Here is a 61,503-nt window from a genome sequence, read left to right as displayed (position 1 = left end):
TATATATATATATATATATATATATATATATATATATATATATATATATATATATATATATATATATATACATACACACACATTACATTACGGTATATTATTATAGTGAAAGTGTTATTTTTTTTATTCTTGTAAAAATTTATTAAATTATAAAATAATTTGTATAAAAATAAGTAATCTGTATACAATTTTTTATTAAATATTTTTTGTTATAAATAATTATTTGAATTAAAAGATATTAATTACTAAAAAATAAAGCGGTAAAATGATTATTTTAATTTATAAAATAAATAAAATTTAGAATTGACGGTTATTTAAAGGATAAAATTGAAAATATGTACCTATAAAATTTCCTTCTTAGAATAGGTAGTGTGGTCTAGGCTCCAATATTTTTAATGTTAAAAGTTTAAAGTACATATAAGTGTTTATAAGATGAGTTTTATTATTTCAAGTCACACCATCTCTTTAAAAAATAATTTCTTCTAGAATTCTTCCTTCTCTTTAGGTATTCTATCAGATGAGTCATCTATTTGAAGATTAGAGGATGTCAAAATGATCATTGTGACAAGGTCTTCTAATCTAGCTTATGAGTTTTCTTAAAAGAGTAAGTTAGTTTTTATTCTTTTTTGAATTATACATATCTTCCATGCATATAAGGATTTGTCTATCGCATGTGTCTTCTTAGTTTGTAGTATGTTCTCTGTTGATCAGTGGTTCTAACTACATAATGATTTCATGGTTAAAAGGTGAAGATAGAACTCTCTAAGTTGAGGAAGCGATTTTAGGTCCTTCTGAGTTGTTTAAACTCCTATTAGGTAAGGGAAGCTAAATACCTTGTTTTTAAATTTGCAGTAACTTGATAATATGAATTGGTGTGCTCTATTTTTAAAAAAATTGACTGAGTCATTGAGATTGAATAACATGATTGCATTGGAATTGTTTTAAATGTGTGTCATTTGATATTGGAATAGCCTTGTTGTGAGTTCTTGTTGATTGTTACCTATTTTGCTTATTTGAGCTCATGGATTTGGTGGTATATATATGTGGAAATTTGAATGAAAAATGAGAGTTTGGGTTGGTTTCTAGTCTAAAATTGAGGGTTTTGACAAGTGAAATTCTAGAGAGTGGAGTTATGAGGAAACATGATGTTTGAAGTATGTTTTGGTGTCAATTAGGACTTAGTCATTTAGTTCATTAAAATCTAATCTAAAATATGTGAAAATTTGTTATATGAATTATTGGGTTGTTGATGTAAGTGATGTTGGATTGTGCTTATCTTGTTTGGTTTGGTTTTGAATTGGAGAAGTGGGGATTCTGAATTAATTACGCAAATTAGTGTTCAATCTGACATCAAAACCTATTTTAGAACTCTCTATTGAGTTAGGAATTCCAATTTGGTTATTTGAACAGGTCTTTATTTCTTTAAATTCGTAAAAATTAAGTTTTTGTTTTCTGGTATGGGGCTGAGCAGTAGCCCAACGACGCTGAGTGTCATCTTTGCGAGAGGTTTGGCGCTCAACGACACATAAGTGGCGTTTAAACGCCAACTTTACAAGAAGAATGGCGCTCAGTGCCAGGAACATTTATCAAGCTTCTTGTTTTGCAATTCTTCTTGCTTCTATGATCTTCCAAATTTTGTTTTGGCACATAAGTTTGTAGTAAATGATCTAGATACAACAAAAAGTGAGGATCAGTGATGAGAATTCAATCAATACAACTCAAGATGTTTTCTACACTCTTTAATATATGTTTGTTTAAGATGTTATGTATAGTTTTGATAATTATGAATACTCTATTTCAAGTTCTTTAGGTTTTCCCTTCTTTTGATTCCTTCTGTGGTTGAGTTGGTTTATATAGATTAATTACTTACTTGTGTAGAATTAATGAATGTTTTATGGATGGTAAGCATGGATGTGTGTATGGATTTAGTATGTGTTATATGTATGATGATATTCAATTGAAATGAAAAGTGTAGATTAAGTATGATGTGAAAAGGATTTCATGGGAAAATCCTTATAATTGTCATGTTGTGTGACTTAATAAAGTATGGACTCTAGGATTAGGGAATAATTCTGACACTCTTAATAATTTTCAATCTCAAGTAGAGCATGACGATTATGTCGTGAAGAGTAACAGGGAGTCCTTTGTCTGATGGTCATGTATTGACCATAGATGTTTGACGGATTAACCTTAGTGTGTGGTAATTTGATGTGAGAGAGTTGTTTCACCACACACGGGGCAAGTCTCTCATTAGTATAACATCATTACATGTATTCGGATGGTCGAAGTTTAAAGCAAATGAGATTATTGTTTTAAATTATATGAATATTATTTTGATACTTTAACTTACCCATTTATCTTTATATGTTTGCATGTGTGTTTGTTTTCTCTTTTATCATAATCACCTAATGGTATAAGCTTAGAAAGTGTGTTTGGTAAACAAGAGTTAGCTGGTGACAAAGTTGAAGTTTAGACTAAAATGTTTGATCATTCTCTCTTTATTTTGTATAATCTATATTACGTTTTTCATTTAGTATAGTATACCTCCTTGTAGTGTAAGAAAGTATATATATATATATATTACATTAAGTTCATTATTTTCATTTTTTCATTACATTTACAAGGTTATCAAGTGGTGAATTTATTTTAATCATTCCTTTATACTTATTTTGTCTTTTATTTTTGTTATTTATTTATTATTATTATTTATATTTATTTTGTTCAGTGAGATGTTTTTAATCTATTTTTTTTATTTACTTATCCTTATTATTTATATTTATTAGTAAGGGTTTATGACTTCATTTTTATTTACTTTTATTTTTTTATTTATTTTATTTAGTGAGATATTTTTAACTTCCTTTTTATTTATATTTTTTTGTCTATTTATTTAATTTGTTGAGGTGTTTTAACCTTATTATTTTAATTTTTCTTTAGTCATCTTTATTATTTTATTTAGTGATATGATTATAACTTCATTTTTATTTAAATTTATTTTTCTATTTAATTTATTTTGTGAGGTGTTTTCAACTTTATTTTTTTATTTTTATTTCTTTGTCTTTATTATTTATATTTATTTTATTCAATGAGGTGTTTATAACTTTCTTTTCATATTTATTTATCCGTTTACTCTATGTAGTAAGTGTTTTTAACCTCATTTTTTATTTATTTATTTTTATTATTTATATTATTTTAATTTGTGAGGTGTTTATATTCTCTTTTTTTATTTATATTTATTTGGTGAGATGTGTATAATCTCATTTTTAGTTATATTTATTTTTATATTTATTTTTTTATAGGGAGGTGTTGTTAACCTCATCCTTATTTTATTTCAATATATTTATTTAGTGAGATTTTCCTAACTTTATTTCATTTCATTTTTATAGTACTTTAAATACAAAATGAACTTTCAATAAAATAAATTAAAAGAAGAACTAATATATTAGTTGAAAAAGTGAGAAACCTTTAAAATTGATGTGAGGCCTTTTTAAGTAGAGCCGTCAAAATGGGTCACAACCCGGGAGCTAACTTGGCCCGTCACTGATTTGGGCCGGGTTGAGTTTGAAAAATACAATCCACTTATATGCAGGTCAGATTTCAACCCGGTTCATTTAGAATCGGCTCATGCGGGTTGAACCCGTGGTGAGCCAGGTTGGTCCACCAACCCACCTATTTAAATTTATTTTTTTAATTTATTATTTTATTTATGAAACTCTAAAAAATAAAATACTTTCTTCACTCACTGTGTATACCAAAAAAAGTAACCTCTGCTCTCACAAATCACTTTCACGATACTTGCTCACCCTCACTTCACTGAAATTCTTCAAGGAGCAGGTAAAACACCCTTTCTTTTTTCTTCTCTTTTCTCCACGTTTTTGTTTTCTCACTTCTCTTTCTTTTTTTTTTTCAAAAACCCTATAATGACAAAATTAGGGGCTTGCGAATTTGTTTTTTGTTCTTGGGGATTTGAAGACATTGGATGATTTTTTTTTTCATGTTCTGACATGCTTGTATCAGATTTTGTTCATTGTATTTAAACAATTTGAGTATACATTATTTGAACAAGCTCTTTTTGATATCTCTGAATTTGGGAAATTATGTTACAGATTAAACTATTAATTTTTTGTTAATGTTGTTAAATATTGGTTCTCTTTTTTTTTTTACTAATATTTTTTTATTGATTGTCGGAATTGTTCTGATATTAGAAAAATCTTTATTAGTGAATTTGGAACAATAAGAACAAGGGTCAAGGGTTACAATAAGAACAAAAAATGATGAATATAAGAAACTTATTTGTATGTTTTTTGTATTTGTTTTTTAATGACATTTGGATTATATTGTAATTTTTATTATTATTTTGAATTGTCTTTAACATAATTTTTTTGGGAGTGAAAATTGTTTAAATTTAAATTACAGAAAGTTTTTATTTTATTTTAAAAAAATGTAATTAAATGGGCTAGTGAGCCAACCCGTTTACCCACCAACCCGTGGTGGGTCGGGCCGGATTCAAGTTTTTCTAACTCGTTAATAAATGAGCCGGATTGGGTTGGTTCACTAAACGACTAACCCGTGATGGGCCAGGCCGGGTTACCGATTTTCACAGCTCTACTTGTAAGCTTATGTTCTATGGTCGCCATTCACAAGGATAAGACGCAATGCTGCGTAACATGTGACATGGTGATAATAATTTTATATTGAAAAAAAAAAATAGTCGTATTTTGAATAATCAAAAGAACATAGTATAGAAGTTCTGAAATTGTTATATGAAAGGAGTAATTCAAAATAAAGGCTATTGCATAGGTATTAGAAGGCACAGTATCTAAATAAAAAAATTTATTTTCAAAAAATAAGATATATATTAGTTGTTTTGAAATTGAAGTATATTGTGACTGAGAAATACCTAAAATTATTATATTTATACATATTTAATGAATTGTATGAATATGAATATTGTGATTTAAAGGATAAAATGGAACTAACCATGTCATGATGGTTTTATGATAAGGATGGTGATCTTAGGATAAAGAGACTCTTATGTTGAATCTATTATATTAAATTTTTTTATAAGTGCAAGACTTTAGGAGAACATCCATATCATATGTATACGTTTCCGAAATTAGAGTCTTATAAATTTATTTGTATTTAATGTTCAATGATGAATTGAATGATTTGCATCTATAACTTTATTGATATGATATAAAATGTATATTTTTTTTATAGCTAAGTTTTTGTTTTTGTTTTATATACTTGTGTTTTTGTTTTTATTTTGTTTAATGCAATAATTATATAAATATATTATACATGAACATAGGATCATGTGGACGATCATGTAGTTAATTACTGTAATAATGTGAAATTTGAATATTGTGTTATATTGTGAAAATGTAAATAAAATATGTGTTTTATATTAGACACATTAGTAGAAATTTTATAGCCATATATGGATATGTACTTTTTATTAGAACTTTCATATGTAATGGAACTATGAGTATGTCATTATATAAAAAGGTCAATGACCATTAAATATAAAATAAAGTTATTTGTAATATATTTATAACTATTTTGGATTGTTACATTATCAAAATATTCCTTTGTTATAATCAATTATATATATATATATATATATATATATATATATTATTAAATTAATTTATTTTAATCTTTACTAAGTTAAAATAAAATTTAGGATGCTATAAAAGTCACATATAAAACATTCAAGGAAACAAAATTGCAATTTTCTGAGAATTGTACCATATAAATGATTTTGATAAAAATTTACTGAATTCAAATAGTGCGTGTACAATTCTTCTCACAATAAAAAAGTTATTAATTGATGCTTGAATTGCTGTTTTTTAATAATTATGAATTGAAATTACAAAAAAAAAAAGGTTAAGTTATTGAAAAGGTCCTCTACTTTAATGTTTCGTTCACCCTGTTTGTTATATTTTAAAAAGTTTAATTTATCTATATAGTCTCATATATAAAATTTCTCTCATATAGTTTTTTATTTTATTTTATGTGTATACTAATTCTTAAAAATATTTAAGAAAAAAGTTCACCTAAAAATCTGTTGTCCTTAATATTTTTAAAATAACTTAAAAGTACCCTTCTATCAAGTTAAAATAAACTTTGTTAATAATTTAAACACATCAACGATTTAGAACTTGTATAATTATTAAATATCAAATTAAAATTAGGCACAACGTTCATTTAGGTTTATATATAAATAATATTTACTAGTACGAGGGTATAAAAAATATTTCATTAACATATACACAAGTTCAATTTAGATTGGATAGGTCCTCAAAACCAATACCGAAATCCAGTATAGTCCAATAAAATATTTGTACCTTTCAATAAATCAATGTTTTTAGTTAACTGATTTTGATTATTCCTATGGAAAAAAAATATTTTTTCACAAATAATAAAATAGATAATAAGATAAAACTATTTTTTCATAAAGCATTCTAAAGGACTTCCTAAAACAAGATAAAAACATCTCATAAAGATACAATATTTTCCCATAAACTCTTTCACTTGTATAAGATAAAATGCAGATAAACTTTTCCAACCACAGATCAAATTTGACACAAAAATTATTTTAAAAAACCCAATGCAAGATTGGTATTTGACATTTAATGATTTACCTTGAATCCATAGATCAATCACATCATAAACTGAAATAAAAGCAAAACAATATGAGCAATGTGTAAAAAATTTCATAAATGTATAAAAACAAGCCTTGTAAACTACAGTTAAGAAATGTTCCTTTTATCCACACCAATCATCTCATGTGTCACTTTAACCGGAGATCATTGGCTTCTTCTACAAATAAACAAAAAATGATAATAAGAAATTTGGCTAAGGCTTAAGAAGATGGGCCATTCAGAAAGCAGCATTGCACCAGAGACTTCAGCTACAATTCAGCAGAAAATTCTGATTAATTGTGCCACTTTCCTTTGGCCTCACTCAATGTTCATCTTCTAAGCTAAAATGTTTTGATACAAGTCTCATGTTTTCAATCCCTTCATACAACTCTCATGTTGCCAACCCTGTTGTCTTACAAATGGGACACAAATTCTTATGCATTAACCACTGCTTAATACATTCGGTATGGTAATCATGCCCACAATCCAGTGATCCTAAATCATCTCCATCTTTGTACTCCTCCTGCACATAACATAACACTCAAGTTTCAATCTGCAAAACCATGCATAGAACAAAAGCATCATAGTTTATAACATGAACATGCAAAGTTTACCTGACAAACACAACAGGGTTCTGCCTCCTGCTGAGAACCTGGTTCAGCTGAATACTTCTTATTTTTCATGTGTTTCAATATGGTCTCCTCACTCAACCCAGTGCTCACATTTCCAATGCGTTCTTCCAAAGCAAGTAGCTCCTATTACATTCAAAAGTGTAACACAATAACAATCTCTCATCAGCAAAGGGACTAAACGACACACTGGAGTGGTTTGAAACAAGTGTTTATTTACCTCGTAAGACATGTTATCAACATCAAGTCGCATATCCCTGTGTCGATCATGCATATCAGCAATTCCAGCGAACACTGAATGGTCGAGGATCATAACATCCTGTCATAAAACCAAACCAAACCTCTTACAACACTAGCTTAGTATCAGTTCAAAGAGCTCAAACACAACTTGTTGATGTCTGTTGCAGATGTGATTTCCACAGATCAAAACAAAATCCACTGAAATATATAAATTTCAAATACATCCTAAGCAGTTTCCATTTCCATACTCCCCAACTCTTCGACAAGAAACATAACACTAGATCTTTTATCATGTTTTGCAAGACACCAAACTCCACAACCAGATTTCATGGCCTCAACATCAGTTGAACATCCTAATATTTATTGGATTCCAAGCAACATTCTAGAAAAACATAAGCACACTGAGATCACGACAACATAACAGAATTTCTTATAGGAAAACTCAGGCTTATTTTCTATGCAAGAACAAAGTATACAATTTCTTTAGAAACCCTCAAGCCCTTTACACCAGGATTCATTTCTGTTTGCATTCTGATAATATTGTAATGTACAATAGTTTTTTCTCATTACAAAAGTTTGTTTTCTAAAGTTTCATCGGATATGAACAGAAAAATATCTTAACAATGATAAAAAATAAAATAGGACAAGTAAACATGTACAGAAATTGAACCAGTTTGAAGTAACTGTGCAACTGTTAACAGAAGTTGAAAATGGAGCCAAGAAAGCTTTACTCAATATCAGTGCTTGTTAACATATATCATTAATTTGAAATAAAACTAACCTCAAATCGTAGGTTCCCACCCCTACGCATGAGACCCAATACATTGCGGAGCTGCACAAAAGCAAATATAAGTCCAAGAGAACAATTATTCGTAATAAAGAAAAATAGGTTGATATCTGAGATGCCTCCATACACACATCCAAGAATCATAATAAAGAAACAATATTTTTCAGCAGTTAAAACTGCCAATAATATGCAAGATAAGAGTCGAATACATTGTTCATACCTCAGATACAAGTCTACTACTTCCTTCACCACCAGCAGCCAAAGATCGTAATGAATACTGAATTCCAAATTCACTATCACCTTGCCTCTCAAATGGGTTTACCCCAGATGAAGAAGAAGGGCCACGGAAGGAAGCATAATTGTTGCTTGAACTTCCAGCAGCTTCCAAACCAGGAGAAAACAAGGACCGACGAACATACTCGGATAACCTGCGAGGATACTGCTGAGGATTAGGGCGAGAAACCCACGCCGGAGCAGACGGAGGGTTGACAGCTGAATTTGAGCCTGCCCTCGATGAAGAACCAACATTTCCTGGGATACTTAAATTTGCACTGTGTGAAGCTCTAGCCGGATTTCTAACCACGTTTCTTAAATTGGTTGCAGGCACAAACATAGGGTATTCTACAATGTTTCTCGGCACACTTCTTGAACTTGCTTCCTCGTTTGGCAAACTATTTCTATCTGCACATATGACTGTGTTTGATGGATGATTGTTGGTTGAGCTGGAACCTCCATTCCACCTGAATGGCTGCACATTCCTTGGTAAAGCTGGAACATGAATAACAAGTGGCTGGCTTTGGGGAACCATAGTATCAACAACAGGTGGTGCTGACCTCAAGTCCAGAGAATTATCAACAGCATGAAACCGTTGCAACATTGGAGAGGACGAAGAGACACCAGAATTTCTAAGAACACTCCCACTTGAGATTGCAGGGGGTGGAACCGAAATTTGTTGACTTGAAGGATTTATCCTCACACGAAAATTTCTGTGGAAGCTTTCAGAGCTTGCTGCAACATTTGACCAAGGAATGCTCTCAGCTGCTCCATCCCCAGTACTCAGACCGAGTCTCGCATTCACCTGTTCTGTTGAGGCAGATCTGTTAAAACTGCTTCCCCCATAATCCTGAGTAGGAAGAGTGTTCCAAGTATTACCATCTGTATGCTGACTATAGCTAGAACTTCCGCCACCTGAAGATTGTCCAACACTTCGTTCAACAGCCTTTCTTTTACATGATACACGGCGTGTGTCCAGAGAACAACCAGGCCTACCATCAGTATCCTCAACCAAAAAGCCATTAGTGCCAGAAGGAAGCAGAAAAGGACCAGAACCAATTGAAGGTTGAATATGCTCATTTACCGGTCCACTAGACTTGTTCAAGTTAGGAGGATGTTCCACACGAAAGCCATTATCAGTGCCACTATCTGCTAAGCTTGCATTTAGGTTGAGATTCTGAGGCACCAAGTGAGAATTGGAGCTGCGCATATACATGGAACTTGTATTGACATTATCCAACGAAAAAGTATTGTTTGGTTCAAAGCGCCTTTCTTCAAGTCTTGGACCAGCTATAGCACCAGAACTTATTGAAGATGATAATCCTAGCTCTCCTTTCTGCTCATTGTTAGTAACCTCATTCTGAGTATTGCTGGAACTTGGCTCACCTAAGCTCCATCCACTTAGGTTCTGCCATTCATGGTTTATGGGATTTGCGTAAGACGGGTTCAAATCACTGGGGGGAAGTGCAAAATGGTTTTCTGCGGGATTTCGCATATTGTTCCAGAAAATATGTTGATCAACCGCAGCAGTACTTGATGTATCAAATTCTATGGTTTCTTGCAAGGAACCAATTGTACCTCTCTGCCCTTGCATTGAAGATATCTGAAGTTTCCAAACACAAAAAAAGTTAACTATACGAGAGGAATCCTAGATGAAAAAGCACGTCACACACTCAGCTCAGCAAATCTGTCCAACAAGAAAGAAAGTGAACATTAGGCACTGAAAATGGACATATCCAATTAGCTTCATGTAAAATGCTGTAAAAATCACATCAAACGGTGACCAATGTTGGCAACTCAGGTTCAGATAATTATTTCCATATGCATAATGTCACTAAAACTCTAAAAGCAATAGTTATCCTAAGCTTCTTGAAAATGCACCACGGTCACGATTGCATATCTACTAGTAAACTTTAAATTGTAGTGGCAGCAGAGCTTGAGCTCTGTGTTCATTCCCTTCATAAACTAGCACTGAAATCCATCAGGTGGATAGCAAACCAGATTCCTATCAATCTCCAGACACATTAGGTAGTATCTGTTCAAAGCTGAAAGACTGAAACCATAATGGGGGAAGGTTGAAGCCACCATTAGGTAGAGGATTTACCCACCTAAGAGGCAATCATATATATTTGTTTAATGCATCAACAGCAATAGTTGACAACAGATTAGCTCATTTGCTGTGCACACAGATTTTACATCATAGCGCAAACCAATGAGATGAAAACACCCTTTTATCATGTACACCAATGAATCAATGTAAAACTAAACTTCCCAAACACAGCCTGAGGTGGAGAACAAGGATAGTATTTTTCGAAAACCACAAGCACCAACCCTCACAACTCAAACACCTCTTTCATCAGCTAAGGAACCCTACAGTACAGAACCCAATAATGCAGCATTACCAATTGATTAACACCTCAGAAAATTATGCACCCAGCAGAGAAAGAAGACCATACACCCAAGAATAACAATAAAGTCAACTCCTTTTTACAGAACATGATTAACAAGACAGAAAAGAAAAACAAAAAAACGAAAATTTTCAGAGATCAGCAAAACTTTTGCAACGTTTCAAAACAGGGCTGGATTAAACATTTGAACACCCAACAAAAACCAATACAGCTTGTGAGAGGGGAGGAAAAGCAGTGAAACGTTAGGTGACCATTTACCCAGCCCAAAAACATTGGGAAAAGGCTGAATACTCCAATCAAACACCAAAAACATTATAAAAAACCCAGAAAAATTCAAACTTGATAGGTTTTGAATCCCAGAAAACCACAGAGTGATCAGACCAAAGGAGATTGAAAAAAAGGGTGCAGGAAACTTACAGAAGAAAATGAAACAACGCCGATCTAAGGGGAAAAAAATCAGAGGATGACTAATTGAGAGAATAAGCAAAGAAAGCACCCCACCCCATGTTTTGTTGTGGATGCTTTTTTTTCTTTTTTTATTGGATTTGTTTATTCTTTCCCGTTTCCACACTTGAGGTGAAAAAAAAAACAAAGAGGGATAAGAACAAGAACTGAGAAATGGAAAGGGGAAGAAGAAAGAAGAGAAGAAACGGTGTTGTTGCTCTTGGTGGAGGATGAAGAAATGATATCAAAAAATTATGAGATAGGAAAAATGAAAATTTGTGAGGAGAGATTAAAGAGGAGCAGTAATCTTCAATTTAGGAAATAAAATAAAATAAAATAAAAGTTGCCCAATAGATGAGAGAGTGTATGCAAAAGTCATAGCCTTGGTGGTGGTGGAGACAGACACACAGCAGCTTCCATTCCAAATTCAATTTCACCATTTTACTATTATTCATCACTATTCACGCACACAAAATAAATAGTATAAAAAAATAAATCAGAAAATCTTAAATAAAAAATTATTACCACTTATTATATTATCTGATAGTCATGATTATAGATAATCTCAATGGTTACTGTTATAAAAGACTTCATCAAATAACATCTCTCCCCTTCTTTATTGTCATCCAGTTTATTAAGATTAAAGAAAGCAGTAATTAATTTAGTTTATGATAATAAATTTATTCTAAATTCATATATTTTTTTTCAAAACCATCATCTTTTCTGCAATGTGTGTTCAATGCATATGCATCCCCCCACACAGATTAAACAAAAACCAATGAAGAATAACATAAAAAAAAAAGTCTTAATTTTTATTATGAACTTTATGGAAAACAAAATAATTAATTAAGGTAATTGGTGATTTATTACTTTCTTTTTCACTGGGTAATTGGTAAGGTGACCACAGGCTGAAAGGGTGTGTCTGGTTTGGCAGCTTACCAAATGGGTCCTTCTTTCTTCTGATTTTTCTTCATAAAATTAACAAATGCATCATCTTCCTCTGCCTTCTGTCTCCAAACCCAACAAAATAACATAATGCTAATAAATGAATAGTGTCACCAACACAGCCCCACTTCTCCCAAAAATTTTAGTATACTCTAAAGGTAAGAAAGATTCAAACTTTAATTAATTTCATTATTATTGCACTGTTATTTTTAATTTTTTACAAATTTGTAGATAATAATAATAATAATAATAATAATCTTGGTTGTTGTTGCATTACATCTCCTTCACGCCAAGCACCCACTTCTCCATGACCATTTCTCTTTTACCATGTCGTTCACATTTATACTCTCACATGCTCTTTCTTTTTCCTTTTAGTTGAATTTGATTTAGAAATAAAAAATGGTGCACGTGGCTTTGGTAATAATATCTTGGGTCCAGACTTGCAATATTTTTCCCTTCTTTTCTGTATTTGTTGTGCCCAAAATCTTGGTGTTTGCTTGGATGAATTTTGACTAACTATTTATGGACTTATTTTTTTGTTGGTGTTGTTTTGTCTTTCTCCCCACACATGACAATGATATGTTCATACATCTCCTTTTGGTTGGGTGAAGAAATTGGGAGAGATGAATAGTAAATAAAAATAACCAAATGTGAAACATCCTAGGAGGGTCACTAAATTTTCTGTCGGTACAATTCTAGGTGAAACTTAGCCAAAGTGTTAATATGTGCTTCCCTAATGTGGTTGCATGGATTTTTATGATGTTTCACAACCAAACAAATAACATGTTAATTTATAGGAAAAAAATTTAAACAAAAAAAAATAATTTTCGATAAATTAATTGTACCAAATAATTTTATTTTGAAAAACAATTGGATTTCATAAATCATAACATTAATATTTCACTTATGTTCACTGGTAATATTAATAATTTTACTGGGATTAATAATGGTAAAATTAAATTTTTGGAATCATAAATAAATTAATAATGGTGCGGTTAATTTTATAAAATTATAAATGAATTAATAATGGCAAGGTTACTTCTATAAAATCATAAATGAAGTAATTATGATAATATTAAATTTGTAACATTATTACATCGGTATTGATACGTTTAAAAAATAAATGCAACATTTATGGTCCATTGATGAACTATTTGAGACTTTAGAATTCAAATACTCTTGATATTTAGTTTTTAGTCCTTGTAATATTCTTTTGGTTTCGTGATTTAAAATTCAAAAATTATTGCTTTTTAGTACTTATTAAATTTTTATTTTAATTTTTATAAAACATTCTCTTGTTAGTATCCTAATAGCATTTTGTTTGATAAATAAATAATATAATTTTGTTCATACATTAAGGTTGTGTTTTTTAAGATATTACATGTAATTATCATATCACAATACTAGTAAATATTAATTAAGAGTGATCCATGATAAGATTATATCAAATATGAAATATCATATTAATAATAAATATTAAAGAGGTGATTGTGGTACATAGAAGCAATTTATCTATGAAATTAAGGTGAAAAGAAAACTTTAGAGTAATTTGTAGAATAATAATACTTTGACAACATTTTTTTATAATATTTTAACATTATATATGCGTATTATTCTTTAATTAGTTTAAAATTACTTCACAATTAATAATAATAAATCATAAATATCAATATAAACCAATCACATAATAACACGTAAATAATATTAAAATATTGTCAAAAACATGTTGTAAAAATATGATTATCCTCATCGTAGCACCACAAACAATCCTTTCTCTTTAATTAGTTTTTCTTTTTCCTCCATCAGATACATGTCACATTGCTCCTTTTGTGGGATGTTTTATTTTATTATTTTCTCAACTTCCTCATCTTTCTAACTTTTTTCTTTCTTTTCTCTTCTCAGCTCAGATGTGCTTTGTATTTATTATGTTACTCATCTAGTTTATCCTGTTACTAATTTAAGTTTGTGTTATTATATTCATGCTACCTACAACAATGGTTCCCTAGAAAAAGAAAACAAAAATTGAAATTAGTTGTTGTAGATTTCATCATACTTATTGTTCTGGTTGGAAATGTCTCCAAGTATTCCTACACAATTTCCTGCCGTCAATCGTCCGGTCTTCCGCTTACTCTCCCGGTTGTTCTCTAACGTGGAATGTTCACCTTCCACTGAGTTCGGCCGAGTACCTGTTAATGGAAATGTCAAGTCAGTGTTAAATTGACGCTCAAGTCAGTGTTAAGTATTGGTAAAAAAGGGGTAGAGATAGAAATAGAGTGAAATAAATGAGCATTAAATGTCACCAACTACCTTTCACCTTTGACCTGTATTTATAGTATTCGATATGGCCCTTGATTAACTATTCCTTAATTACGGCCCAATCTAAGGCTCGATTCTCCTAATTGCGTTTTAGCTTAATCTAATTATAATGTTTCCTTCTGCCTGAATTGGCTTCGCCGGTATGTTCGTAGTGGTGGAACGTCCGGTTCATGTGTGTTAATTCTTGTGCGGCACCTTGGCTTGCGGGCGACGTCGCGACGAACTAAAAGGACATGCAGATATTCGTGAAAACCTTTTAGAGTTTAGTTGGTAACCGTCCGTCCTGTCTGATTTCAAGCATGGTTTGTCGCGCCCACACGCCTGGAATGTGCAGGTTTCGTCGTTGTTACCGTGAAGATGGCAACCCTCCGTAAACCCTGACTCTTAACTACCGGTTACGCGTATGTCTCGTGTCGGACGCCTCACGCTCGTTGAGCGTCCGACTGACTTTAGACCGGTCCTCTATGATACAGTTATCCTAATTTTTTATATTAAAATTTGTTTGTCATCTTTTTCATATTTTGGTATATATAACACACGTATTTGTTTACATGCTTATATTTTCTAAATATTATATATATATATATATATATATATATATATATATTTATTTATTTTGAGATTCATGTAATATAAATATTTATACACGTATGAGAATATCTCAATCACCTAAACTAAGATATATTTTATCAAAGTATTATCATATCGACCACATCTTTAGTATTGACAAAATAAAATTAAATTAAGGTAAAGGTTTGCATATCAGCAAAACGTTAAATAAAGTTAATCAAGTAATTAATCAAGTGAATCAAATTCATTGAAATAAAAACTCTAAAAATTGTACAAATACAAAATAAATGAGATAAATTAATTATATTTTATTATTACCACATTTAATTGTATGATATATTTAATTGATATTATTGTTGGAGTGTTTTCTACATATAATTTTTTTTTTACTTTGAAAAGACGATAATTTAGAATATTTCAATTATCATAAGTTGTAATTTGGAATTTAAAATGTCTTAAAGAGTTTGAAGAAATCTTTTCATAATATTTCCACCTTATAATATATATATATATATATATATATATATATATATATATATATATATATATATATATATATATTCTCACGTCCTATTTAAAAGAATCAAATATGATATATTCTTTTTACATAAATGAAAAATACTGTTTATTTAAAGTAAATAAATAAAATTATATTTTGAGAAATCCCAGCTTAGTTTTCTGGATTTGAAAGTAAAGTAATTTGTTGAAAGTCGAAAAGATATTCACCTTTAGAAAATTTGTTAACTTACAAGTCAACAAATAAAAGATATATTAATATTTGTTATAACATAAATTATCAACTAACTAACTAATATATATGTTTATTAAAAGGTATATTAGAATATTTAATATCGAGTAAGTATTTCATACAATATTGTGATATATTTATAAACTTTTAATAAGTTAAAGATAGAAAAAAAAATGGAAATAAAATATTATAATATTTTACCAGATAATTAATTAATTAATAAATAAATAGGTATATTTATCATCTTTCCATGTGTCAGTAGTGGCACCAAGTAAGTATTTTATTATATAATTTGATTTGTGATGGCATTAGGAAAACCTAACAGAAGCATTAAGTAATTGAATGGAATATGGATATCCACAAAGGAATATCTAAAGTTTTTCATGATTCTGACATTTCTGGAACCTTATGCAGATTATTGTAATAAAAATGACATATTGCTTTTAGAATCATTATTTAAATTCTACGTAATTGTTGCATACGTTTTCTTCTCAATAATTAATCTAAGCTCATCAGAACCAAAAAAAAATTCTATATATTTGGCCAACTGATTTGATTTTCAATTCTTATGAAATAATTATACAGAAAAAAAAACATTAACAATTTTACCCCCAAAGAGGTTCATATTATCATTATTATTATACGGAATTATAATTTCAGTTCTCATTGATTTATAATTCATAATTTATCTTTGATTTTTTAATTTAATTTAATTTTTTTAAATCGCGTTGTTTTAATCTTTAATTTTTATACGTTTTTCCTTTGGTTTAGTTTAGGCTATTATTTGAACTCTATTGATTATCAACCTCTTTTCTTTAAAAACAAGCAAGATGGTTTTACTTCAAAGCAAATTTTTAGTATAATTAATTACACCAACAGTTAAATTTGACTTTAGAAATTTGTATTAAATACACTAGAAAAACAAGTTTTGTTAAATATGCACAAAAAATATATATGCACTCAAGTTAATAATATTTTCAAAATATTTTTGCCTAATTGAGTATTTGAATCCAAATTGAAAAAATTATTAAACTTTATAGCGGGATATTTGGATAAAAATAGAAGGGCTATACCCGGTATAACTTCACTGCATCTGTGTTGACTTCTATTTTTTAACAAAAAATTGAATGTAAATATTTTTATACTTTGACTTATAATTATCAGTAAATTAAAACATCTCAACTTAGGAACTGTGTAGGCTACCCATTACAAAAAAAAAAATAAAATAATAATAATAATAATAATAATAATAAATTATGTAAAATTGACTTTTAAGATAAAGATATTATTACTTGTATACAATAAAATTGATATATTTTTTAGTGAATACTAATGAAAACATATGCATGTGATAAAAGAAATAATGAAATTATTATTATAAAAATAAATATATTTTAATTTTACAATGAAAATAATTTTTATTTATTTTATAGATTATTTTTATTTATTTAGTAAATAATTTTTATTTATCTAACTTAAAAAAATAGTTAAATTTTTAAAGAATGGTTAAATTTAAAAAGTGAGATAAATTTAAATAAAACAATAATTTGAAAAATAAAAGTGAAAAAAAAAATCCAAAAAAATGAATCCCTTCATACATAAGAATAAATATATATGCGATCTCCAACCATTTTTATCAACGAATATTGTCTCCACCTATTTATTAAAATAGATTTTAATATTATATTAAAAAGTAATTGAAGTTACATTCATTTTCATAACAAGTGTAATATAAAGATTTATTTTAATAACACATTTCATTTTTACCAAATAAAAAACAATTAAAATTTCACTTAAACACTTTAAACACATTAACATGTAGCTAATGTAAGAATTTATAAAATCAATTTTTAGAATTGGTATGAGACTCAAATATTTTTCTGTTAAAAATTAAAAGTATAAATAGAAATTTTATAAGATAAGTTTCGTTATTTCAAGTCACATTATATTTTTAAAAACAATTTCTTCTAAAACTCTTCATTCTTTTTAAGTATTCTACTTGTTGGATTATCTATTTGAAGATCAAAGTGTGTCAAAGTGATCATTGCAGTAAGGTCTTCTAATCTAGCTGATTAGTTTTTTAAAAAGAGTATGTTAGTTTCTACTTTTTCTTTTAAGTTATATGTATCTTCCATGCATGTGAGAATTTGTACGTGTCACATGTGTCCTCTTAGTTGTTCCCTGTTGATCAGTGGTTCTAACCACATACCTTGATCATGATTTCGTGGTTGGTAGATCTAGACAGAGTTCTTTGAGCTAAGGAAACAATTTTGAGTCCTTTTGAGTTGTTTAAGCTCCTATTAGGTAAGAAAAACTAAATATCTTTTTTCTACTGTGTTAAGGCTTTAATAATTTGAATTAGTATGTTGGAGTTTGATTAAAGAGATTTAGCTTGTTGAGATTTTGTTGTGTTCTAGTATAATTTCTTGAACTTGATCTATATGTGTGATACCTGATATTGGGGGATTATTGCGATGAATGCTTATTGTATATTGTTTTTTTTTATTACTTTAGCTATTGTAATTGAAATTATAATTTGTTAAGAACTATTTTTTAACCTTCAGGTAGTGAAAGGTGAGAGTTTTGGATCAAATTTGAGGGTTTTGACAGGTGAATTTCTAGAGGTGTTAGTTTAAGAAGAAACCTAATGTTTGTGATTTGTTTTAAGGTCATTTAAGACTTGTTTAGCCTTTTAGTTCATTAAAATCTAATTTGGAATATGTGAAATATGGTATGAGTTATTGAGTTCTTGATGTAATGATTATGCTTATCTTGTTTGGTTTGGTTTTGAATTAGAGAAGTGGGGATTTTGAACCAATTGAGTGAATTGGTGTTCATTCTAACATCGAAAACTATTTTAGAACTCTCTATTGAGTCATGAATGCCAACTTGGTAATCTGAATAGGTTTATAGTTCCTCACATTTATAGAAATGAAGTTGTTGATTTTATAGTATAGGATTGAGCGATACTGGTATAGGTTGGCGATGCTAGTATAAGGTTGAGTAGTTCTGGTATAGGGTTGAGCACCAGAAAAATAGCGAGCATGTAATTCTTGGGTGCTGAGCGGTGCTTATAGGCATTGAGTGTTGCCCAAGCCGATGAGCCACAAGTTTCAGGGTGTTGAGCGGTATTCTAGGGCGTTGAGCATTGTCCAAGGCAGTAAGCCTCTGGTTTTTGGGCACTGAGTGACGCTTTTGGGCGTTGAGCACCACTTTCCTTTGTAGGTCTGGCTTCTTTTTCTTCTTTAATTCTTTGGGTGAGGGCTTGGTTCGTTTGGCGAGGAAATTTGTTTGTTGGGTGCCAATATATTAGCGTAGGTGCCATGTTTCAAGTTCTTCTTTAGGTTTTCTCTTCTTTTGATTCCTTGTTTGGTTGACTTGGTTTATATAGATTAATTACCTACTTGTGTGGAATTAATGAATGCTTTATGAATGATAAGCATAAATGTGTGTATGGATTTAGTATGTGTTATATGTATGATGATTTCAAATGAAATGGAAAGTGTGGATTAAGTATGATGTGAAAAGGATTCCAGGGGGAAATCCTTATGGTTGTTATGTTGAGTGATATAATGAAGTAGGGACTTCGGAATTGAAAGGATGATTCTGACACTCTTAATAACTTTTAATCTTAAGTAGAGAATGATGGTTATGTCATGAAGAGTAACAGGAGATCTTTACTCTGATGGTCATGTATTGACCATAGATGTTTGACGAATTAACCTTAGTGTGTGGTAGTTTGATGTGAGAGGGTTGTTCCACCACACACGTGACAGGTCCCCCATGAGTCTAACATCATTACATGTATCCAGATGGTCGAAGTTTAAAGGTGATATGATTATTTTTGTATTGTTTGATTTAGATGATAAGTGTGATATCACTATCTTAAATTATATAAATGTTCTTTTGGTACTTTAACTTACTCTTTTATCTCTATTTGCTATGATTACTTAATAATGTGAGCTTCATAAGTGTTTTTGGTGAGTAGGAGTTAGTTGATAGCAAAGCTAAAACTTAAAATAAGAAGTTTCATTGTTCTTATTTTTGTTTTCAAAAATCTATATTACATTTTTAATTCAGTGTAGTATATCTTTTTATAGTGTAAGATATCGTATATATATGGTGCTATTATATATTATTTCTGGATAATCATAATAACACTTTATATATTCTTCGTTAAATTAACTATTTTGTTTTATTAAAAATATAATATATGATATAGTAGTTAAACACATGAAAATTAATATATTACAAATAACTTTGAAAAAAAAGTCTTTACTCTTTACCTTTACTTTGTAAATTTAAGATTTTTAGTAATTCTTTTAAATTTAGTTACACATTAATGTTATTGTTTATAGTAAATAATTATCAAAGATCTCACAATTAAAATTTTTGTATTAAATCTATAATTATTATTTTTATTATACTAAAAATAAAATATATGAATATCGATTATATTGAATCCACTATTTAATGTAATAATATGAAAAAAATATTAATAATTTTGATATATTATGAATGAATTAAAAGTTGTGTCCATTGTGTTATGATTAGCCCTAATAAAGCAAGGGTTGGTTGAAATTTCAAATGCGATGCCTTCAAACACGGTTTAGTGGTTTTCATCTTTTCATAAAACAACATCTAAATCCAAGATTGTTTCACATCTACCACAATGCAAACCTCTTTTCTTTTCTTTTCTTCTTCTTTCCAAGAACCAGACATCATTAATGCCTCAACTGTAAAAAAAATTATACACCAATGGTCTTTGGATGCTACTGTCTTTCAACTTCGTACAAACGTATTAAATGTGTCTTTTGCAATAAACATTTTTAAGTCAAACATCTAATTTATTTCATAATTTTATCAACAATATATATGTATATACGATGGACTTTTAATTACTTTTATCTTTATGTATAAGAAACCAATTAATTAAAATTATTGCATGTATAAGAACCAAATTAATAATATTATTATGCAATTAAGAATGTGTGATAGGTATCTATGATGAAAGTCTAATTGATAACGTTTTACTCTAAAAGGGTCGTATAGTAAGTTTTAAGTATAGAAATATCAAATTGATGGTTTAATAGAGTAACTAAATTAATTTTTAACTAGAGAAAATAATTATTTTGATTATATTTGAATTATTTAGAATACACTGAAAAAAATGATATTAACAACTTCCTGTGTTTTCTTGTAAATTGCTATCGATAGAAATAAATTATAAGTTTAGCGAATCTTACTTTTCTTTGTAAACAATATTTTTTTACGTATTTATAGATATAATTAAGACACCATAAAAAATATAATAAAAAACTAATCTATTTTTAAAAAATATATAAAATATTATTGTAACAAATTCAAGTGTCTGACATTTGAAATGAAATAGTATCTAAAAATATAAAATTTAGATACTTGTATAACTCAAGATAATATATATATATATATATATATATATATATATATATATATGGGTTTGCTAATTTGCGTATGTTTTTTAGTTGGTACATTTTAGCAATGTGTACCGAGTTTCAGTAGACAAAAATACCTTTATATATTATGAATTCCAAGTTTTAAGGTCAATGATATTTTAATAATTTTCATTCTCAAAATTAAAAAAATAAAAAAAGAAACCCCCAAATCCTTACCCACCTCTCTCATTCCTCTCAACCCTTTCTCTTTCATTTCTTTCACTCCAACCTTTTCTTTGTCATCCCTACTCTAGCTCCAATTGAAAAAAAAAATCAGAAACACTTGCCTTATTTTAATAATTTTCATTCTCAAAACTAAAAAAAGAAAACCCCAAACCCTAAACACTTGCCTTATTTTAATAATTTTCATTCTCAAAACTAAAAAAAGAAAACCCCAAACCCTTACTCACCTCCTTCATTCCTCTCACCACTTTCTCCTTCATCTCTGTCACTCAAACATTTTCTCTATCATCTCTGCACTAGCCCCAACTAAAAAAACACTCATTATTAAAGGATTTACTCATATTCACCTTTCGAAAAAATTTCATTCAAACTCTCTTTAATTTCATTATCTTCACTATATATATTATAATCGACGAGCACAACTTGCACAAAGACTTATCAACATCCTTCTTTTACATTATGAGACTACTACGTAACATTGCTCCGTGACCATTTAATTTTTTTGGTAGAAATTCATTAACTTGTTTTCCTTTATTAAAGAAAAAACAAATTAAAATACAATAAAATTCTCAATTATAAAATCAAACAATAAAAATTCTAAATCTTGAAATTTTATTTATAATTATATAAAGAAAAAATTAGGTGCTTTAATTTTTTTATTTATGTAAGTATTTTTTTTCTCTAACCATTTTATTTAATAATGAGTGTTTTTTTAGTTAGAGCTAGTGCAGAGATGACAGAGAAAATGTATTGAGTGAAAGAGATGAAAGAGAAAGGGTTGAGAGGAATAAAGGAGGTTTGGTAGAGATAAAATGTTGGAGTGAAAGAGATGAAAGAGAAAGGTTGAGAGGAATGAGAGAGGTGGGTAAGGGTTTTGAATTTCTTTTGTTTTTTTTTTTAATTTTGAGAATGAAAATTATTAAAATATCCTTAACCTTAAAACTTAGAATTCATGATATAAGAGTATTTTTGTCTACTGAAACCCGGTACACATTGTAAAATGTACCAACTGAAAAACAGGCGTACGCAAGTTAACAAACCCCATATATATATATATATTAAGTTTAATCAAACATCATAAAATTCATATACTATGACTTATATCTATATCTCATTAAGCATATAATCTTAACGCATTACATCAAGAACCAGATGTTTCCATCGGTGAAACTAAAAGTTTTATGTATAGTTTATAATAACATGTAGCACTAAATCAAACAAATCCTATCAGGATAATTTGTAATACTATTTAAAGAAATTAACTTTAAAATCGAACCTAATCCCATATACCATATTTAAATTTAACTTAACTTCAGAAATCATATGATAACATATATTTTCACTTATTTATACCTAATTTAATCATCTTCATAATCTAAAAAATAATGATATTTGATCATATTTTAACATTATCTATGTGTCATTCTATGTTGTTTATGATTATTATTATTGATTGTAAAATAATTTTGAACCAATAATAAAATAACACATAAATAATATTAAAACATTATTAAAAAAATATTATCAAAATATGATAGTTTTAGTCTAAAACCACCAATGAAATGTGGAAGATCCACATGTAAATGAAAGCATTGGACAGCTCACAGCACTATAAAGTTTATTTGGGAAAGCATTCTTGCACCAATAATTGATGGGAGTATTAGCCACAGACTCAATAAAACAACAAAACAAAAATTCAAAGACATGAACCAAAATTCAGCATCCAAAATTAGGGTTTCTATAGAAATTAGAGAGAGAGAGAGAGAGTAATTGAGGATGCAGCAGTAACGAGAAGTTTGACCTTAATGTGTGCACATGAATTATTAAAAGTGACACTAAACAACAAAAGAAGGATCAAAGTTGAGACAAAGGGTTAGGTGATGAATTCAAGATGTTGAGCCACCCACATAATTTTAGACATACTACTCCTATACGTATTACTTTTATGTCCTATACCATTATACTCAAAAATACAAAACTATGTTACAATATTACATGTGTTTTCAATTTAATATAGAGAAAGTGGTGTCATAAAAGAACGTAATGAAGTATAAGATATAAATATTCTTCTAAGAAAAAATAAACCATCTCAATGTGTAAAATGTTACTATAATTTAACCTTAAATAAAAATGAAAAGGTTGATCTTATATATATAGACAAAACTTGTATATTCATTAAATAGAATCTATATTTTATATAAATTTGGTCAAGGAATTTTACTGTTATTGATAAATTAGATTGAACATTTTGCACAATATTCTAATATTCTTATACTGTCTTTAAACTTTTGCTGCAAATAAAATCAAAGGGATTTTTATAGTTTTGTGTGTTAGACAAAATTTTGTTGGCATGTTTTAGGTTATGAATCAAGAATGTGGATTACTTGAGGAATTAACAATATATATCTTTATTAAAATATATTTTGTATTTTAAAGTGAAAAATTGATATTTATTTTACAATATGTATTTTATGTCTTTTAATTTAATGACAAAATGCACATAAATAAATGCATACTAGATTTCAGCAATTATATATATTTTTTCAATGGCTTGAGAATTTTTTTAAATCTTAATTATGATATAAGGAACCTAGTTGAATTATATTTTATAGAATTTTTAATAATGAAATTAATTAAAGATACTATTTTCGTTAAAGAAATTCATTTTTGTATTGTATATAGTTGGTCATTCAATTTTATTGACGTTGATATCTTTCTATGATAATTTAGTGTAAAACACACTTTGCATGTCACATGTCAAGGGTGGAGTGTTATTTGTCGAAGGTTACACTTTATCTACTGAAAGCCATATATGCCGTATGCAGAGGACCGAGTACTATTTGTTGAAGTTACATGTTGCTTACTGAGTGTCACATGCTACTTATTAAGGACTATATGTTGCCAATTAGGACTGAGTGTCGTTTGCTAATAGTTAAGTACCGTTTGTCGAAGATTGTGTGCCTCCTACTATTATCATTTGTTGCCTACTAAAGGTAACAGTGATTTACTCGACCACAAGCTATATTGCCTAACTAATTCCATGCGACCACAAGCCAACTTGATTGATTCCACCCAACAACTAATTTCATTGGTTAAGTGTCTTACATTAACCAAGGTGGTCGAGATCAAGTGGGAGTTGATTGATGGAAAATTGTGCTTAGAACTTTGATTGGATGGTGACAAGAAGGTCAATGGGAGTTTGACGGTAGGAGGGAAAACCAAGTCAAGGCCTCCCTTTTTAACAAAGTGGAGAAGACCCTACATTAGATGACGTCATTTATCGTATACAATGTCATTTAGTTCATGATATTTTAATATGTTCGTCTGAGTTGGTGAAGCCATCATACTTATCGAAAATATGCATCATCTAGTTATCAGGTAAGGGGTCTCCAGAATGTCGCAGTGAATAAGAGCATCTTGATTGTATCTACTGTCCCAATGGATGAGTTATGATCCTTGTTGGCCCCATGACTCTCCTGAACCATATGGTCAGGTTCATCGTGTGATTGTTTGGTTGGTTTGGGCAGTGTCGAGGTGGAAGGCACAAGATTCTTAGCACCCCAACCCTGTTGCATAATTGCATTATCTGTGTGAAAGGCTTTTAATTGTTCCTCAAATTTGCTCTGCATTTCCATCCGCTTTTGTAGGTTCCTTATCATCTCACTCAGGTCCAATTGGTCGTCCAAAGCTTTTTCTAACACAACTTTGCTCATCATATTCCTTTTGGTCACTATATGAGTTTATAAGTGCTCGCTCAATCCTACGATAGGCATCAAAATGTTTATGTTGGATTGGTTAAGTACTAATAACTCCAAAGTAGTTCGATTCTCAACTTCTTTCTCTCTCTTCACCTGTAAATCCTCTGCTCCTCTGCTCCGTTCAATTTAATCCAATTATTGCTTAGTCCACAATCGCTCAGATGGTACCTATAAAAGGTACTTCGATGCTTAAGTAAAAATGGTTCAATCACTTTGATATTAAATGCATAAATCAATGATCATCAATACCTCACATGAACCCTTATTTATATAAATCGTTTATTAATCACAATTATCATGCTAATTTATGCTAATATTTGCATATGCTTTTAATCATTCTAAATGTATCTTCAATGAATAACTCAAACGATCAATCATATTCTTTTATAAGAAGGTGCAGTTTTATATTGTCTCATCAATTATTTTGTTGTATTAGTTTGATAACCACATGTCACGATATGACTCTAGATGCACGTTTCGATCAATAATTTAAACAACCAGTCATATTCTTTCATAAGAAGATGTGACTTTATTTATCTTAGCAATTATTTTGTTGGATTAGTTTGATAATCATATATCATGATTAACCTGACGAATCTAATTTAACCGATCAAGTTATATTATATAAATACCAATAATTTTCAATTTATAAATTAATATCTAAATTAATTATTATAATGACTAATTATTTTTTGTCTAAAATTAATTACTATTTAATAATTATATTATATATATATATATATATATATATATATATATATTATTCCTACTTTTGACAAAAAAGATTATTAGGTTAATGTGTGTGCGTTAACAAATTACACTTCTGCCATTATTATACCAAATTTTGTTAAAAATATTTAACATTATACTATAAAACTTCTGAACCACTGGCAACCACTACACCCAACAACAATGTACGTATTATATGCTATTTAAATAGTATTTCATTTATATTGAGCATAATATAAATATTTTAACCACCAGAATATTATCAACTTCGTTGTAATACTTTCAATGCTACCTTTTAATTGAAATCGTTACCTTACTGTAATGCTAAAAATAATTCATAAAATAGTGGTTAATTTATTCTAAAATATCAAAATACCTCTCCACGACAAAAATAGTTTTCCATTCACCCTTGCAAGACAATGTAAATAATTTGACAGATAAACGAAAGGTGAATCATTGTGATAAGCTATTAATTTTGTGTATATCTAGACTAAGCTAATCAAGGTTGGTTGACTGTGAGTGCTCATTAAAAAATGAAATATCTAATCGAATCACGTTTTATTAAAATATGTATTAGAATATACTAAATTTAACTATTTAAACCCACAGACAAAAGGATTTAAATGTGTGAAATGTGTATTATAAAGTGGAATTGACCCTAAACAAAGATCACCATGCAACATACCAGTCTAACCTAATTTTTGAGATAAAGGCTCCAAGTCTTTTAAGACTTGACATAACTTTAAAGTTTTCCATTTTATTTTTACGTTCGATCCAAATTTCATCTATACTAACATGCTTAAGCATTTTGAATTCGACCAATAATATAATCTCAGCAGTGCATTAAAGTTTTTATAAAAATAACTGTATAAGAGTAAGTAAAAGTTTAATGATTGCATTATTTGTATTTATTTTTTTAAATGGCATATAACCTTTTAAACTAAGTTTAAAATATAAAAAGTTTTGGCCTGACCTATTTCGTAAATCATCAAATATTAAATAAACTTGATGTAGCTCAAGCTTGATATAAACGAAAATAACTAGTGACTTGTTATCCCCAATCATTGTACTAATATTACACAAGTTGCTTCTCCAAAGTTTCTAAGAAAAAATAAAAGACCCTACTTTTAAAGATGCTTTTTTATTGTTATTTCTACAAGAATTTTTGTAAATTGCGACTGATTATAGTTGATAACTTCAACATCAAACGGCATTGCCTGGAAACAACATCTGAAGTAGGAGGAAAATGACATGGGAGGCCAGCTAATTTTCTTGACTAAAACTACAAGACGGTATAAGTAAGTACCTGAAAATACAAGGCAACCACCCTTATTTGTTTGCTTTCTTGGGAAACACAAACAAGACGCGACTCAAACTAAATATACAAATATATGTTCTTGGGATAAAAGCAATTGAATTTCTAACCAAAAATTTCAGGCAATCTATATAAGCTTTTCCTAGTTATTATTATTTTTTGTTCAACCCTACACAACCTTTCATTTCAACTCATGCACAAGTAAAACACTAGAGCTGATCCACTGGGTCACGGATCAGGCTATCATTGGCAGTATTCACGCAAATAAGATCATCAATCTGTTCAAACAATGATATTTTTTTTGGGACTGAGTCGACCCACCCAAAAAAAGTTATTTCTGCATAGGTGGTGCCAAACTTGGCAGGCGCACGCAATGCCCCATGCTTTGGGTAAAAGAAAGAATAACTGCTGCAAAAATATAATTCTTTGGTCCAACATTCAAAGTATGCCCAATTTTTTTGACATCTTTACTCAAGCTCAAAGATATATATGTTTAGATGTTTAAATAACATCATATTTACGGAGAAACGGGTCTCAGGAACCATGAACTTTCTGAAATCTTTGTATGAGACTTGAAGTTAAAGCATATCACACAGCAGATCACAAACCAACTACTATGAACTTCCAAATGTCAGTATATTAAATGCACATAAAGCACAACAAATACAAACTACACTGTGTTCCTATATCGATGCTGCGAACAGCACACTCTTTACATTTACAATATAGAGTATTCTTTACTATTGGATAAATTTTATGTCAGACTCACTAAAAAGAGTCATGATTTTTAACGGGGACCATATTAAATTCACTGAACGTGCATTGATCTCGCACACAATAATGTCATAGACAAAGCAGAAAACAACATTCAATAGATAAATGATCATTGATTCCTAGTTTTTGGAACTTTTGCATATCACATAGCAATCAAGTACAATTTAAACCGATTCACATGCCTTTTAAGTGCCAAGCTCAAACTTTTAGCCAAAAGAAGGGAAGACAACTGGATTTCAAAAACAGAAGTTATACCACACAAGTAGCCATAAAATGAAATCTGTCGCATAAAATACATAGAAAATGCAGTAAACAAGAGCAGATCCTCCCCCAAATAGACAAACATAAATTGATACCACCAGTGGCATACCCACACAAAAAGGCACAAGCAGCATTGTTATATACAGAAACTACACAGATCCAGTTGATAAAAACCACGATATAAATGGCATAGTACCAGATTGCATACTACCAATTTGAATAAAGTCTCTACAAACACTTACAAAAGAGGAAAAAAAAATGAAATAGGTTTCTTCATAAGCTAAAATTGGCTTATATATAAGCTAATTTATAAAACTTTTCTCATATTAACTTCTATAATAGTTGTTTTTTCAATTAATGCATAAACTACTTTTAGCTTTATGAAAAGCTTATTTTACTTCTTATGTTTATTCTCCTCTGAGTCTTTATAGAGAAATTTATCAAGACATAAAGACCCTGAAAATCATAAAATTAGTCAGCTTAACCACAGAAGTAAATAGAAGGTTAAGGCAAATCATATAACTATCGTTATGCTGTAACACTTACAATTTGGAGTTCATCCGATTTACCTCTTGAACAAGATAGGAAAAATAAAGTACCACAGACAGTTACGAATAGGCCCTGCTACTAAGGTGTAGATAGTAAATTCTGATGGCCCCAGGAATGTAATATAATTTAAATATGAACAGGTCGTTCATTCAAGGTAGGAACGAAAGTATGAAGTACGGTGAAGTTGCTCATGGCATATAAGTGTAAATTGCATATTCCAATTACCAATACCAATATCTAACTCTAACTCTATCGCTCTGGAGCCAATTGCCATTCAGTAGGCAGAGGAAAACAATCTGCATGCCCAAAACAAAGAAGATCCGCTGAATATTTCCTCAAGTAGGGCTCAAGAGTTTAACATACAAAGATCTAAAGTAACTACCTTAACAAGCGAAGAGATCATTATCCATGACATTCGCCCCAACCCATCTGACGGTATGTATCTTCATTTGAGTGGAACAGCTACTCAATATCATAAATCTCTCTCCTTTCGATGAGTCAGTTATCCATTCTGAATACAATTGTTTCAGGTGACAAATACTCCTGATAGCTGGATTAGAATTCCCATTATCTCTTACAACCAACCAATTCATACAATATCATTCAATTCTATGAAATCCTCCTCTAGAATGGAAAGCATATGCTGCTGAGGTATCACAGCTTCATTGAACAATGCACCGTCACAGGGAAGTCCAGAAAGCCTTTCCTGAACCTGATAACCACAGCAGCAACCAAAAGAGTTTAATACTTTAAAAAAAATATATTCTCCACCATAAATAAAAAGAAAAGGTACAAGGAAGAATATGCTAAAACTGAATGAATGAATAAAAAAATAGGACAAATTTAAAGTAATTGCGTAACTATCACTTTACACATGCAGAGCTTTCTGTTAACCATTACATGTGTTCTCCACCTTTAGAAGAGTAGACAGCTCAACTTTTACGAAGACATTAATGAAACAAAATACACGTATGTATTTCGAATATCCAAGAGCATAGTGACATAATTGTAGTTTTAGCGACATGCTGTGACAAGAATTAAAAACTTAAGATGTTACCTCTGATAGAAAAAGTTCTATTACTAGTAAAATATGGATGCAAATGCCATCTGAAAAGAACCATCACATGAATGAGTTAAAAATTTTCAGTCTTTTCTTTTAAAAAATAGTAGTTGCAACAAATTTTGAGTGACTCCCTATGCTAATGAACCTAATTCTGACTGCACTTTTCAGGCTACTGCTGATGTTCGCGACTGACAACTCTGAAACAAAAATAATTCAAAGGAATCCAATGGAACTATCTAGCTCCACAAACTAAAACTACCAACACACAAAGCCTTCCTAGTAGTAAGTCATACACAGTGTTGTATTATTGGAGATCCTACATCAACTAAAAATATAACCAACTTATATTATATACATAGATCCAAGCGTTATCTTATAAGTCAATTTTGTAAAGTTGAAGTACACTTAAATCCACTTTCTAAGATTGTATTAAAGTCTACTTTAGCAAAGCTTGTTGAGAACTATCATGTCACTCGCTATGAGAACACTATCTGTCACCCACAAATATCTAGTTCCATACTTAGTTCTAGGCATGAAAGAATATGTTGAAAATTTCATATTATCAAATTATAGTATATAAGTCAAACCTCACATCATAAACCACTAAATTTACTTTCTTAGATGCATGGTTACAAAAATGAAGCATAAGTAAGCAGAAACAATAATTTCTTAACACAAATTAACACAAATTGTAATCGTTCAATTCTATTCTATAAAAAACAAAAGGTTCCACTTTTTATATTCATGTTTCGCTATATTTTTACAATATGCCAAATGCTAAACAAAGAACAAACATAAAAACAGCCCCATAATTAAAGTTTAATGACAGTAAAATATAAGTTTGCATAAAAAATTCAGTAAAGATCAGCAACTGAGGTAAAACTCCAATCTCTGATTAGATAACAATGCCAACACCTCCTAAGAAACTGTATTCAAGTTCTCCCTTGAAATAAAACCATCAGTTACGTTCTTATGTGACATTCTAACATGTGCAGTAAGTTTCCTAAGTCATGCAATTTGCGAAAGTACAAGACAGCTTATCAAATAAGTGTTAATTCTCACCGGCTGACTTCCCTGAGCAACTGAAACAGTTGCAGCATGATCATGTTCACCACCACGCCTAATTGGATTCTCAGCGGCCTCAATCTCTCTATTAACAAATCCATCATCACAAACGTCATCACCTCCAACACATCCATCATGTTGAACACCGATGTGTCGCACCACCACAGCTGCACTCTCTTCAGCACAACAACTGCGACCAATTTCAGATGGACTATTCTTATGATGAGGCTTATTCACCACACGACAAAGCACAAAAGAAGCCTGCAAATGCAAAAATCAAATTCGTTACATTAATCAATGGCTTGTTTGGACTCAGCTTAGATGATCAAAATCACGTTGAAGTATCAGTATAATCAATCAATCAGACAACACTCTCCTGTTAAGACAATACTCTCTTTTCAGTTCAATAATACATGTTTTTCCCTTTCATGCTCTTGGTTTTCTCTGTTCTGTTTCTTTCCTTTATGTCTCCTATTGTTTACACTGAAGCGAACAACACCATGCATATGGAGTGTGCCAAGACCATGCAGACACAATCAAGAAACGTTGAGATGGTATCAGAGCTCTTCTTTTGAAGAGCTCTACTGCGCATCCGCTGTTCTTGCTTTTCTCTCCTTTTTCAAGATGAGCGCTGAGTGTTGTTCAGTAAGGTGGTGTTAAATTAAGTAACTTCCAATACTAGACTTTATTTTTAAGTAAATGCAAGAATAAATCTAATTACATTAAAATCAGTTTTCAATTGCTCTTCCAAAAGCAAACGAACTATTCCAAGAAATGGTGTGATTTTAATTAATCGTGAAACCGTACCAGAATTTGGTCAACCAATGCGTACTCGTACAAAATCCAATCCGTTCTGGTAGCTTTTTTCAGCGAATTCCCGGCGTAGAAAACGAAACGGGACCTGGTGCCTAAAACAGCGTTCCCAATCCCACCGTTATCGCGAATATCCCGAACCTTTCCCTTCCGGAGCCAGAACCCGCTTTTGACCTTTCTGCTTGGGCTTTTGGGCTCTTTAACGGTGTAACAGAACCAATGCTTCTTCCTCCCCCGGTAACCGTACGGGAAGCACGCAGCGTCCGGTAATTCGAAGGGGTCATGATCGTACAGGTTCAGTTCTTTGATCAAATCAAAACCGTTGAACCTCTGCTCCCGGTTCTCGTTCTTCTTGGTTAAGTAGTAGCCGAGTAGAACCTCTTCGGACGGGTAGAACCGGCAACCAGGGGGTAGTGCATCTTGCGCTCGGTCTTCCATTAATCATGAGATTGAGATTGAGAGTGTTAGGGTTTAAGGAGGATTTAGGAAATGGGAGAAAGAACGAAGAAAAAGAGAGCGAGTGTGGTTTTGTAGTGAGAACGAGAATCGTGTTATGCAAGCTTTGCCACTCTCCCGCCGGTGACTGTGCGTGTGGGACATGGCGCCTATTGATTGGCTGTGACGACGCCATTTCATTTGCCCACGGTGGAGCCGGGTGATGGTATCATTAGTCGCAGCAGCCTCATATCAGTGGCTCATGAGTGGTTCAACCATCATACGTCGTGCGGCTGCGGAGCACCTGGTCACATACTTCCTGGTTTTTACTTTGTTTTGACCTTGGGGAGGAATCTGCTGCGGCCTGGGCATGACGGTGTAGAGCAATAGCCAATGATGGATCAACACGTGTCATATGTGCGGATAATGCTGCTTTTTCTGCGACATTGCTTAGCGTTTTGCGCTACGTTGCCGTATCAAGGCATATTCACTTAATTAAGTCTAAGAATTTTATTAATTAATGGTTAATGATTAATAATTAATGTTAACTATATATGTTGACCGGTATTACCAATCTAATTTCAAAAGAAGTTCGAATAATATCCGTTTGTTTTTAGTTCTTTACTCACTATTCGTAGATTATTCGAATAAAAAACTTTCAAAAATTTTAATTTCAAATTTTTACAAGAGTATTTTATTCATATGCCCGCCGTTAAAGTTGAGCAGTGTTAAATTTTTTTCCATTTATATCATTACTTTAACTAGTTTAGATATTTATATTTATTGTGATACAGAAATGCAAAATAATACAGCTAGGAAATTTCATAATTATTTTATTAGTATGAAAATTTTTATTATATTGTTTAGAATTTTGAAATGAGAACGTAAAAGTAATAGTGAAAGTTCTTTGCCTTTTTATATTTGTAAAATGAGTTATTTATTTTGAATATTTAGATGTTACACGGTTGTATAAAATTAATAACTCTACCCAAAAATATATTAATATAATGTTAAGATTAATAAAGGAAATGCTTAACTGGCATTATATTTATAACATTTCAAATTTATAATTTTAATACTACTATAAAATTATCATATATTTAATAAATACAATTATCGAAAAATATAATTATAATTCAAATTTTATATACAAAATACTTTATTTATAATATTATTTAAATATCAACTAAAGCTTTATTAAAATATCATAATTTAAACTAATATTATTTTAAATATTTATACATCAATATCTTTCACACCGAGCATCTCCTCAACTGCAACATCTTTCTATGTTCACACTAATCAGTGATTCTTGTTAAAGAGAAAGATTAAACAAAACAAAAACAAAAGTGTAAACTAATTTTAAAACAATCAAACATACCATTAATTCAAATCATAAACATAATTTCAATATCAAGTCCATTAAACCATTGGAGGATACATGTATCTAAACTCTAGACTTGACTATCCGGATACATGTATTGGTGTTGAACTATTGGAGGACCTATGCAAGTGTGATGAAACAACATGTCACCCGAACTACTATACAGGTTAGTCTCTCAAACACTCATAGTCAAACAAACATGAGGCTAAGAATCTTCTATTACTCTTCATCACATAACCACTCATTTCTACTTGAGGTTGGATAGCTATTGGAACTAGACTTTCCTCCATTTCAAACCTCCTACAACAATACATAACATAAGCACAACACAAAGGTTTTCCCCATGAAATCCCCTTCACTACATACTTAAATTAAATATACTTTTATTATTTCCATTTACCAGACATTCGTAACTCTATCACAAAATATATATAGCTTTTTAAACATACATACATTAAAAGTGTATCTTAACCATTTGCAACAAGCTTAAGTGCCTAAAACAAACATTGGAAAACCATAGAAACAGAAAAATTCCTAAAGAGGTAGAGTTTGAAAAAACAAATTGGCGTTGAGCAACACACCCTTACAATTGAGCACTACCTTGGTGCAGTTGAGCGCCACCTTGGTGCAGTTGAGTGCCAAAGCTCTCGGCTTTCTGGCATTTGAGCACCGGTTAATGTTGTTGAGCGTTACACCAGAAGTTTAGAAACTTTAGAACTTGATCTAGATGCAAACAAGACCTATTCAAATGATCTAACTTCTATATTTGACACTAAAATTGATTTCAAAACATGTTTATCCTTCAAATTTGATGTCAATTGGCTTATTTGATTAGTGACTTGATTCATTAAATCAACCCAACTATCCAAAAACACATAATTTAGGATATGCTACCAACTAGATTTTGATGAACTAAATAACTAAACAAGTCTTAAATGGCAACAATAGACGCTAAGTATTAGATTTACCAATCCAACCATTCATTCAAAGTTTCATCTATCAAAACCCCTATTTTTAGATCAAAACTAGCATACCACATTCCCTTTTTTACTAATTTAAATTCTATAATTTTATACCTCATTAAACTTTAAACAACAACATTAAAGGTGCAAGCAAGTACCAATTCATAATCATACATATCATTATACTTCAGTAGACAACCTATTCAACAATCATCTCAATTGATAACATATTCAACCAAACATTAATCTCACAACTTATCTAACATACATTCATATCTCTTAATACTAAATTAAAGTAATTATTAACTTCCTTTATCTGGTTGAAAAGCTCAAATAGTTCTAGAAAGCAAACTATCACTATCTCAGCTCAGATAATTCTATCTGTACTTGTAGACAGTAGAATTTTGATCAAAGTAGACTAGTAGAACCAATGATCAACAAAGGAACACACAAGAATTCTAGGATCATGCATGCAACAGAAAATCTTCTCGCATGCATTGTCCAACCTAGGTACTTCCTGATCTTCAAAGAGATGACACAGGAGTTGAAAAACTTAAAGAGAAGAAAGATGAAGTATAAAGAAAAAGTTCTAGAGAAATAATAATGAAACATATTTGTAAATTCCTATTGATATTATTAAATTTTTAACATTAAAATAATATAATCTCATTAATATAAAATACCTAACAACTCTAATATTTTTTAGATCTTTAATGTTAGATGCTTATAAGTGAAAACTTATTTTTTTTAAAACATATTACTTATCTGAAGGGGAAAAATAATTAATCAATGAAAAATAATTAAGCAATGTGACTTAAATTTAATAAACTCATCTCTGATAAGTTTTAGTGTTGAATATATTCTACAAAAATTTGTAAATTTTTTTGGTACGATAAAATAAAAAAGTTTGTTAGTTTAGTTAAAAGTATTAAATGTGTAATTAATATTTTTTAAAGTATCTTTAACATTATTATAATATATATATATATATATATATATATATATTATTTTAATAAATCATAGAATGAAAAAGTGAAAGTTGCTTCATGCATATTCGTATGATAAGAATTTTGGTCGAATAGTTTAGTTTAAATTCTTAACTTGAAAAAAAAATGTTGATAGTTTTAGTTTAGAAAGATATCCTTTAATACCCTGCAAAGGTTCAGTTCAATTGTTTAATATAAAAGTATAGTTTTTTTAATTAGTAAATAGTATAGTTCTCTTCATTTTTATCATAAAACTATAATTTTTTTAACTAATAAATAACACATTTCAATCTATACTTTAAATTATAAGCCTATTTAGTCGTTTCCTCTGCAAATAAGATAATTCATATTAAAAAAATTGAAATATTTTATACCAAAATATGCAATTTAGGTAAAATAATTTAAAGGAAGTTAAAAATTTAGAATCCGATGAGAATAATTAGTTTTTATAAAAAATTAGAAATTTTAAAAATATACTTCAAAATAATAAGAATATGAAAATATTTATATTTTCAAAGTCTCATACATATATTTTTTTTTTCAAACTCTTATTGGTTGATTTGGTTGAAGTTTTGTTATTATAATTTCAATCGTAAAAAATAAACTACAACAATAATCTTTTTGAATTATTAACAAATATTAAAATTTAAACAATATTTATTGTTTTTATTTAAAGCACTATTTAAGTGAAAAAAAAGCTCAATCAATTCAAAAGTAAAACATAAAAATCAATTCGATTCTTATAAAAACAATAATTATCTTTTTCTTGGTTTTAATTCCATGATTATTTAGTAGTTCTGTGAGCCTTTGATATTGAGGACAAAAAATGCTGGATTAGAAGAAATAAAGGGTAAAGAAATTAAAAGAAAAAGTTTTATAATGCAAACGATCAAAAATCCATAAATGCATAAACTAAGAAATCCAACAAGTTATTCTACTCCTAGCAATCCAGATAGGAAAAAAAGTGACACCAAAAGTAGCAGAGGAAACGACTAAAACGAAATATCTAAGCCGAAAATGAAGTGCAGATTCCTGTCAAAGGACCAACGGAATCTAAGGGACAAGATTGTCATTGAGAGAGAGTGAAGCTAGTTGATCAGCAGGGTTGGTTTGCTGCTGAGCAACATTTCTCAACACATCCATGGCTTCAGCAACTTTCGCCTTCAGAGCATCCGGTGACTCGATCAGATGTAGCACTTCAGGCTGGTCCATCTCCAAAAGCATGCCAGTAACCTTTGCTGCTGCGTCATGTTCCAGCTGATCCACCAGCGGGTATAAAGCTTCACCCAGCATCTACAAAACCCATTCATCATAAAATATCAGTACAACATTATAACAGAATAAAAAATCAATGGCATAAACATCTTACAGTCCTCTGCTGCTCAGGTGGGGCATTTGCAAGGGCCGTAGCCAGAGCTTGAATAGGCATTGGCTGTCCCACAGCATCACGGATTGGCAGACCACCCATGTCATACGGGACAGACATCATCCCACCAGCTACACCTGGAAGTGGGACATCTTGCATGTTGCGGCCAGGAGGGTAACGATAGACTCGTCCCCTTGGAAGCATCTGTGAAGAACATATTTTGAGAACTAATCATCATGCATACAGACAGATAAGGTAAGTAAAAGAAGAAAACTTCGGGCGAGAGCAAACCTGCTGCTGCATCATTGGCACTGGCTGCTGAGGTTGTTGGACAGGACCTGCTCCTCGGCGACCACCTGGGCGCTGTCCTTGCTGCCCCTGCTGAACCAGAGGAACAAAGAAGCTAGGCATTGGACCGCCACCAGGCCTCATTCCAGGAACTAGCTGCTGCTGGTAACCAAATCCAGCCTGTATTTATTTTAGGAGATGGTTACAATTATTTCTCAGTCTAAATTTGATCAAATAGGCATCCATGGCATAACTAGAATAGAAAGAGAATAGCTTCACTGAGATATTTAGTAAGAGTAACATCTGACTTCTCAAAAAATATAAAAGTTATTTTCTAAAGCATAACAGAAACGAGAGAATTAAAAAACCAATAATTACTTGGGGAGGAATCATGGCTGGTGGTCCTTGACCATACAAAAATTGTTGTCCTAGTCCAGGAGCACCAGGAGGATAGAGAGGCATACGAGGTCCAACAGAAGGCGAAATTGCAACAGGCCTCATCTGTGAAAACTGTGCCTGCACGAATGGCAGTAATCATTGTGAAACAATAATTTAAATTCTATTCCCATTTTCCCAACCTACAGTAATTCTAATTACAGTTGCTGCATAAAAGCAATGAAAGCCCAATTTGTATATGCTAAATACTCATGCAAAAAAAAAAACACACATGCTTTTTAATGAATAATGAATGATATTGCAACAAAATTCAACACAAGGGTAGCAAAAATCCACAGAAAATTGCTTTTTATAAATAACCACAAAACTGGTAATTAAATTAATTCAATCAACTGTAATTCAAAGATATGTACAAAACGAATAATCCCAAGTTCCAGAAGGTAGCATTGAAACACATAATTGTTAAAGAAAGTGTAACACATAAGAAATAAAAAATATAATTAAAAAACAACACCTTTTCATTACCAGACAGACACAATGTATATTTCCAGCCTTGGAAAGTTATTCTAACATATAAAGTGAAACCAGGTGACTACAAGAGACTGGAATTGCAAAGACAATAACGACCAGAAAGGAACTTGCGTGCAACACTTAACCTATGTAGGGAAAAATGAAAAATACACTCAAGATCTGCACGTAATGTACACACAGTAGTGTCCTACCCAGTAAATGGGATTTGCTTGCTCCTCTAACTTTGTCCTAACACTTAAGTCCTGCCCCTAAACACTATCACCCACACAAATCGATAATATATTAAAAAAAGTAGAATTTCAAATTTCTATGAACAATTTTTGTTTATCGCCAGAATATAGGTAAGCAAATTAAGTTCATTCATCAAAGAAAACAAAAATACATGCACAAATGCATGCTGGATATGTATCATTCTCAAAGAACAAAATACAATAACTTCTTTGCTAAAAGTTAACCAGTGTACCATTTTTACCTGTAACCTTGCTCTTCTCTCTTCTTTTCTCTGTGCCAGGGCAACGTAGAGAGGCTTTCCAGCAATCATTTTACCATTCATCTCACCAAGCTACAAGTAACAACACAAGTATAAGAAAACAATAGTTCACAGTAAAAATATACCACCAAACTACTATATTATAGTACTAGTTGTATACAGTTGGGTACTCACAGCACGAGATGCTTCTTCAGGAGTTGAAAATGCAACAAATCCAGATCCTCTACTAATTCCATTCGGGTCCCGCATTACCTAGGGAAGGATTAAATAACAAGCATTGTTCAAGTCTGCTACCAATAATGATACTTAGACCATAACATTTGTCAACAAATCACATCTACACACCTTGTATGAAGTTATTGTACCAAACTCAGAAAACATTTCTTTAAGATTTTCATCACTAATAGTATCATCCAAGTTCTTGAGATACAAGTTCACACCCTGAAATTTGTCAGCAGCTTCCTTGATACTCTGCTCAAACCTTCCTTTCAATTCAAGTTCACGCTCAGATTTTTTCTGGGCTTTTCCAACATACCACTCCTTCTCATCGAATTTCTTCCCATTAAGCCCCTCAACAGCTTTGGCAGCATCGTCTGGGTTTTCAAAATTGACGAAACCAAAACACTTAGATTTACCATCCGCATCTCTCATTACTACAGCACTAGTAATTGTGCCATATTCTCCAAAAATTTTCTTCAACTCTTCATCTGTGGTTGAATCTGATAGGTTTTTCACATAGACATTATTGAATTTTGTCTTACTGAGAGCATTCTCTCTATCTTGCTTTCGCAGGAAAGGACCTACATAGACCTGCTTATCATTGATCAGCATGCCATTTAACTTGTCAATAGCATTCTGTGCAGACTCTTCATTGTCAAATTGAACAAAACCATAACCTTTAGACAGGCCAGAACCATCAGTTGCTATTTTGCAAGAAAGAATGTGTCCAAAAGAAGAAAAAGTATCATGTAAGGCCTTGTGGTCAATAGCCTTATCCAAATTCTGCACGATGTAAATATGAGATTCAAGACGTCATGAGACAACAACAAAAAAATAACTCAAGTTCTCAGCCAATAATACATGAAATAAATTAGGCAAATAAAAAACTTTAGAGCTGTTATGCTCAAGAAAGCAATATCTATTTTTACGTTTAATTACAAAAATGTCATGCTGCCTTCACATAATCTCCTAGAGTATATATGGTACATACTGAAAACAACTTTTTCATACTGGGTGATTTCATTATTTGTTTATCTAGGCAAGTTTAAATCATCCCATCAAAACTAAACCAAAAAATCCCGTCATCATTCAGCTAGCTTCCTAATGAAGTTATAAATTAAAATCAAAGAGGCTTCTCCCGAGTCATGCATCTGACTTTTAAGCAATTAAACGCAAAAGGACTTTTTTAAAAAGAATATTTACGGAGATAGGAATTCAAAAATTTAATGATTCTCTCTCAAACAGTTTCCTACTTTTAGATTGTTCCCTGTGTCAGTTAATATTAGCCAAACATCTATAACACCCAAATATTAAAATTCACTCATGCCAGTTCATTAACAAATTCGAAAGACTAATTCCACTAAGTAGCAAAATGACATTGTAGCTGCCAAATCATTATTTTTATGAACATACCTTGATAAAAATATTCGCAGTACCACTCTTCCGAATACTAGGATCCCGATGAGAATACATGATCCTAATAGATTTGTTGTTCAGTGGAGTGAAATTCAGCACATCCAATGCCCTCGCAGCTGAGGGTTCCAAAAATACACAAACCACATAATCAACCACAATTCCTATTTCCACCATGAAAGCACAGGAAAAAATAAAAATTCAAATTCCAATGTGAGAAACGAACCATCGGTAGGGTTACTGTAATTGACATAGCCATAGCCGAGTGAACGACGCGTGGTCAAGTCCCTGCAGACACGAACCGAAACGACTTGTCCGACCTGACTGAACAGATCATAGAGTTGCGAGTCATTGACATTCTGGTCAAGATCGCCTACGTACAGCGACGTCGTCACGAACTGATTCGCGTTCGGCGCCGGCGCGACACCGTTTGGGGGAGCCGAAACCGGACCCTGCTGCTGTGCCTGAATCTGCGCCATCTCACAAACAGACGAAATGGATACACGAAAAAAACTGATAGAAAACTAAACCCTAACCGCTTCGGAAAATTTTTTTTGGAATAGTTTTTTTCGTAATTCGCTTTGCTTCTTCTTCTTCTTCCGTGTAAGTAAGGGATAGGAATAAAGGATAGTGATAGGGTCGCCGGACAATAGAACGGTGGTGGTAGTGGTGGTTGACGGCGGAGAAACTGAAAAAAATATTATTTTTGGTTTTTTAGGTTTTTTTCAGTTTTAGGTGGGAGGGCAGAAGGGGCTGCACCGCACGTCACACAGGTAAGGGTGTGGGTTATATAGTGTGAAAGGAAACCCTAGTTTAATCCGTGAGTCAGAAGGATGTTATGGGCTCGCACGTGCGAGAGGGCCTAGTCAGAGATTATTGCGATTCTTCTCGCGCAACAATAGGGCCATGTGAGTGGACTTTGCCTTCTTTCTTTATTAGTATTTGTTTTGAACAAACGTTGGATTGTAACTGTCATTAGTGGGCCATTTCTTCCTGCACTCCCCAGATTTTTTTAAGCTCTCTTGTTTGAATAATTTGACAACATCAATATTTATAAAAAAAATCTCGTATTTATTTTGAAATTAAAATAATTACATAATATTTATAAAAATAACTAAATCATTAGGATTTCTTTTTGATTTATTATTTTATTTTAATTAAAAATAAATATCACAGGATAGCACAGAGTTTCAAATATTTACATAAATATCACACTTCACTCTTAGATGTCCGAATTTGATTGGATGCCAATTACGACTTTTGTTTAATTCCTTCAGCACCAGAAGATTTATCAATGGGATTATGATTATTTCCATCAGAAACGAACACGACTTTTTTTAATAAAAAAAATCACCACTGAATAAACTTAAATATATCTAATTAAATTTATATCAAAAAATTATTTTAACAAATATTCAAATTTATGTATTTTTAATTGAATCATTATTATTAGTAATAATATTAGTATTATTATGGTTTAATCTTGTAGATAACGACGGGCTCCTTATTCTACATAATAATTACCTATGTATCTTCATATAAAATATGAATTTGGTAAAATTTTTAGTTTTTTTTTTATAAATTTAAATATTTAAATCTATATTAAAAATACCATTATATTGAGTTACCGAAATTATTATGTTTTAGTTAATTTTTAATTACTTAATTTTCTCATAAATTAAAATTATATTCTTATTTGATTTTGTACTTTTAAATATAATAGCAAAAACTTAAACAGGAATAAAAGATATTAAATTTTAATTATTTTTATTAAAGTCGGTAAAAAATCATTTTTAAATTAAATGGTAAAAAGTAAAAATTTAATTAATTAAAAAATATTTCCATTATTAGTTTGGTTTTTAATATTTAATTAAAAATAATAATTGTAGTTGTTTTTAGTAAAAGTAATTAATATTTTAGATCTTCTTTTTACTGAAGCTTTTTTATGTAAAATCAAATATTAATTAACAATATAATATAACAACCTACGTACTTATACATTAATATATATATATATATATATATATATATATATATATAAAAATCTTTCATGAATTGGATAGTAAAGTGATGTTTTTTATTTCATTAATCATGACCCGCGTGTGAGTGGACAATAAAGAAGCACCATGAATGGTTTGTTTTCTTGCAATCTATCGTCCCATGACCATTACGTACACAAATGAAAGTTTTTTTCTGAATATGAATCGAAAATCACGACGCTTTCTTCTGAATATGACAAAATGATTATGAACATGAAAAGATACTTAATGTATATAAACGTTCAAAAACATGAAATGTCCATTAATGTATATACTACGAAGTGTTATACTGTTTGCATGTTTTGTCCTCGATTAATGTGTAGGTCAGAAATACATAATGGACAAATTAGAATGAAAGCACACATTGGATAAAAACCTTAAGAGAATTACAAAACATTCTAGAAATGTTTCTATATGAAGATTTCTGCTTTGACAAGTTGTACAAGTTGCACAATCAATGAAAAACTCTGATAAAGCATTGCACAACTGTAAAATAACAAATAGATTTTCAAGAAAAATAATCAGATGTATGAAGAGAAGATAAGAAGGATAACAAAGTGCATATATTTTCTTGTTGTGATTTCTATGTTTGTAATTCATAAATAGTATACAACTTTCAAGTGAGAAGAGAGTGAAACATTATCAAGATTTACAAATTATATTGTAATTAAAAAATGTTCTCTCATGGGAAGTTATCCATCTATATCTTGTTATATATCCCGTTATAGATTTGTAGTGACCAAAAGTAATTAGAATACTTGTAAATTAGAAGTGATTCAAATAGTTGTAAATATTATTATTAGTTGTGGTGATGTTAAATTTAAAAGGCTTAATTAAGTTTTAAATATATCATAAAGTATTTTTAATTACACCTTCATTAAAAAATTTGTAATCTATATTTTTGTTTTTTAATTTTCATCTATATATACTATCTTTATCTTAATGTATGTTGTGGTTGTTACTTTTATTCTATCATCTTTTACTTGCAAATTAGTTTGTGTCTTCCCTTTCTCCAATCTCCTTAAACTCATTTTAAAAGAAGATCAATTTGAAAGCCTGGAAAACATGCATGGCAGGAATTAAGAAAGACAACTTACTGAAGACAAAATCACATAAATAATCATAATAAACCAGTTAATTCGATTAACAAACTTGAGTTCACCAAAAAAAACTGACTGACGTTCTTAAGACTAACGATCTTCCAAAGCCAAGCGTGCAGAATCTCAAACAAAAATTTCTGAAAACTATAATACGGATAACAAATTGGCTTCTCAAGGACACTATTTCTTGTCTTCCTTCTCTGCTTCAGCAGCTTTCTTTAAACGGGCACCATAGTGACGTTGGTTGGTGCGTTCAAGACGAAGCTTATAGTAAGCTTTGAATGCCTTCATTTCATCTGTTACCTTAACAAGGTCAACAGTAGGCTTCTCCCTCGCAATGGGCAAGAATGGACCCTGAACCTGGGTAGCATTTGCTAGTTCCTCAGCACTAGAATCACCGGTCTGCAAAAAGTAAAGGCCGTAAGAATCCCAAACTTCGGTAAGTTTCCTACTTCCATGGGAATGAATGATGATGACCATTTATAAAGTTCACATAATCAACAAATTAATCAAAGAATTTTTTGCATTACCTTCACCTTTCGTGCCCGTCTTGGGAAAACAACCAACTTGGCCTTGTATGTTTTGAGTCTCTGCACATTAGCCTGCAGACCCTCCAAAGAACGGTTCTTGCGCCGATGATCAACAGCAATGCCAATAGTTGGAGCAAGTTTTTTGGGAATTCCAGCACTCTAAGATATATAAATGTATATTGTTCGGTCAGAAAGAAAGAAAAGAGGCGGAATTTCTAATGTTTTACACAGTTTTAAAGTAATTACATGCTTCTATTTTCTTTTTGTCCTTTCAACACGGATCATATATATTTGAACGGGAAAAGGGATAATTAAGAATTTTCCAAGAAATCAAAATTTCATACTTCTGACTAGCAATTAGCATGTTCAGTGGGATACTATGTAGAGCTTCTCCATAAAAAGAAGGGACAAAAGAAATAATGCATAGGGCTCCCTTTCTGTTACCATCAATACCATCCCTTCCACCAATCAAGGATCTATTGCAAGTCATAAATTACTCATAAAAAGGTGCTTTCGGGAGGTGGGAGAAGAATTATGCATTTTACCTTCAATTCTTCAAGAGAAAATCCTCTTCCAGCTCTGACTTTCATGTTGTATTTCAACGTCTGACCATGAACAACAGGCCTGAGAGGTCCAGCAGTTGGCCTAGGGAAAATTTTGACAGCCTTCTTCTGCCGAGCTGAAAAAATGTGTCGCACGCATAACAAAATTAAAAGACAAACACAGCAATTATAATAAACTCAAACTAATTATTGTTTATTGAATAATAAGTATTAAGCCAAACTGATTAATTAGAACAACAGTGTTCGAAAAGAGCAAGTAAGAAATTAAGTAAAAATTACCTAATCGTCTTCTGGTCTTTCTCGCTGGTTGATTGAACCAAGTCTTCACATAGTTTTGCCAATGTTTCCGGAAATGTCCACTGGGGATGACGTTGTTATGTTTAACCATTGTTTACCTAAAAGAACAACAAAAACAACAGAGTCAACAAAAGATCAAATAAAATAGACAAATCAGCTCCAAACTGCAATCAACATAGTATGTCATTATAACCAAAATAATTCACATTTGATATTGTTCATATGCAAACCATGCTACAATGATACCACAAGAAAATACCTAATTCTCCATTGGTTTTCTAAACCTATAGGATTCTATCAACCATGAACAATTATCATTTTTTCACACAGAAATCGTCAGATCCTCGAACCTAGATAAGTCGCACATAGAATTTTTCATTTTTCAGTAGGGTTTTAGTAATCTGACAAACTCATGTAGGTATAAAACCAAAAGAAATTGAAAAGAGAGAGTGGAACACAGATATGAAAATGTAAAAACCTGGTTTTCCGTTGAGACGCCGAAGGAGATTGTTGTATGTAGCTGTGGCTGCAGCTTCTGAGGGTCGCTCGGCAAAGAGGAGAAGGATTAGTGTTATGTTTTTGGAAGGGTTTCTCAGATGGGCCAGCCCCGGACAACCCAGCCCAATTCGTTTAAGGTTTAACAGGCCCGATCAATTTGCTTAGCATTCAAACACAGACATCATAACAAATCATGCAGTAACTGATAATGTTCTTTTTTTATAAATAATAAAGTAAAATATATATCCAGTTATTTTGAGATAAAAACTTTCTGAGAATTCTTAGTTGTATATTATTAAAGTGATAGCTTCGTTTTAATTTGCTTTTTGTTTTTATAGTCACATGAATGTGTAATTTCAATTCTTAAAAAAGTAAATGCAGTTTTCCAATTTTTTAAGATTAAGCAGATAGTTGCTAATATCATTACACAAAATCCAATATATTCCTAAGTTGTTCTAAAGTTCAAACATTGTGTTGAACTAAGCAATACAAAAAGTAATGAAACTTTTCAGAGCTTTTTCACCATCATTAGAATATTATCAAACAAATATTCATTTGCTCAACACCCATTAATATTTTGTCATATACAATAAAAATTTTAATTACTGATAGAATTTTAACGATGAAAATGAATTATTTCTAAAACAACCTTTACCAACATATTTCACTTATGAAAATAAATATGTCAATAATGTTGGCGTGTAACACAAAGTCTCACATACACTAAAAGAAGGGTTGGTCAAGGATTTTATTTACACATAGATACCTTCATGGTAAGAGGTCTTTTCGAGTGGTACCAAAAGCAAACCCGACTTAATCCAAAGTGGATAATATCTTACCATGTGTGGAGATTTATGTGTGTGTCGAACCTTCCTCCAACAGTGGTACCAGAGCCCATGGTTCAGGTTTGGTGAGCGGACTCAGATGAGTACGCCCCCCATGATCAGGTGAGCCAGGTAGGAGGCCAGTGGCGGATCGCCGGATGAATCATGAAAGGTGGGGAGAGCTAGAAATGCTCATTGTGACCATGGATCATGAAAGAGGGCAAAAGAGAAATATTTTGTGTTGACCATGGTGTACTCGGGATGACAATACCAAAAGCAAACCTGTAACGCCCCAGCAACTTACAGGGACTGTTGACTGCCCCCACAAATCACCACGAGACTTTCCAGTCCTCACTCGCACACTTTCCGGGAAAACTTCTCGGAAGGTCACCCATCCCAGAATTACTCCAGATTAAGCACGCTTAACCATGGAGTTCTTAAGGGTTAGGCTACCGAAAAGTAAATGCATTTTGGTGATATGGGTAGCCAAATCAATTCCTTTAAGTTATCCTTCAACTGTATAGTCTCATACCTATAGAGTCTCCAGATCCCTCTCATTCCGGTGTATGTTCGATTCGTCCATGTGCCCCTTCCACTTGAAGCCTGCCAGGAGCCGCTCCTTGTCCGTGCCCCTTGCACCATGCTTCTTGCACCGGCGATCACTCCCCGCCCTCGTCAGTGCCCGGGTGTCACAAAACCCGTGAAGGCTTGTGATGAGTCGATATTTTATCGCCTTCACTTAGTTTATTGTGCTAGAATTAATCAGGGAATTGTGCTTAATTTTCTGGTATTTTCCCGTTTTTCCTAATGAAGACAAAATAAATCAAGACTCTTCTATAAACGTTTTAGAATTAGTTGTATTTTAATTTAGTAGTTTAGAATTTTTAGACCAACTTTTGTAATTTGGGCCAATTTTTGGTAAAGTAAACTAAGCCCAAAAATAGGAATGAGTGACTTGGAACCCTAGAGATTTAGGGTGGACCCCACCCTCACATTTTGAAGACACACGGCCTAGGGATTAAAAAAACCTAAGAACCGTCACTTGGGATTATTCATACTCTCGGCAGATTGGTTGGAAAAGGGGCTGCACTCATTTTCAGAATTTTGGTGGCTGGAACAATTTTAGATAGCATTCTTTTTCTTTGAACAATGGGTACCGTGCTCGATTATGGATGAATGAGAGGATGCATATTAATCCACGGGTGTGCAGATAAATGTCACGGCTTTGGTAGTATTTTTTTTAATTTAATTTCATTCAACAATTGCAAGCAGCTCACGTAGTTATTTTTTTGTCTTCTAAAGAAACGCTGTTCAATTTCTTTGGGTGGAGTCCGCTACTTTCATTTTGTTATTAAATGCTTTGTATATTTCTTTCATCTAAAGAAGTGATGCAGGAACGGTGATTTAAGCTTTTAGAAAATAGTAGAACTTGATTTCATATTGAAGTGTGCACGGGTCTAGCAAGGAGAGGCGACATCACTTGGCTTATGCAGAAGGGGAATTAACTTTCTTTGTGGTAGGAGAGTGACGTTGCAATATAGGGGTTTTCATTTTCTTGCTGGAACCGAGAAGATGAATACATTTTTCTTCAATTGCAAAGAGATGAAGTGACGCACATAGCAGCATCAGTAGAGTTCAGCTTTGTAGATTTTATTATTTTTAGTTGAAATATATCTTCTAGAAATGTGAGCTAATTTTGGTCTTCACTCTTGAATCATGATATATTATTATATTTTATAAATTTGCATTTAGCTTTGAAGTAACCTTTTAACATATAATATTCATCATGCATTCTTATTTTGTTAGTACTGTTAACGTGTTTCAAGCTTATAATTATGTTCTTTCTTTTATAGTTTTTCATTTTCTTTTATTTTATTTTTTTCTTGTATTGTTTTGAATATGATGTTCATTTAATTTTGTTACCTGACGTGGTGCCCTTCAATTTCGTAGTTTTTTTTTATTTTTTATTTATTTTTTTTAATCAATGTGCATTTAACTTTTTAGTTCAAGCATTGTATTTTAATAGTTTTAATCATGTTTGGAAATTTATCTGCTGTAGTGTTTAGTTTATTATTTTCATTTACTTTAATGATTTTAATTATGTTCGGTTTAATTTCCATTTTTAATTTAGTCTAATTTTCCTTGCAAAAACCTTTCACAACCCCCCTCCCTTCGTGTTAGACCTAAGACTCAAACCACATTTGGTCCTTAGAGACGACCTAGGAGTCACCTCCTAGCTATACTGCATATTCTTTATGCTCATTAAATTTGATTGGGCGGCGACACCCATCAGCTTGACCCAAAACGGACAATATCTTACCATGTGCAGAGATCTATATGTGTGTCGAACCTCCCCCAACAAATAAAATATGGTGACAAATTACAATTTAATTATTGATGAATATATTCATCAATAAATATCTATCAATAAATTTGTAGGTAAGTTATACTTTTTATTATCGAAAATTTTTTTCATAGATAAATTCTGCTAGTAAAAGGATACTATAATTTTTGTTTTAAGCTTTAACCATTTTGTGGTAATACTCGTCTAAGAATTGAATTTCTTAAAATTTGATGGTAAAATATATAATTTTGATTACTAACAAAAAAAAAATCAACCTGTAAATTGTTTGTCAAATTTTTCGTGAGAAAAAAAAAGAAGAATAGGTAGAAAAATGTGAAGGAGGAAGACAAAAAAGAAGAGGAGTCAAATTTTATATTGGCAGAGCAGTGATATCAGTGCAATGCTGGTAGCGATGGCGTAGTGATGACAACCGTGTCATGGCAGTAGAAAAACAACAACAACGGAGGAGAAAAAGGAAGAATGAGAAAATAAAAAGAGAAGAAAAAGGAGTTCGAAGCAACAACAACGGAGTTGAAGAGGCGATGACAGTCACAACAACTCTATCAAAGAAAGATGAAGAGGACAAAATGAAGAAAAAGAAGAAAACAATTGAAAAATAAAAGGAAGAAGAAGAAGAACAAAATAGTGAGATTTCTTGATGGAATTTTTTTTAATAATAATTATTTACGACAAGTTATTTACAAACTTTTGTTCATTGATAAAATTCATCTACTATCATTTTATTGAAAAATGATTTTTAAGTATTATTGACAAAATTTAATTGTAGGGAACTTAACCTTTTCTTTTAGTGAGAAATTCCATTTATTTATAGTTTGAATAAATTATTATTAACATGACCAACTATGAGACCAAGGATGGAGATGATGCAATATAAGAAGAGGATATGAAGGCTTGGAAGGAGAAAAAACACTCAAAGATATTGAATTATGAATACCTAAGTGTTTAAGTAAGTTTGTGTATCTAAAAATCTCATTAGTGAGAGAGTTGTAACTTCTCTCACCTTCATTATGCATAATTTTGTCCAGAGAAGATAATCTTCTTTTCTTTAGTTTGTTTTGCTTTCTTTATCTTTCTTTGAATATTTTTTGAAACTTTTTCCACCTCATAAATAAAGGGTCATTTATTTATAAGACACGATTTAATTAAATAAAATAAGAGTTTTTGGCTTTTTTCTTGATTCTTTAACTTCAGGTTCTTAAATAATGTCTTAATTAATGTATCATAATGGCACTTATCATTGAATGATTATAAGATAATATATTCTCCCTTTTCTTCTATCTGTTCTAAACTTTCAACAAGAGCAAGTCTGGCATGAATTCCTAATATCAAATCTTTCCTGTTAATAAAATTTTCTTCCATAAAATAAATTATATAATAATCAAGGGACACACCTCAGCTATCTTTAATATTATCTATTTTGTCATATAATAATATGATATAAATTCATAATATATAAATATACAAATAACTAGAAAATCACTCTTAATAATTTTGAAGTTATCTTCAATATAATTAACCAACTCATACGATAAGAGTCAAAAGTCTATATAACCTCACTTATCTCTTACTCATTTCAACACACACTTAATATATACATATATAATAGTAATAGTATAATAATACTCAATATATTAAAATATATTTCTGAGTGAAGTAAAATTAATTTGAAAGCTGAAACATATGCGGTTTGACATCTTGTCCATTCACGAGAAATTTTTACAAGTTTATACTATCTTTCTTCTAAACCTTTACTCATATTTTTCTCTACCAAACGAATAAACTATAATATATTTTCCCTTATTTTCTTTCATTCCTTATCTCATTTCCCAGCAGCCAAACAAAGCCTAAATAGATGGTCTTTTAATGACGCGCTTATCACCACACAACCAATATATTTCCTATATAATCATGTGAGAATACTTGAAAAAAATCAAAGAGACTTGAATTCACAAGAGTCTCTTAGATATCGAGTTAGGTCTATACCGACGTATAGTGACGTTGGACATAGTATTAACTGTATAGACGTCTGTTATATGGATGTCCGATGTTCCATTCATGTCATCGATAATGACATCAGTTGTTTAAAAAATGTTAAAAGTTTATAATAATAATAGACGTCTAAAGCTCTTTTTACAGTAGTGTAAACAAATTTTCACAAACTCTATCAAGATTTGAAAATCAAGATTTGAAAATGGCGATCATCCCAATTTCCCTCCCTCCCAAGTCATAATTCTAACGGTGCCTTTACCAGGTGACCCTACATGCACTGTGTGATGGAAAGAAAATTTGCATGTCAATGATGAAAAAATAAATGGACGCATGTACCATATATAATCCATATGTGCCTACTTTATCAAAGTCGGATCTGTGATGCTGAGTGGAGTATCCAGTGTTAATCATTAATTAACATTGTTTATAAATAGATTTTAAGTTTAATCCAACTCTTAAACCTGTTTATGAATTGACACCAATTATAAATGAGTATGTGAATCGCTGTCCGAAGCTGTAAAGTAGGTTTAAGATTGAAGAAGCAGAAGTATAGAAGGAGTAGGTGCGTGGACTTCAGTGTCCGTAGCTCCTCCTTTTAACCTAAAAGCTTCGATTTATTCACACCAACTGCGCTGAAATCAACAAGTAAAGAGACAATTACGCAGGTTTGGTTAATTTTTGGTCTCAGAGCGCGCGGGAACAGTACAAGGTGTAGACAACTTTGTCTTTTTCTTCTTTCCCGACACAACCAAAGAAGAAAGTGAAAACTAAAAGCAAACTAAACAAAAGAAAAAAGCTAAAATTGTTTCTCGTTAAATGGTTAAACAAATGAACGAAACAACCAAACAAACCCCTTCATCTGCCTTCCGGGTGCAACGGGAAAAGCTCCAGAGTTCTGTGTTCCTCCTCTTTCCATGATGACCAACTTTGGTCTTCCAAGTACTCAAATGCCCAGCTCCTACACTTCTTCAAAGGGCTATCTTCTTCATCTCTTTCCACCACCTCCCCCTTCAAAAAAATAAAAACAAAAACATTAATAAATCAAAAACCATGTCATAACATCAACTAACTAAGTCTTCTTAATCAATAACAGCTTCCCGTCTCATGCACAACATTCTCATGAATATCACCCAATAGTTTCTACTGCTGAATAGACAGTTTGTGACAGAAAATTATTTTCAGACATGTATAGACATACCCGTTTTGTCGTGTCCAAAGAGGTTATTACACTACAACTGAAGGAAGGTGACACTAGGGTGGTGGGAGTACGAGGACTATGAGCAAGGCCGAGGTTGTTACGCTTCTGCTTCTGTCTCTCGCGTGCCTTGTGGTTTTGGAACCAATAGAACACGTTCTTCCCTTCGATCTTCCCGTACTTGCTTAGTTGGACTGTGATCTGCTCTATCTGTTGAGCATTCGGTGTTCGCATCCCTCCTCTATACAGCATCTCCAGTATCCCTATCTGTTCCTGCGTCGGATTCCACCGCGTCCCTCCTGGAATATGCGTTTCCACCTGCATCATAATACAAAATAAACAAAAATCTGTTAAACCATGCACGTGAAATAATTGCCACGAGTACAATTATCACGCTTCTAAACTCTTGTTAATTATAGTTTCTCTCTGATTTTTTCTAGTGTGACAAATTACAGACAAGTAAACTTAATGCAGCCATAGTCTAAAACTCTTTACGCTGTCCTAACTTCAGTTTTAAGACCATGATGAGCATATATACTTACAGTATCTCGTGTAGTAATGTGATTAAAGTTTGTATAATGAGTTTTTTTATCATGATATTAGAATTGTAAATTAAGACTAACTGATTAAATTTGTATTTAGTTGAATTTAGAGAGAATAGAATATGTTAATGGACCTGGCCCTGAGGTGAAGAAGGGTCTCTCTTATTGTCATCAGAGGATCCAAGTTTTCTGGAGGCGCTTTCTGGTTTGATGAAGCTCTTGAGGTCGAAAGTTGTGACAGGAGGCGAAGTGATGGAGGTAGTGGAGTCAGTGTTGGAAAGCTTGGGAGCAAGGGGTCGTAAGCGTTTGCAGCCGAGCGTGAGGGAGGGTTCGTGCTCCCAGAATCCACGTGCGAACTGATGCACCTTCATGGTTATAGTTAGTGAGTTACTAGTAGCTACAAGATGGTGAAGAAGTTGGTGTTTTTATATAGAGGAATGGTGGTGGATGATAACAAACAGTGATTAAAGTGAACAAAGTGGGAAATGAGGTGTTGCCTGCAACAACCAAGACCAAATCATGAGGTGCAGTTGACTTGGGAATTTACTTCTCTATATTAAACTAAAAGGTGATTCATTCTAATCAAAAAGTAGATTTAACTCTTTTTTTTAAAGAAAAGAAAACTCACAGTACGAACTGACATATACATATGCACATATGATACAAATTTTAACCTTAAAGTGACATTTTTTACAGTTGTTTTTGTAACAAAACATGACTATACTAACTAGAAAAGGAGATGGTGTTAAAGATCAGCATAGCCAACAAGCAAAAGAGAGTAAGACATAAGAGAAGAAGAGAACATGTTTTTCCATTTTTCTGGTAGGGACGATGGATATCATGGGATGCGTACGTGGTATGTTTGTATGGTATATATGTTGGTGTGTTGGCCCGTCAAATCGGGTCGTTTTTTTCTTGCTTTCATGATAAGGTGTCCTTGCTTTTCGGTGGCCTCTCTCTCTCTCTCTCTTTCAACCCCTTTGCTCATCAATTAAAGTGAGTGAAGTGAGGAATGCAAAAAGATTCCTCCAATCCCAAAACTTCAAAATCCAACCAACCCCTTTCACCCTAAGGATGTTTTATACCACATTCATAGTTATACCATAATATATATATATATATATATATATATATATATATATATATATATATATATATATATATATAATGGGAATTTAAAGGAATTTACTCTCTTAAATATTTAATATCAACCACAAATTTACTTATTTTTCCACTTAAAAAGTAAAACGTGCGATCGAAAAAGAAAATCTATTAAAAATAGTATAAGTTAATTAGATTCTCTAAACAATGATTAACATGGTAGATAAGCATGCATCCAAGTATAGTATCTTAGATTTCCTGAACTTTGTATGGACGTGTTGATTCTGTTGGTGTATCATATTTTACATAAATATACGTTGATGTGGGGCATGCATGCATATTATATGAACATTTAGAGACATATATATAAGTTAAATTAGAGGAGTGGCAATTATTCTCTCTTCCCGAGTAGGGTGTAGCTTATGATTGAGTCCTCCGTGTAGCTGTCAATTTTTGGGCTATCACATATTTCTTTAAACAAACGGAGATCGCGTGCTTAACCATTCAATTAATCATAACTTACTTTGATTATTTTAATTATCATAAATTGAACTCAAATGGAGTATAAAAAAACTCTAGTTTAAGAGATTCAATGAATTATAGTTTTATTAATTTATATGTGTGTATATATATATATTATTCAAAAATATTTAATAACAAAGGGAAGAGAATTTTGAATGGATTATTTAGAAGTTATGAAAATGAAATTACGTATTATATAAAAATGCAAGTGGTTAGATGTTGAAAGATGGAAAGAAGAAAGGTGAGAAGAAATTGTGGAATTTTTGACAAGTGATGGAATAAAGTAATGTATTTTGTTTTGATGTGTCATCGTTTTGATGTTGTAATATGAATGAAAAATGATTTTTTTTGACACACCTAACTTTTTAATATTTATTTGAAAAAATATAAAATTTTACATTTTTATAACCATTTTACTCTTATACTATACGTCAAATGAATGTAAAAATGTGTTATGATATCATTGTTCTTCATAAATTGATTATGGAAATGGTAAGTGACTGAGTCATGGTGCATGAGTGAAAGTGGACACACGTGAGGGAGAGTGAGGGCACACGTGTTTTAGTCAAAATACATGATCACCAATCATCACAATCATGCACCTGCAAGAGAAGCGTGAAATATTCCATTTTTCACTCCAATGGTTATGATTATGAATATTCAGCGACTGAGGTACTTCACTGACCAAACACAAACTTTCCTCTTCTGGCCAATGCTGTCTAGTAGTAAACATGCTAATTTATTCACATTTTACCAAACTCCTTGTCCTTCGTTTTACCTTTACAAACAAAATATTCAAACACATTATCATAATGTTGCTTCCATTGATATCACATTTTTTTTTTAACTTAAGGTTTAGTAAAATATAAAAGTAAGACAATTTTCTATTGCTAATAATCAACCATAATATTTACAGATGATATAGTAAAAATCAAATTCAGACACACTTGCTAAGAAAAGTCTAATTAATACTTAATGTTGCTCGATGTATTGGATTAAATCACAATTAAATTGTCATCTTTGGATTGTTACATTTTTAAATAAAAAAATTAAATTCAAACTATCACTTTGATACAATTTAGTGTCAAATGATACAATTTTATTCAGTAAAAGAATATAATAATTTTGAATTTGAATCCTCAAGTGGCATAAACAAAAATAATAAGAAAATAATGTAAAACAAAACAAAGACAAGACAGCACAATCTAGCATATTCATAAATTAATAAAAATTCATCACAAAGATTGTTATCTTTGATAAAAACAAGAGTTGGAGATACCGCAATCTAATATATTGATAAGTCAAGGAAGATTCACCACAAAAAATTCAATATTTGATAAGAACTAGAGTTATAATCTAAGAACCAAGAAAATCGTCTTAATGAAAAAATCAACTTTAATATAATGAACATCCATGGTGTCTATATATCTATTTGGTGTCCCTATATATAGGCACAAATATTTAAACCACCTAAGAAACCATGAAAGAAAGCCTAAATAAATTGGACTTAAAAATAACTTGAAAATTCAAAAATAGACTCAGACTCTTTGCTTATTGAATTTGTTCACTTAACAACTCGTCATCCAACTAGTAATCTAGGTCAACGACAGTTACAAACAATTTAAAAGAAAAATACAAATACTTTTATTTGTCTAAAATTATTCTATAATTTAGTTCCAAGCTATGATCCTCATGTCCTTTGAATTGCAAAGACTCATCCTCAAGTTTGTTTTTTTTTGTGTTGAATCAAGAAATAATCCTCTATTATATATTCTTTTTTAAACATGATATATCCTCTAATTCATATCACTTCAAGATTCTTTCTCTTTTGTATTAAATAAGAAGATAGTTCTAAAAATAGACCAGACTCTTCGTGTACGAAAAGTTTAAAAATTTTAAAAGAAAATTACAATTTAATCTTACATTAATTAAAAACTTATAAAATGAATGATAAGAAAAGATCTTCCGAAATATTTTTTAAGGTTTTAAGTTGGAAAGGAAACAAATAAGTTTATTTTTTTAACATTTTAACTTTTTTTTTTAAAATTTAAAATATTTCACTTCAATAATTTTTTTATTAAACTAAATGAGTTTCTTTATCAGTTTATGAAAAATAAACCAAATAATTTGTGAGAAATCACATCAAATTCAGTCCCTAAATATAACCTCATTAAAAAAAAAAGGTAAAAATATCAATGTGGTCTATTAGATCCATTTTAGGCCACCATGCTTCCTTTTAAATTTGCAAAACCAAGCTCAAAAATATATACGAGGGACCCAAATATATTTTAACCTAGGTTTTTTCTATCTTACGAATAAATCGAATTGCCAAAAATACTCACTACTTTTGCTTGGAATTCCGAGAATGTATTCATGTTCTTTATATGTAACCTTAATTAGATAAAATACATATTAATTAGTTGAATACAAATCATGCAATTGAGGTAATCAAGTTAGAGAAAAAAAAAAAACTATTTTAGAAAATAGTCAACTCATTTATGTTAAACTAGAGTACATTTGTGTTAGAACGTACACTGAATTTGACTGTAGAATGATTTGTGTTGCTTTGTTAAGCTAAAAAAAAATGAAAGAAGGTTGATTTTGATGTTCCTAGAAAAAGAATGAGAGGGGGAAAAAAACTTAACCACCACTAGCTTTAATCTTTTTACCTTTATTTTCTTTAGAAGAATGTATTTGATTAGACAAGTTGTTATGATTGCAGAAGCTGGCTTTAATAAAAAGTTAGATCGATGGTTCCCTTTCAAATATCAGATCCATGATAAACCCAAATTTTGAAGCTCACGACAGGGAGGTTCTAAAAGTATCATGCCACTATAATGTGACTTTCATGTGCATCTCAAATCATAAAATTTTCAACTTATTCAAAAAAAATTTATCTTTCATGTTGAAAAGCTTTTGCTAAATAATATATGTCATATAGTTTTTAATAACGGCTTAATTATACACAATTGTTATAAACTTTATTTTCTTTTCATTATTACTATTTGGATACTTTGTGTTATATAATTTATTTTAACTATAACCTTTACTTACATATTTTTCATTGTTTACAGAAGATAGATTTTCCTTGTCTTATAAGAACTTGTGCTTTAGAATTGATTATACATTTAAAATATTAAAACTTAATTATTTTAATAATAATATAGTTTTTATAAATGTTATTTTAAAATTATAAAATATTTATAAAATTCTTTATTTTTAGAGTTTTTTTTTCTTTTTCTAAACTTTCTAATTATCCATTTATTTGTTTGAAGATCAAAAACAATTAGAATGATTTTTAAAGCGAATTCTTCATTTTTATTTGTATGATTGAGTTGTATGATAAGTTTAATGTGTCAATTTGGTTTGTTCTAATTATTGTGTAGTTGGATTTCTTAGTTGTGATTGAGTTGATTTAAGATATAAGGATCTGATCATTAAAGCCATTTGGTACATGTCCTAACATTTAAAACTTGTTTTTGACCCAAATGCTAAGAAGAGAATACCAAATTCACTGTTTGAACATGTTCCATTTTCACAAATCACAAAATTTTCATATGCTCATATCTAATGCAGCGTTGAGAGGAGGCGTTTGATAATTTTTTGGCAAGTATACCAAATCGTTACAAGTAATACAGTGATAAGAAAAGTATCGTTCTCCTCAGGGAATTTGTGTAACGTTATTTAATTTAAAAATTTATCAAGATCAATTCGTGTTGTGAAAGTCGCTTTGAAATTTTGCATAAATAACACAGAATTTAACAACGTAAAACTTAAGATGAAGATAGAATACGAACAACCATTGGAATTGGTATCAGACTAACATTTCAGTAAAATCCTGTGCAATAGAAGACCTGTTCATGCATTCACAAGTTGATATCTTGTTTTAATCCCTCAAAACAAGTTCTAAAATTATTCCTTAAATTATTAACTCCTTAATTAATTTAATGAATAATTTTGCAATGAGTTCAGATGTTCAGAATGACTAAAAGCATGTAAGCTATTCCTAGCGTAATAACTTTTAGCTTCCTTTTTTTTACGTTTCTGGTTCCAAAAATACTTCCCAGTACAAAGAGAACCTTTAAGAAAAATTATACTTCCATATAATAAAAATCAAGTAAAGAAAAGAACATGAACAAATACATTTATTGATCAGGACAATTACATCAATGTTTTGCCATAGAACCAATTCCAATGAAAGAAAATTTAGCCTATCCTAGACATCACAAACGTACTCAGTTTAGCAATTCCTTGCATCATGTGTAGTCTTGATGTCTTCAGATAGTCTTCCAAGCCTCTTCAATGGTCTTCAGAGTTTTTTTAATTTTTCTTGTGTGTCTCAATATATCCTTCCCCTCCGTCACGTATCATTAAGAGCCAGTTAATTTTCATAACTTGCACCATTCGCTCAGCGCACAGGAGTAGATTCGCTATGCGAATTAATTTTATTTATGCAGCTCAACTGTTGTAATTCGCTCAGCGCACAGCCTCAGGTGCGCTTTGCGAATTTGCCACTTTTCCTCTTTTCTGCTGTAATTCGCTTAGCGAACCAATACTGGTGCGCTTAGCGAATTGTTGAACTCTGGTCCTCCAAATTGGTTGATTCGCTCAGCGAACCAATATGGTTGCGCTGTGCGAATATATTCCTCTGGCTCTGCGAATTTTTGCTGGCTTTGCGAGAATTGGTGGTCCATTTCACACTTATGCAATTTTTCCTGAACAATACTTTACGAAACACTCTGCTACAATTTACAACTTTTCACTGAGTAAAAACATGAATAATTACATGATTAAGGTAATTTATAAGTGTAAAAATATTTATTTTTCACACTTATCAGCGTTGAGCACCAATTCATTGTGCAAGTCTAGGAGCATTTTAGTATCAAATCATTGAGCACTAGTCTTGTACCGCTGAGTGTGCAAAAATGCGAATGTTTTGGTGTTGAGCGGTAGCAGAGCAATGCTGAGTGTCATGTTTCACTGTAGGTCCGGGGTAATTTTGGTTCCAAGACGCTGAGCATCAAAAGGGTGTCGTTGAGTGCGATGTTTTGCGAGAAAAATGACATTAAGCTTCACGTATGTCACTAAGCGCCATTTTTTGGAAAATGTTTAAAGCTGAGTGTCACTTCTGATTGCTAGTGTGTATATTGTAATTTTCCTATGTAGTGATTTGTTTGATATAGATTTATCGTGGTTTTTGCATATGTTTAAGATGTTTTATGATTTTTTATTGAGCGATAACATGGTTAAGAATATGTTTGGAAATATTGTTGAGAGAATTGCAAGGATAAATTTAGAGTGATGGGGATGTTTAATGTATGCATTAACATATGGAGGTTAGAAAATAGACATCCTGAACTTTAATAACTAATTATGCTCAAATAAAGTAGAATGATTTATGTGGTAAAAGTCACATAAGGTTTTAGCCACTATTCGTCCTAAGGACAAAGGAAATTAACATTGTAGGTAGTAGGGTGATATCTCCTTTTTTTATGACTATGTAGAGCATATATCACTGATATCTCCTTTTTTTATGACTATGTAGAGCATATATCACTGCAAGTGTATGCCTACGTTGAAACTCTATGCCAAAGACATTTATCCAAATAATTGAATTTAGTATCAATTGTTTGTGTGAGTTATAGGTTATACATGTTTAGTTGATTATAAATTGGTATATTATGGTTATTTTTAGGATCAAACATTTTGACCATTGACTTACCATTTCTTCTGTGTATGGTCATCTATTCTTTTTGTTTACAACGGTTACATTGATGGTGTGAACAAACCAGAAAGTAGTAGTGTATCTAGGACACGATGAGAGTGATTGAACAATGGTAGTGTAGAGATGATCTAGTTATGTTTATGTTATCTTTTGAAAAACTTTATTATACTTTTTAATTAATGTAATAATGTTATTAAATTAGGATGTTATAATTATTTTTAAATATTTTAATATTACATTATATATTTTAAGTGTAAGAATTTTAAACTAAATAAAAGATTAATTTTGACATATACTCTTAAAGTATATTTTGTCAATAAAATATAATTTGAGTTTATATAATAACATCTTTTAACATGTGTCATATTACATTCATAAGTTTAATAGATGATTTCACTAAACACTTATAACATAATAAAGCAGTTTAACAACTTTTAATTAGTGTCAACAATGTAAGTAATTGGTTAGTTTTGAGTTTTATTTTTTCAACTAATTTTGTCTCCTTTTATTGCATTTACTTCTTTTACTATTGTTTTTAATTTTACAAAAATAAAATTAAAATAGCAAAATATGCATAAATGTAATTCGTACTAAATGCAATAATTATATATATATATATATATATATATATATATATATATATATATATATATATATATATATATATATCAGAAAGTTAATATTTTATTAATATAGCTGTTTAAATCTGATCTCCTTAACGTAACCCTTTTAGTCTAATCCATTTTCTGCTTAACAGCTCATTTTGAACAAAAGTTTCACAGCTGGAGCTTTCATACTATTCTTCTTTTTATATTTTTCCACTATTATTTTACTTTAGACTCTATTTGACATTTTAATATTCCTACATTTTGTTATTATTGTTACCATTTTCACCTCACCAATTAATTGGAAGTACATGTTCTTATATTTTGCTTATTTTCATTTGATATTTAAAAGAATTAAATTTAAGTTGTTAAAGTCTAATATGCTATTCCGAAAAATTCAACTGGATTTAATCAATCATATTTGATCAATTTTCGATCCTTCAATTCTTGAAACGGGGTTGTAAAATAAATTTTTTTCATCTCCAAAATTTACGTTTATTTTATTACATGTAGAAAATGTAATATCAAAAGAAAATAGTTATATAAAATAATAAGTTAAACTCGGTAAAATGCTACATTAAATACGATAAAAGATAAAACATAAACAGTTATATCATAAATGTGAATTAAAGTTAAAAAAAAAAAAAACAAATGTAACTTTGGTTTTCCCTCTTTTTTTTCTCGATCTTATGACAAACGTGTAATTTTGAGCGTCAAAAATGGTTTGATAATGATACGAAAGTTGACAAATAAGTGATTATGAGATTGAGAGCATATTTTTTGGATCTGCCTTCTGATTGCACCACATTTATATCATTTCCCTTCAATCACGACATCACATTGTTTTTCTTCTTTCCTCTACCTATGACCAAATCCCCTTCCTAATTTATTTTAATTTTTTTAATTTACGTCTATAAGATTGTATAAATATATATATAAAGGGATATCTTGTTTAAGCTACATATTTATAGATTTTGTTTTACTACTACAACTATTACTATATAGTTATTAATTTTCTCTTATATTTTCACAATCACTTCCATATTACTAACACATTACTAACATTCACTATTTATTACTTAATTTTAATATATATTTTTTAAAGAAAATTAATTGCCACATTTTCTTTATGGTGCATATATAAAATAAA

General features: G+C 30.8%; 5 protein-coding genes across 6 annotated transcripts; all 5 read right to left on the bottom strand.

The window, feature by feature from the left end:
• Positions 1-6,696: 6,696 nt before the first annotated feature.
• LOC106764982 (probable E3 ubiquitin-protein ligase RHG1A) lies at positions 6,697-11,828 on the bottom strand. Its single transcript, XM_014649450.2, has 6 exons — positions 11,399-11,828; positions 8,521-10,260; positions 8,295-8,345; positions 7,494-7,592; positions 7,259-7,399; positions 6,697-7,167 (listed from the first exon to the last, which is right to left on the bottom strand). The coding sequence occupies exons 2-6, from the start codon at positions 10,165-10,167 to the stop codon at positions 7,036-7,038; spliced, it is 2,070 nt and encodes a 689-aa protein (XP_014504936.1). The 5' UTR covers positions 10,168-10,260; positions 11,399-11,828; the 3' UTR covers positions 6,697-7,035.
• A 17,023-nt stretch (positions 11,829-28,851) lies between these two features.
• On the bottom strand, positions 28,852-32,739 carry LOC106764248 (NAC domain-containing protein 71). 2 transcript variants are annotated; one of them, XR_001375893.2, is made up of 4 exons: positions 31,983-32,739; positions 31,173-31,436; positions 29,430-29,759; positions 28,859-29,343 (listed from the first exon to the last, which is right to left on the bottom strand). XR_001375893.2 is itself a non-coding variant. In XM_014648507.2 (3 exons), the coding sequence occupies exons 1-3, from the start codon at positions 32,424-32,426 to the stop codon at positions 29,637-29,639; spliced, it is 831 nt and encodes a 276-aa protein (XP_014503993.1). In that variant the 5' UTR covers positions 32,427-32,739; the 3' UTR covers positions 28,852-29,636. The 2 variants fall into 2 exon arrangements, 1 of the variants encoding a protein (XP_014503993.1); XM_014648507.2 differs by having other exon boundaries at positions 28,852-29,759.
• A 3,867-nt stretch (positions 32,740-36,606) lies between these two features.
• On the bottom strand, positions 36,607-40,937 carry LOC106764874 (polyadenylate-binding protein 2). The gene is made up of 9 exons (XM_014649303.2): positions 40,685-40,937; positions 40,459-40,577; positions 39,172-39,828; positions 39,001-39,078; positions 38,809-38,898; positions 37,788-37,925; positions 37,413-37,589; positions 37,125-37,325; positions 36,607-37,048 (listed from the first exon to the last, which is right to left on the bottom strand). Exons 1-9 carry the CDS (start codon positions 40,935-40,937, stop codon positions 36,809-36,811), a joined length of 1,953 nt encoding a protein of 650 aa, XP_014504789.1. The 3' UTR covers positions 36,607-36,808.
• A 2,653-nt stretch (positions 40,938-43,590) lies between these two features.
• On the bottom strand, positions 43,591-45,608 carry LOC106763942 (60S ribosomal protein L13-1). Its single transcript, XM_014648125.2, has 5 exons — positions 45,466-45,608; positions 44,970-45,085; positions 44,673-44,806; positions 44,128-44,286; positions 43,591-43,999 (listed from the first exon to the last, which is right to left on the bottom strand). Exons 2-5 carry the CDS (start codon positions 45,076-45,078, stop codon positions 43,778-43,780), a joined length of 624 nt encoding a protein of 207 aa, XP_014503611.1. The 5' UTR covers positions 45,079-45,085; positions 45,466-45,608; the 3' UTR covers positions 43,591-43,777.
• A 5,701-nt stretch (positions 45,609-51,309) lies between these two features.
• On the bottom strand, positions 51,310-52,820 carry LOC106764194 (WUSCHEL-related homeobox 4). The gene is made up of 3 exons (XM_014648434.2): positions 52,535-52,820; positions 51,862-52,176; positions 51,310-51,671 (listed from the first exon to the last, which is right to left on the bottom strand). Exons 1-3 carry the CDS (start codon positions 52,769-52,771, stop codon positions 51,519-51,521), a joined length of 705 nt encoding a protein of 234 aa, XP_014503920.1. The 5' UTR covers positions 52,772-52,820; the 3' UTR covers positions 51,310-51,518.
• Positions 52,821-61,503: the final 8,683 nt, after the last annotated feature.

The sequence above is a fragment of the Vigna radiata genome, chromosome 6, assembly GCF_000741045.1.
Source record: "Vigna radiata var. radiata cultivar VC1973A chromosome 6, Vradiata_ver6, whole genome shotgun sequence".
Lineage (NCBI taxonomy): Eukaryota > Viridiplantae > Streptophyta > Magnoliopsida > Fabales > Fabaceae > Vigna > Vigna radiata.
The sequence above is the reverse complement of the archived record's forward strand: the minus strand, read 5'-3'. Positions and strand labels throughout refer to the sequence as shown.

Bases quoted from the DNA above. Each gene is read 5' to 3' on its own strand.
- LOC106764982 (XM_014649450.2), bottom strand. From the start codon at position 10,167: ATGCAAGGGCAGAGAGGTACAATTGGTTCCTTGCAAGAAACCATAGAA. The intron at 8,346-8,520 runs GTATGAACAATG...GCTTTTGTGCAG, and splicing joins GTAGTAGACTTGTATCTGAG to CTCCGCAATGTATTGGGTCT. The intron at 7,593-8,294 runs GTTAGTTTTATT...GTTTTATGACAG, and splicing joins GTGGGAACCTACGATTTGAG to GATGTTATGATCCTCGACCA.
- LOC106764248 (XM_014648507.2), bottom strand. From the start codon at position 32,426: ATGGAAGACCGAGCGCAAGATGCACTACCCCCTGGTTGCCGGTTCTAC. The intron at 31,437-31,982 runs GTACGGTTTCAC...TTGCATTTGCAG, and splicing joins CATTGGTTGACCAAATTCTG to GCTTCTTTTGTGCTTTGTCG. The intron at 29,760-31,172 runs GTGAGAATTAAC...TGTGGTTATCAG, and splicing joins TTGCTCAGGGAAGTCAGCCG to GTTCAGGAAAGGCTTTCTGG.
- LOC106764874 (XM_014649303.2), bottom strand. From the start codon at position 40,937: ATGGCGCAGATTCAGGCACAGCAGCAGGGTCCGGTTTCGGCTCCCCCA. The intron at 40,578-40,684 runs GTTCGTTTCTCA...TGGAACCCTCAG, and splicing joins TTACAGTAACCCTACCGATG to CTGCGAGGGCATTGGATGTG. The intron at 37,326-37,412 runs GTTTGCTCTCGC...TGTTCTTCACAG, and splicing joins TGCCAATGATGCAGCAGCAG to ATGCTTCCAAGGGGACGAGT.
- LOC106763942 (XM_014648125.2), bottom strand. From the start codon at position 45,078: ATGGTTAAACATAACAACGTCATCCCCAGTGGACATTTCCGGAAACAT. The intron at 44,807-44,969 runs GTAATTTTTACT...ACATTTTTTCAG, and splicing joins AAAGACCAGAAGACGATTAG to CTCGGCAGAAGAAGGCTGTC. The intron at 44,000-44,127 runs GTAATGCAAAAA...TACTTTTTGCAG, and splicing joins GACGGGCACGAAAGGTGAAG to ACCGGTGATTCTAGTGCTGA.
- LOC106764194 (XM_014648434.2), bottom strand. From the start codon at position 52,771: ATGAAGGTGCATCAGTTCGCACGTGGATTCTGGGAGCACGAACCCTCC. The intron at 52,177-52,534 runs GTCCATTAACAT...ATTATGATGCAG, and splicing joins CTTCTTCACCTCAGGGCCAG to GTGGAAACGCATATTCCAGG. The intron at 51,672-51,861 runs GTATGTCTATAC...ATTTTTTTGAAG, and splicing joins CTTTGGACACGACAAAACGG to GGGGAGGTGGTGGAAAGAGA.